The 60,662-nt window shown below is 40.3% G+C and overlaps 1 protein-coding gene across 2 annotated transcripts; it reads left to right on the forward strand.

The window, feature by feature from the left end:
- Positions 1-10,508: 10,508 nt before the first annotated feature.
- On the forward strand, positions 10,509-43,522 carry fgf11b (fibroblast growth factor 11b). 2 transcript variants are annotated; one of them, XM_073479605.1, is made up of 8 exons: positions 10,509-10,705; positions 22,388-22,397; positions 28,618-28,631; positions 29,337-29,359; positions 31,373-31,483; positions 32,679-32,782; positions 42,983-43,181; positions 43,386-43,522. In XM_073479605.1, exons 1-8 carry the CDS (start codon positions 10,509-10,511, stop codon positions 43,520-43,522), a joined length of 795 nt encoding a protein of 264 aa, XP_073335706.1. The 2 variants fall into 2 exon arrangements, with proteins under 2 accessions (XP_073335706.1, XP_073335705.1); XM_073479604.1 differs by lacking the exons at positions 22,388-22,397; positions 28,618-28,631; positions 29,337-29,359 and having other exon boundaries at positions 10,509-10,701.
- Positions 43,523-60,662: the final 17,140 nt, after the last annotated feature.

Raw genomic sequence — 60,662 nt, forward strand, 5'->3', positions numbered from 1 at the left:
TTATTATTTTTGCTGATTTTGCAGACAACAAAAAGCTACCATGACCGTCAGGAAAAATCTGGGGTTCCATGTCCGTGATTGAAATGCCAACCCTGTGATTTGCCGTCCGTTCCAAGCATTTAACGAGTGCTTTTGAGGAAATTTCAAATAATCAACATATATATTGTGTATCTCGATATAGCCCTAAAAATATTGCGACATTACTTTAATAACATATCGCCCAGCCCTAGTTGAAACATTCCCCTTCACAACCACAAATGTAAACCTCATGTTGGAGCGAGAGGAAAAGTCAGGGAATCAGCAAAGTCATGCTGCAGCAACAGCAGGTCACCATGGGTAAGTGCACCAAATATTAGGGCAATCCATCCAATAGCTGTTGACATATTTCAGTCTGGACCAAAGTGGTGGACCGGCCAATAGACAGACATTAAGCCATACTGCTAGTATGGCTGAAAAGTGTGTACAAACATTTGTTTAATATTTGTATTCTGAGGCGTTTGGCTCTAAAGAGCAAAACACCCTTTAAAGTGCTTTCCCTGTCTGATCTTTAATACGAGGAGGTGGAGCTGGTTTGTGATCTTCAGTCCGCCTGCTTGCTGTTTCACTGACTCACTAAGCCACAGAATCTTGTCATGGATTTGGCATGTACGCTTTGAAAGCTGTTGTTTAAAAAATGTTAATGCGAGGTTAATGGGCACAAAGCATGACACTGTCAACACTTGAGAACGTATCTTCAAACGGAATAAAGGACACAGGAAAGGCAAAATATGAGATGTCTGACTGGAGACTGGTTGACAAATTTGTAAAATAACATTAAAAACACAGAGAATTACTCAGTGTAGGGAGCAGGTGGGGTTGTTTGAGCCTTCTAGAGGTGTTGTGATCATATTCGGCAGAACATCTGTGATGGGAGGTGCCAATCTGATAACTCAAAGGACATGCCAGCTTTTACCTAACACTTCTCGCCTCCACCATCCAAGCTGCATTTCCACATCAGACTCTCACCTCAAAATGGAGTTACACCCCATGTGTAAATAACTACCAGAAGCACACACATGATTGTAGTTGTTTACATGTTCATTAATTTTGACAAAGTTAGGTGTCTCAGCTATCGTCAGGTTTTTTCTGAAAACCATCACGATGATATTCATTAATGTGTTGTGAATCCTAAATGAGCTATTCAGTATGAGTTATTCGTATAATCTGCAGTACGTGTCAAGTAGTGAAATGCCAAAAAGACTGATGGAACACTTGAGAGACCTCCAGAAACACAAAATCAATATTTATATTGAATACAGAGCCAATCTCAAAACCCACTTATGTGACCTCATTTTGTTGGCATAGAACTATCTGGTTCCTGCATTTCTGCTTAGCTTTGATTCTCTGTGGATCCTTTCCATATATGCATGAATACATCGCAATAATAATAATAAAAAATTGCATTACCATACAGTTGTGCACACTCAAGACACACACGTAAACACACTTTGATTTCTACAGTTGTGCACACTGTTTGTGTTTACCAAGACCACTTTTGCAGGGATGATGAGATTCGGCTCTAGCTAGATTAGTTCATAAATCAGGAGTCATTTTTGAATCCAAACATTTCACTTCCATTCCTAATCCATGACATTAAAGGTCATCCTAATCTGACATAGGCCTATTTCTGTTTTCATTCATTTTATAGAAATGAGGGATGAAGATTGTGGAGCAGGGAAAATGAGATTGAGGATTGAACAGCAGTGATCATCCCTGGCTTGCATTAGTCAGACTGAACATTACTGTTGCATCTGACTGTATAATTAAACTTGTCTACTACATGAATTCAGTGACTTGAAACAAAATAGATGAAACATTTGGAAGTTTCGGGGCAGTTCTGCATGTGACATAGTTAAATGCTTTGAACATGGTTATCATTAGACTGAATTAAGGCTAAGTGACAGACAATTATTTCAAGAGGATAAATAATTCACCAATTTACTCCATGGCGCTGGGTCCAGGATGGGGGACTGAAGCTAGGCACAGCTGAGAGAGCGGCTCCGTCAAACTGTTCCTTCCTTCAAAGGCACTTTCAACTGAAGTGCAATATTTTTATTGAAAATGATTCTAATATTCCTAGCTTATTTTAAATGGATAATGTATGAGACATGGTAATTTGTTATATTAAAATGTAGATATAGATATAGATATTAAAATGTGAAAATATTTTCACATATTTTTGTCCCACCTGCTATGTGAGTCATAGTCCTGGTCAGAGCCCCTGTAAATCACCTCTGTACCTTACCCCTTGTCTTCAAACTGCCATCTCTTAGTCTCAGAGGCAGTGGTCAGTCCCAGTCTGCTGACCAGGCATGTTCACTGGCAGGCCATTGACTGTGCCCCATTGACCGGGAGGTTGCGGTGCGGGCAGACTCTCGTCAACTAATGGGGACAGTTAGCTCTACAGCTAACTGAGCTCCTTCCTCATGGCAGCTAGTCACTACAGTCGTAGATAGCTACAGCAAAGAGTAGCAAGTCCAGTATAGTGAACAAGCGGTTATACCTTCGAATTCTGGCCGTTTCTTACAAATTACACCTTTAAACCATAAACTGTTTAGACTGTGTAAGTGTAATATGTATAGTTTACACATGAATTGTGTTTTAACTTGTGATAATGACAGTATAACTTTTGCATGTGACAGTAAGAAAAAGTTTAAGGATATTTGGAACACTTGTGAAAACACATGCAAAATACAATGTATTAAGTAACTTTCCCTTGTCCTCCACCACATGAGCAGGTCTATCAGTCATCGCAGCAGTAGCTGCCAGGGGTGAAGAGGATCACCCTGGAGAGAGTGGAGCAGGTTAGGGTGGTGACGGTTGAACCAGCTGGGGTGACAGCAGGCTTTAACAGCGCGAACACAGAAGCCTTCCAAAATTTGAATTCATCAAGCAACCTTTACTCAACTCTGAGGATGGCAAGTTTAATCTTACAGATTTACCTAAGATTACCTAAGATTTTACCTCAGGCAATGGTGAAGATGAGAACAGATAACGCCCTACTTACAAAAAGAACCAGGAAGAGTTGAGCTCATTTTCCTGTTTGTTGATACTGAATAACTTCAGAAAAGTTATTCTGCAATCTAAAGAGCTTGCAGAAAGGTGCAGAATAAAAGTATTTCTTTTGTTTAAAACATTATTATGATTGTGAATCACTGAATTAAAAATCCAAAATTATTATTTTGTTCATGACTGTAAGAATTCTGACAAGGTTTGTGAGCCAATAGAATAATGGCGTTGGTATCACCTCGTATCTGTGTTTCATCAGCGATCAAGAGTCTCGGCAGTTGCCAGTCTGTAGGCGAAAAGAAGTAAAAATGTCTGTTTTCTACAGTATGTACCCAGCATACTTTACAGTACAGTATAATAACATTTTCCAGGCGGGATTCAATCTCTGCTCTCCTGACAGAGTACTTTATGTGGCCAACTCAACCACAACGGATTGCTCCAGATGTGGTTTCCGTTGCTATTTCCATCTAAATTTTCAGCAGAACAGATGCTACCTAATGATCAAAGCAATATTATAGAAATATTATAGGCAGCAATGTGTCACTATGATCCTCTCTCTCCTCGCAATTATAAATTTGTCTGCTACCTCAGCACCATGAACAGCGCCATGTATTTATGAAAACACAGCACAGTTAGGATGATATTTCAGAGCCATGATAGGGGCCACAGATTCCAGCTTGCACAAACCTCCGTCACTTAGAGGAGCAATCGTCAGGCTGGCAGACTAGACTAACATGTCAGCTAAACAACCCCTCTCCCCCTGCAGTCTCTCTGCTTCTCGGGGATGGAGAGGGAGGATGGCAAGCTAACAAGGGAGATGCATTTTGGTCATTTTGCTTTGCATTGCATTGCGTAGGCATCTCCCCTCATCCCCCCTCAAATCGTCTACTGATGGTAACTGTATGGAAATATAAAACACAAAGAAGACTTGTTTTCTGGCTGACAAAAAGATGACAAGCATTGTCGTGCTTATGTGATGCGTGTAAGTGGGAAATATGTACAAAAATAGTATAAAATAAATAACTTACTGATAATAGACTACTGATTCAGATTTACTTCCTCAACACAGCTGGACAATGCAAAATGTAAAACAATGACTACTGAGAACTGCATTCATTAGAACATTCGGCACAACTGGCATGACTTAAAAGTACAGCGTTTCAGACATGCATTGTGGGGGAGCCTGACTCGCAGCAAGTCAGAGCAGTTGTATACAGGGGGGGAAAAAAAGGAATCTGCATCTCTCTCACACACTGAGTAATTCTCACGATTAAAGCCTAATTACCAGAGACTGATCTGAATAGGGCTAAATAAAGAATGAAACTGAGAATGATACGTGCTGCTCAAAGTTAATGAGCAACTCACCCATGGGTCATGGACATTGGAAATATTATTTCTGTATGCAAGAGGCAGGCCTCAGATTCCACATGGTCGCATAATGGAGGGGGATTAACGAAGAATACCTCCTGTCATCTGTGGACAGCGTGATGAGCTGAGGGGGGACTGAAGGAGAGGGAGAGTGATAAAGAGAGGAGGGAGAAAGAGACAGAACTAGGCCAATTGTTTTGATGTGCTTAACTCTTTCTGGCTTTGTGTGTGTGTTTGTGAGCGCATCAGTGTGTTTACATAAACATCATTTGGGGGAACATTTGTTTTTGACTGTGGAGCTGAAAACTAATCGTTATTTTCAAGAATGATTGATCCATCCATCGTTTTTTGATAAATCAAGCAATTGTGTACTTGATTAATTATGTTCATCCATTGTTTGCTTGATTGTTCAATGGATAAAAAAACAGACAGTAGTGAGAAGAGTCCATCACAGCTTTGCAGATCCCAAGGTGACATCTTGGAATTGCTTGTTTTGTACACACAAAAGTCTGAAATCCAATAATATTCAATTAATTATCATGTAGAAAGGACAAAAGCGGTAAATCTTTGCATTTGAGAGGCTTGCGGGATTATCAGCAAAATGTACAAAAAGTATCAAAAGTACTCATTGTGCAGAAAAAGTGACCGATTATCATATAAATGAATCCGCCGACCAATTTGTGTGTTCAGCCATCTAGTATCGCCGCCATTGCTGTGGTGGCAACTCAGTGTCTGCTTGTATCTGATATATAGAATATTAGACGTTTGTTACGACAATATCTCGAATAGATAACGAAGAAATAGAGAAAAAAAACTGACAAAATACTGTATAATATGTACTAATCTTACGGTACTAACTAGCCGGCATTGTCAAACGAGAACTGCATTGAATCATTACAGACCTGTAACATTCGTGGAAAAATTTAAATGCATGCATATTATGTATATTTCATATACATATATGTATCAGGTGCCGATATTGATGTCATTCACTTATTGATATTGGACTAATGTCACTGATCCAAGTTTAATAATTTTATGAATTATGACCATGTAATAATGTAAGATTAAACCCATAGCCAAAATGTTGGAGAATGAATGAATTAATCAGTGCTGAAACAGTTCTACAATGATATAAAGCGATTCTCATATTGCTTTTTCCAGAAGTCTAGGAGTTAGACATACAGGTGGAGCTTGCACTGTAATGAAACTAACAGCAGGCCAACTCAACATGTCCTTCGTGTGGAGAGATTTCAGTCTCCAAACACAGAAAAGCAAGACAGCAATTTGTAAAACATATAAAGACAGAACTGGCAGATATACAAGTTCAGGAATCTGAATCTGATTGAACCTGAAGATGAGTGGATCGGTGAATCTCTAATTTCAACTTCTTTATATATAGTTTGATCATTTTGTCCTGTGGTTCCAAAGCTTGGGGTAGCTTGGGCTGCCTCCAAAGGGTCAGAAGATAAATCTGAGGGGTCATGAAATGATTAGTGGAGAAGAATAAAAACATGCTTCACAGATCTGTATTCATCTTTTGGATGTTTTTCTAATTCTTGCTCTTTTGTGAAATGTTAAATTATTTTTCCATCTTAGGGCCTGAAACAGTTATTTAAATGAAACAACCAAGTTTAATGGAGACGCTTACATGGAACTGCTAGACATCCAAAACATGACAAGGTGACCCCAACTCGAAACTGCTTTTTTTTAAGAAGTCACAAGGTAAAAAGTTTGGGAACCCCTGGTCTAATCTTTAAAGAACTTGAAATCTTGGTTTCCAGTCTTTTCAAAATACCATTACATATTCATGGTTAAATAAACAACCATTAATATGTGTTTTTTTAACCATCCTAGAGCATTTTTTATTTAGTGTTCAGTACTCAAACGCTCAGATAATCTGCTTCATCAGGACTGTGTGGGTGTGTTTTGACCAGAATACATAAGCAAACAAGCCAGAAACTGTCATCATAGTTTTTTATATGTTGCTAAATCTGGCATGACATCACCTTTTTCAGACTGAGTCTCACCGAAATATAAACCCCGGAGAAAAGCAATAAAAAACAAACAAGCAATTTTTTTGTGTTTATGTAGGACTCCATCACTCATAGTAAGAAGCTGAATAATAGAATATATTTTAAGGACCTGTAACATTTTGAACTGAAAAGTTAATATTCAAATGTGTGAAGTACAGTGGAGCTTAGTTACTTCCACCAGTGGGATGGATAGAATAAAAAACACAAACCCTCCAGCAAAAAATCCCACATCCTCTAACTCTTATGTATAGCCATCTGTACATCCTATCTCGTAAACATTATTGTTGTTGTTAGGTAACATGGAATTGCACCAAAGCCTATGAACCATAATACCAGGAAAAAAACCCAAACATTTCATCGTAAAGCACTTAATACCCTCGGCTTCCATGTAAATGTATACGCATGCGGGGATTGTGGCTTGATTTTCCTTCTTTTCGCAAAACATCTGCATTTAATCCCCCATTGTGCATCATTCAGATGATGAGAATTCATATATGAACATGTGACAGAATGTTTATACGCTATTTTTTTTCTAACTTTCATTTTAATTTATGCAGATTTTCTTCATCTCCGCATTAGAGTGTTCAATAATGACAGTAGGGTGGAGGTGGCCCGCACAGTAAATCCTGAATGTGATTAGATGTGTTCAAGGACCTTGTTGAAGAGTGTTCTAGGTGTGCACATATTATATTTGAGCAAGACAAAAGACTAACATTGGTATGGTAATAAATCGGAAACTAACTAATGGCAGTAACATACAGTCCTGACATAATGGGTGTTTAGTTGTTAGTCGGGGTGAGTTCTCTCGGGAAGACATGAAAAGTGGTTTTACTCTTAATGAGTCCACTTAGTTTTTGGCATGAAATTTCATTATAATGATGGAAACACTTCTTAACCTTGAGAATGTCTAATGTCCCCCAGAATCTCCACTTAGCTTTCTTTTGGTGTAACTTGGCATGTACTTGTGATTGGACAAGGCAAAAAAAGGAGAACAACCTTTGGCAGTGGCTGTAATGTGACGTCCATTAGGAGATTGATTCGGAACACACAGTAAGACGACGAGTGCGTGGTCGAGGATGGTTGGAGAGCGCACAGAGAAAAAATATATTTTCTGTTTCCCTGTCAATACAAACTGCATTATCTCATTTGTGCTTCCCTGTCCTCCGCCCCCGCCGTGGCCCCATCCCTCCGTGGAGACCAAACATCTGCTGTCACCTGTCAATCAAGCCCTGACAGACAGTGACCTTGCTCGGCATTGTTAGAAACGATTTGAATCGACCTTGCATTTTCAAGTTGCTTCCGCTGCTGGTTTCCCTGACGATTGGCTTGTAAAAGAGGTGCCATGCCAAATAAAATTGGACGGACTGGCTCATTTTTGAGTTCATTTATTGGGTTTGAATCAGAAGTGCCCAGCAAAGACATGTGATAGTGTTTTATATTCAGCTGTGCTACAGGTTCACACTGCACAATAATGATATTTCTGACAGCGAATGAGCTTTTCCACATTATGGCCGTGATTTATTAAGCTAATGTATGCATCGGTGACCTTTTACACTGAAGGTGAACACATTTCCTGCAAGAATCCAGCAATTTATACACAATCATGCCACTAACATCCATATTACATAGAAGAATGCAGTCAGGGCAGATGAAAAAGTGCCTGATGCTGAACATTGTGCTGATCCACAGTCCTTTCTCTCAATTTTGAAATGACTATAGCCAGACTTGATATAACCAGTGAATGTTTCCGTTTCTCCACAGTTGCTCACATGAGTCTGCTCATCAGTAGGGTTATGAAGTTTGGAAACATCAATAAGAGGACATTAAATTAAATAGTGCATGATGGAAGCCTTGAAGATCTATCACCATCTAAAAGTGTCAGATCGTCCACCGCTAGCCGAACATCCTTTGAGAACTTCCTTTTTATAGAAATCAGTGTAAATGTTTGAAAAGACTTGCTCGGAGAATCCCAATACTCCAAGCACACTGTTTGTCTTAAATCCGCTTGTCTTTGTTTTGCAGAATGAAGACGGTAAGCATAAACCTTGGTTTTTTTTTGGTTTTTGTTGCAACTCAACAAGATGAGAAATGCTTGACTGCAGGGCATTGTCATTTACCACAACCTGCTATTCTTTGTAAAAGTATGTCAGCATGATTTGTGTTCTCTACTGATACTTTAGGAAGTCTGTTTTGTCCTGAATTAGGGGGAGAAATCTCTTATGTCTTATGCCCTCGAATGTGTATCTAAAGGGGAAGCAGAGACAAATGAGGGGAGCCGCATGAAAGCCATCCACAATAAATGCGACTGTTTGTTGTTTTTGTATGAGTATTTTGCAGGTGGGGGGAGGTGAGGCCAAGCAAGGGTGATATGAGCTTGTGTGTGTGTGTGTGTGTGTGCATTGGCCGGGTTAGCTGTCTAACTCAATCCGTCCGAGCTCATGTTTCTCTGTCGGGGGTTAGCGTAAGCCAGCAGTCAGATATGCCAGACACTAAATGCCAAAGTGACTTTATGTTTTTTTTTTTTATTTTAAATCTATTTCTTTATTTTTCTGGCCTCCAGTTGTCCATGTAGAGCTGGAAAGGAAAATCACCGTGGAGGTTGCCACTGTATGAGTCAGGTGTCAGGGAGGGAAGGCGAAGAAGACACACAATCATAGAGCAGGGAAGACTCCACTACAAAATATGCTGATGTGTGTGTGGATGTGTGGATGCATGTGACAGGAAGGTAACACATGGTGATGCTATTCCTCCTGAGGACAGAGAGCTGTCACAGTCTGCCCCTTAAGCACTCTCTCTTCGTCCCTCTGGCGGGCAGTCAAGATGATTTTTCAGGGGAGGCATCCCTGTAAAATAACAAAATTGTAGCCTCTGCAAGCAGTGATTTTGTTCAAGTGGCTGTTGCCCCTCTCTCTCCCACATTTTCCCTCCCTTTTTCCCAGTCGAGCTCATTCTCACACATCACAGCCCCTTACCCTCCCTCCCTCCTGTCTCCCTCTCTCTCTCTGTTTTTCCTCTCCCTCTCTCTCATGAATGTCACCTCTACTGATGGTGGCTGCTGGAATTCACGCACACATACTCTCACAACCACTCGCTGACTTTGGATGGGAGGAGGAGGAGGAGGAGGAGGGGGAGGAGGTGGTGGTGGTGGAGGAGGAGGAGGAGGAGGAGGAGGGAGGGGGGGCTCGGTGAGGACTGTGGGAAAGGAGCGTGCCATCGGAGGCAGAGAGGAGGAATCTCTGTCTGTCTGTGTCCATGTCTCTGCTCCGTTCCCGGCTTCATTCCCGCAAAGACCGTCAGCGTCCCGCCTGCTGTTCCACCTCTGGATTTAAGTCGGCTGGATTACCGCACGGACTCTCAGCTCATTATTCCACGCTGCCACGTTTAAATGGGAGGCAAAGTTGGACCTCCGTGGACCGCACAAATGGTGACAGACAGTTTGATTTCTCTGCCGCTTTTAAGAGCTTCCTAGCATTCAAAATGATTTCACTTTTCCTCAGTAAAAGTGTTTTTATATGTAAGATACATTGAGCTCGCTCTCTTTGGCATTGTCTAGCTTAGTTTCTTTTTGCAATATAATCTTCTGAACTTGGCCCTTGAGGCTGTGAAAGATGAGTGGGGAAGAGGGGTAGAGATATGTCTCCATCTTCACCTCTTTAAAAGTCACCCAGTCTAACCTTGGGTCTTTCTGTTGTTGTTGTTTTTTTCTGAAAATGAAAATGTGACTGTGGCACTTTTTTTTTTTTTATGTGCTCCGTTAGTGTCAGATCTCTATTTCTGGTTAGAGTGGAGGCTTTACATTGGACTGCAGGTGAACTTGGATCTCTTCCTGTTCTCCCCTCTCCAAGGGAACCCTCAAACTAAACTCTTCCCTGTTAACCCACTTAGACGCTCCGATCTCCCCTGTGGGGGCTTCTCTGAAGCGTCCGTCCTACTCTAGTTTTTTTTAATTTTATTTATTTTTTTATTTTTTGGGAGGAAAGCAAAAAAAAGCCAAGCCAAGCAAAGGGGTTACTGGGAAGGAAGACACCCCCCTCCCAAAGGTGAGAGGGGGGGAAGATGGCAGCTCTCGCCAGCTCTCTCATCAGACAGAAACGGGCGGTCAAGGACGACCAAGCCAACCGACCGGTAGCCAACAAGCGCAAGCCCTGTCCTAAGAGCAACAAGTCCTTGTGCCAGAAACAGATCCTGGTTCTGATCTCCAAAGTACGACTATGCGGGGGTCGAAAAGGTCGAAACGAGAAGAGACCGGGTGAGTGACTGCTATCACTTTCATCTTCCTCCACTGGCACCTTTTCTCGCTCAGATGTTGGGATATTTGGCTGCAAATGAAAGCTGAGCAAATGTATGTTTTTACTTTTATGAGAATGGAGTGAATAAGTTTTACATTTTCACAATTAATCAAACATAAAAAATAACCTTTATCATAAAATCAGATGATTTTGTTGTCATGCTGTCAAGATTTATAATTGTAATGTCAGTATAGAATAATTTCTCGACTTAAATCAGGTTTAAGTAGTATATTTAGGTTGCCAGAGTGTTTTTTCATTTGATTCAGTTCTCTTTCATTTCCTGTATATCAGTGTTGTATCAAAACACCTTTCCATTAGGGACAATGAATCACCCAGCCTGTTTACCAGAGATTCACAGTGATCAATGTAACATGTGTTGCCATCATAGCTCATAAAAGCTTATAGTTTCACATTTGTGTTTAAGGCAGCCAGCTCTTGCAGCTTCAATTCTTTGTCATACTGACCAGTGGCTGCTGCTGCTCTCAGCTCTGCAGAGTGAAAATAAAACAAGTTGTTGAATAAATGCATAACTCAGCTCAAATGACTTTACATACTCGTGATGGAACTTTTGCACTCCCTGGCATATAATTATGTAGAAACCTGCAGAAACAATACATTGTGAAATTAGCACATACACATAATTGCATACGATTGCACTTGAGAGGACAATCATCAAAATGTAAATTCACAAACCTACCATCGTGCTGACTACTTTGTGTAGGATATAGATTTCTATTTAGGATTTATTAATTGAATCTATGCAGAATCCAGTGAGTGACACACAATTCCATATTGAATTAAACTGAAGTGGTTTGGATGAATCAACTACTTCTTTGAGTAGTGTTGGGTCATTTTTGTGACTGGATGTCATTTTTTAAAATTAAAATAATAACATTTCTGGCATTTTTATCACAAACAAATAAAAAGACACATTCTGCTTGAGTGGCCTATGGTCCAGTGTCACATCAGCCTCATGCATTTAAACATTTCACTGTTCAATCTCAAAGAAACGATGTCTTGACACCCACATGTGCAACACAACCGAATCTGTGTAAAAAATGTTCCTGTGCTGGGTAACTCTGTCAGGTTCTCTGATGTACTTTCTCTTTGAAACGCACAACTTCCAAAACTGAGGCTCTGAATGGAGAATTATGTGATGTGTTGCCAACACCACCTTCTCTCTTAGCAATGTGCAAGAAAATGTGCTACAACACAAATTAGTACACAATCTCCTTGATGTCGTGCTTGTGGGTGAAGTGTGTGTTGTTATATTCTTGTAACACATTCCTATTCATAAATTATACAATGTCTTGCTATGTTCAACATTTAGCGGAAAGTGAGCTTTATTGTTTAATTTTGTAATATGTAAACCTCTGGATGTATTTTCATAATTGCTTTTTTTCTAAATGCACTATTGCATTAATTCGGGAGAGAGAATGATGTAATATCTTCATTTATGTGTGCAGTATTCTTTTCTCCTGACTGGTAGACTCCTGAATTATTTAATTCATGACTTAGAAATGTTTTGCCTTATTCATGCACAATTAGTGAGTGTAGTATGCTTAAGTTAAATTATGCATATTACAGAAATGTCGCTGAACAAACATCCTTCATAAAGAGGCCACATACTTTCATGGCTGATTGGGGAAGAAACAGTGAATTGAGAGTGTTTTCCCCCCCTGGAGCTAAAGACTGCATCTAAGCAGATTGAACGTGAGAATGATGAGCGATGAGCAGAGCTTTGTGCTTGATGAGGACTTTCATTTCATTCTGCACCAGTCTGCTCACATATGTCTGCTGTGCTTCAGACAGCATTGTAATTCAAAAACTTTGAAGTCCACTGCATGGCCAAAAGAATGATGTGCTGTAGATAAGAAACTGTACAGTATTTATTGTAAAACATTTGCAGAAAGCCTCAAATTCAAATCGCATGAAGTTTGTCTGTAGATAAAATATGCCTTGCTCATTCAGAGAGCTTTGTGGTCGTATTAGGTAATGGACTTATAAAGAGTTACTGGCTCAATACATTTAAGCGTTTGTTGTTAAAGAGGAATATCGTCCTGCTGGCAGTGTAGTCAATCATATGCATTTCTGTAGTACCAAAACCTCCAGGGCAAATGTGACATAACAATAATAACGAAGTGTGGTCACAAAGCTTTATTTCTTGGAAAAAGTCAACTGAACTATTATTTTGCATCTGTTCTGTGTAGCCTGGATGATCCCGTCCTTTTATGAAACGGGCTGTAAGTTGTTTACATAACAATACCAGATGTTTTTTCTGATCTTGTTGTGCCAAAAGGGATTCATTGTGTACATAAATGAAAGTGCTCTATGCTCACATGTCATTACAGTTATTACCATTATGGTTTCATGAGAAAATGAATTCTGGTTTGTTCTGATATATTTAGATTTATGAGATATGTTATAGCTATAAGGCTCTGTGTGACGTCGTTCACTTTGGGGTTTGAACACCTGGGTTCCCCTATTTGTGAATGTCTATGTCGTGCTTGTCTGTGCATGTATCTATGTGTACAAGCGTGGAGAAGGAAATAACGTTGTAAAACATTTCCTTGTGGTTCTTAATTAATTGCATTTATAATCGTCTTAAGCTTTACTGCTCTTTTACAAATTAAAGTAAAAAAACAAGAGTCTACAGCCGTGCACGCAGCTCCATTAGGCTGTATGAAATGCCAAATGCTAATGCTAGCATGGCAATGGTAAAATGCTGATGTTTAATTGCTAAAATACATTAATCTCCTATTTAGATCTGGTTACGACATGGCCATTCAACCTTGCTTCCGATTTTGCCCAGTGGCATCTCACGGTATTGCATAAAAAAAACTCCCCTGTGACCCTAAGAGCATTTTCCCCATAGACCACCATTAAAAAAGACATCTTTGTACAACTGTTGACAGGACACCTCGAACTGCAAACACTATCAATTATGTCTTTCTATTTTGAATTTTGATTCATGGAGGGTTTATATTTAAAGCCCTTGAGCCCAGAAAAGCAATTTAATAAGCTTTGACGTCATCACTATGTACAGTATATGAGTTAAGCAGGAACTTACAGGTGGACTGTAAGAATGTTTATCATCTCAGTTTAGCATGTTAGCATACTAACATTTGCTAATTAGCACAAAACATAATATATAGCCTAGGTTGATGAGAATGTTGACTTTGAGCAAGTAGATTTCTGACCCTGAAAAATAAATAACCCTCAACCGTGTACAGGCAAGAAAAGCAATGCCTGCTACACCAAGTGTAAGCCTACTATGAAGTTACCCATTGGTTTGTGGACCACTGTGTTAAGGCCTCGAGTTTGGCAATACAACCCTTCATCATCTTGGTTCTTTGGAGTCAAAAGTGACCACATTTGGACGAGACAGTAGAGCTGGGGAGGATATCCTGATTAGATCTGACTGAGAACCCGAAGAAACGCTGTGGTAGTGACCTGTCAATCACAAGGTAGCCACGTCTGAAAGCATACCCTGCTTTATCGTCTAATTTACTCTAAAAGGGACGTTTATTTGCAAAATGAACATCAAGATGTATTGAAGAAGACTCAGAACTTCACTTCACCTGTAACTAGAAGCCTTTCACTTTTCAGACCAGGAATCTCTGTTAATATTTTATATAGTCAATGTTTTAAACACAGGTAAGGAGTGTTACTGTTTTTTTTTAATTGAGAGAAAAGAAAGAAAAATCAGTTAGGACTTTATTAATTTAAATACATATGTATATATATATATATATATATATATATATATATATATATATATATATATATATATATATATATATATATGTGTGTGTATATATTTAAATTAATAAAGTCCTCCAGGTCTGCTAAAGGCTTAGAGATGAGAGATTAAGTCTCCACATTTATAATAAGTAACAGGTTAATATCTTGTTACCAGGAAATGCATTTCTACAATTTCCCCACACAGCACCGCCATCACAGGATTCTGTAGATTCTCCAACAGCTCTGGTTTTTTTGAAGAGGAGAGTTTTTGTCAGCTGTCATATTAGCATCACACCAGCACACATAAGCTATATTTACTACTGCTATAAAGCAACGGGCTACTGGAATGATAGCGATGGACATAAACCCTGCTGCTTATACATGCGGTTGGTACAAAGCTCACACTGGATGAGATCCATGACTAACCACAGAATCTGCCTGATTTTACCTGCCTCTCCCCTCCTCATTTCATGTCCTGTGCATTCCCCTGCTATATAAGAGACCCCTTCAAGTGCTGGTCTGCCCAAAGAAAAAACTCTCCCACTGTCGGTGATCTCCACTGCTGCCCTCTTTCCAGATCAATTCAGCTCATTAATGTATAGCCATTAATCAATAATCACCCTCTTCGTTTGTTCAAGGTGGAATCTGACTTGAAAAGGCCGGGATATCGAGCTGCTTGCCCATGTGTGTCACCTTTAGTACCTTTCTCTAAGTTAGATCAAATGTGCACGTGTGTGAAGGGAATACCAAATAAAATTTAAAAAACACACAGTAGTCATTTAAATCCAAAATTAGCCTGGCGTATGTTCCAAAGAAAAAACAATTTAACTTGTGGAAGATGACAAATGTCTCTCGACCTGCAGCAATAACACCATAAAAATACAAATATGCATTAAAAATAGCACCGCCATTAGCTGAGTCATTAGAAACTAATGCATGCAAATAGAATGCAGACTTAGACATCTTGTAGCATTGAGTGGGCTGTTTGGCATGGAGGCGCACTGTAGTATGTTGTAGGAGTAAGCATCCGAGGGGGGCCACCCGACAGTAGGAGCACAAATGTAGGCCCCGGCTGGCGAGCAGCAGACCAGGTTACAAGGAGAGATCCAGCAGAGGATAGCATTAAGCTGACCCCAAGAGATCAGGGCCGCAAACTCGCTTACTCAACAACACCTGATCAGACAATGCAGTGTTAGGTAGCTTCTCATCAGAACTTTACTGACTGTGACAGGGGTCAGAGAGAGAGACAAAGAGAAAGAGGGGAAGGGAGGGAGAGTCTGCGCAGGTAAACAGGGAGTTTAAAGAGAAATGTAAAGATATTACTGGTGTCAGAGGAAAAATGTAGCACGGATAGCATTTATGGGGGTGAACACACATAAAGAAGTAATCAGAAATACAGGAAGAGAAGTGGGGAGAGACAGCAGTGGAGATTAAAGGGGAGGTGGGTGGGACTGGCAAGTGCTGTGAATCAGTCTGTCATAGAGACGGCATGAGGAGAAGAACATGAGATGGGAAGCCATGGGGCTGGATATTAACTGCCACAGCTTCCTCCCAACATGAAGTTCTTCTCTTGTTTAACAATCTGTCTAGAAAGTAGGTTGTTTTTAATTGAGAGCTGAGCATTTTGCTTCTGTTTAATGAATGTTGCAGGTGTTTTAGTTAAAGTCGGGTGTGTGGGTCACGTCGATGACAGTGCGTGCTGCTTGAAAATAGAAGCCTGTCACCTGGAAATAATGTTTATATGCACCTTATTTACTAAGCCATATGAGGGTTTTGTGTGCTTTGTGTGGTTAGGTTAAAGGGCCTGAAAACATGTTTTCACATCCAGCCTCTTATTGTGAGCAATGGGCTCCTTTAGGAACACACAATTTTCTGCCAAAGTTTGAACAGTTTTGGTTATTACTTATTAGTTTTCTTTTTTGCTTTTTTTTGTTTCAGTACTACTGACTCATTTGGAGTGGGCGGGGCTTAGTTGGAAGAAGGTGATGTCACATACTTCCATGCACCAATCACAATTCAAAAACATTTTTATTAGATCTAATTACAGTCAGCGGGTTGCTAATGTTGCCAGATCTGATCAAACTATCTTCCCCCAGTCTCAGTGAAGCAGATAAGCTGAGCTTTTAAATATTTAATATTAATTAAAAGATATTTCCAAGCATGTATTATTTCTAAGAGTGCTCCGATTGATTGGGCACCGATCGTTATCGGACGATATACGCTGTAAAAAGTTTAATCATTGGTCTCAATAGAACCTGATCAAAAGAGCCAATCGATAAAGACAAGAGCCAGTTTCTCTATGCGCTGGTTAAATGTCACGGCCACACACACCACAGCATTCTGCTGCTCACTGGCCGCTAACAGCTAACTAACTTAGCTAACTGCTTGCAGCGGAGGCACACAGCAGGGCGGAGAGTTTCTGTTCAGAGGAACATGAAGTGTTAAACAGAGAACTGCAGTTTAATGTGACAACATTATATTATAATTATATTAAATATAATTATTTATTTCTTCAACATTTTAATGCCACTAACAACTTTAGATGACACTGAGGAGCAGAAGCACTGACGTTTAGGTCAGGGAGAGATTCTGGTTTTGATTAAATTTTCAAAAAGTAGACATCATATCTTGTGCTTCTATTCACTGCTGACTTTTTCAGCGAAGACCACAATCTTTCCTTAACCTCCAACAAGTGCCGTGAGTGCCAAAGCATAACCATAAAAAATGTTGTAAATACATACCGTATAAGAATTTTGCAATTTGGTTCATACGTTTATTAGAAACATTTCTTCTTCATGTTAAGTCGCACCGCTATCAGGTTTCATGCTTAAGATTGTTGTGGCCAAAACAGTTCAACAGTGTTGTATGACCAAGAGAAAGGTGTCCTGTTGTGGCAAATCCAAATTAAACTGCAAATAAAGACAAGTACAACTGTGCTGTGGTGACCTCGGAAAACAGCAATAATCAAGGTTATGGTGGTATTAGGTAAAACTACTAAACCAGCACATCTCTCTTCTGAATATCCTTGCTGTTATTTGTAGGAGACAAGTTTTGGAATAAATGATATAAGCAATTTACGTTCAAACCTCTGGAATAATAAAGTACAACTTACTTTAACTGTGTTGAGCAGGCAGTGAATTTCTCACAGTAAGGTATTGAAAAATGATCTATTTGGTATCAGTATTATCAGAAACTAGGTTAACGTAACAGCACTCATCTTTAAAATGATCAAACTACATCCAGCCCTAATCAAAAGTTGAGAAACTTCCAACGGCAACAGCTTCCTGTTTGTCTGCATCGAGATAAGACAAACAAAAGATTAGTGGTTGATTGCTTTTGAGGTCATGCGATTTCTGGGGATTTTCAGCTTTGAACAACCCTTGTTTCATCAGAGGGATCTTAAATATCGGGTACCAATTGGTATCAAACGACGAGGATGGGGATGCAGATGCGAGTAAGTAGGTGATCTAGTTTCTCGCTTCGACTTTGCCCAAGATGTCCACATCAGATTAAGCCACATTGAAACAAGAAAGTTTTGCGCTCCAATCTTATTGTCTTGTATAAAGTAAAAACCCATTGGAGATTAAGGGATGTATTTATTTTAATTTTGAAGGTTTATCTAACTTTATGTCTCTGGGTTTCCGGCACTCTTTAGACACTCTGCAAATAACGTCAATGGACATGAGGGGATCAGGGGGGATCAGGGACTCTTTTTTTCTATGAGTATTACTGCAGTTGGAGTTTAGAGTTGGCTTGTGAAAAGATGTTGAGCTGTGGAGAGGCTGTTGACAAAGGCCTTAAGTCTTATTCAAAGTGAGGGCGGCGGAGGGATGTGTGTACAAAGAACACCCTTTTGTTTGCCATCGTCCTGAAGATACCACCTCAACCTCCCACACATACCTGCTAAATTAAATCTGTGGGTGCTTTGATTAAAGCTGACTAGGACAGATTGAATTTTCCTCTAACAAGGGAAAGACAGTGAGGATGGAGGACACCTATCGAGGTAATGATGAGAAGACAAGGAGAAGGAGGGGGAGAGAGAATGTGAAGAGGAAGAGGGGCCTGAATGAGAGGCGTACTGCAGGAGAACTAGGAAGTACTCTGATAAGATATGTCTGTGTGTACACATGTACAGACTGTATGCATTAAGAAGTCAATAAAATTAAATTGTTTCATTTTACAACATGTCAAACGCAACATGTCACATGGCAGGGCTTAAATCAGAGGATTACATTTCAATACAGTCTTGTAAAAACCCGTAAGGTTTATAGGTTCTAGGTTTTGTGTCATTAAAAAGGTAACACCGGACACTGGGACATAGTTATTGTTTGGTTGGTGGTCAGCAGTATACCTTTTTTAAAGGTATACCTTGAAATGAAAGTTGATTCGTATTGTACCATTTACATTTGCTTATTTAAGGTATTGAAATCGACTGCATTAGTGTTATTAAAAATATAGGCACCGATGAGCCGCAACATAAAAGCCACTGAAAGCTGAAGTTGATAATCTCATCGCAATGCAATGTTCTCTTGGGAAACCTTGGGTCGTGGCATTCATGGGGATACCACTTGACCCAAAATACCGATGTAGACCACGTAAACAACCTCTAACAGGCAGCAGCACTCCCCAATGGCAGTTTCATTAACTAAAAAAACGTGATGACCTTAAGATGTTAGTTCTGTTTCATTAATAGTCGAGCCCTATCCGCAGTAGGAGGACGACATTATGGAGCAAAGATCGTAATAAGACGAGACAAACTCTCCAGTGCCAGGTACTCCAAACTGATTCACAACTGAATCAGAACTGAAGTGAAGGTGACTTATCTGATGGAGGACAGATACGGCATCAAAAAAAATGTAATCGTAAATTTGGAGAATCATGACACCCCTAATTCTGACATTATTTTGAAAATACAAATGTTATGAACACCTTCATAATGTGCCTTTTTTGACTCTATGTTGTTAATGTTCAATAAAGTTCATTAAAACAAAATAATACAAATGTTACCCAAATGTAAGTGGGAAATGTAATGAAACTATTAATGTATTCCCAAACCATATGCACACAATCTACAGTTTACACACATATATGCATAGCAAGGCAGCAAAACATACACAAAGGATATACTGATTTAGAAAATCGCCTGCATATAAAAACTTCCCTACAGTGCTTATCCAAACATCTAGTTTGTGCTTTGCTCACTGCCGTGCACGTTTGCGTACTCTACATTCATTTCTTCAAGCACAGTACTTCTTTCTATGCAGAGTATCATAACTGTGTCAGCTGAACTTATTCTCAAACACTGAAATCTACAATGGGTTCGCTCCTCCCATGCCAAGCTACTCCAAAGCGTCTATACTCATGGTTTTCCTCTACTGTGTGTGAAAAGCGTAGAATTTAAAGACACGCAAGTGTTTCAAGCACGCAAATTGATGCAAGTTCAAATTCAGAATCCCTCGTCGTCCGTCACCATGCTGTTTAGCTCGGTTGTTTGTTTACTTTTGTGATCATCACACGATCTGACAGAGGTCTGGACCCCTGTGGGAGTGCAGAGGAATGTTTGTGTTTGTTCTGCATATATTAAAGTGCCTATTTGTGTCCTTGCTGGAGGGTCCCTGGGAAAAAGGAAAGGTGAGGTGTGTTAGGGAGCTGTTAGGCTCGGTGGTCTTGCTCTCAGTGTTTTTCTATGTAGCTCATGTAAAAGCAGAGTCGAGTAATTGGAAAGAAAGGGGTTGGAGATGTGGCAATTAGGGTTGCACGCCATGGTCAAAAGAATTTCATTTTCACTGAAAAAAGCTATTAAAATCATGACGACGTGACATTTGCTGGGGTCTGTACAAAAAATGCATGTTTTCTTACATCTGGAGAGCAAGATTTGTAGTCCAGGACATCTCATCAAAATGCTGTTTTGACACATTTTACCTTTATCAAACAAAATTGCAGCTTCTTGCTATTTGGATATTGCAATTTTGATTATATTTTGATTAACTGTACAGCCCTAATCACAATCTATTGAATGGCTACCACAATCAAGATCTAATCTAAATTGAGATCTTTTTTTCTCAAATTTGAATTTCCCCGTAGTCTTCAGAAAGACTCAGCCTGCCGACAATTCATTAGCGTGTGAACAAACCTGAAAGTTAGCATTGCCCTGGTTCCCTTGACAATAAGCCATAAGATTTTTCAATTGGATTATTTCATTAAAAATAAGCTCCGTGGTGAACACAAGTTTATGATACTTACACGTTTTGTTCAGCCAGCTAATCTTACCCAATGAACACCACTTTGATGATTTTTGAACCGTGAAGAAGAAGTAAAGAGCTAATATTATTCTATAAACAATCTACATCGCAGTCGCACCACTTCAACTTCATCACCACTAAGCACCTTACCGCACTATACTATACTATACACACTATAAAACGTTCAGTCTGAGTCTCCATGTTTGCCGTTTAATTAAATTATTAATATCCCTGACAACTCTGTAGTCTCAATTAGCCACTTGTTAGCAACTTCCTTTTAAACACACATAAATGCTTTATAATTCACACATGGAATATTAACTGACGTATTATAAGTCGAACAAAACATGAAAATCTTTTAAGCTTGTGTTAAACCACAGACCTTATTTCATGCATTTAACCATAAACCCATTCAAATAAACCAAAGGAACTGGAGGTGCAAACGTGCTAACTTATTTCAGGGTTTTAGGACTCATTCCTGTGGCACGTTTGTCCAGATGTGTGTAGCTGGAAACAAATGTAAGAGGAAGTTTTGCCTGAAAAGTAGATTGTAGACGCCATCAAGATCAATCATGATCTAAAAATCATCACGCTGCCCACGCCTATTGAAGATTTCAACATTTGTGTGCTACAATGCTATTAATGAAGCTGTGAGGCCGCAGGATGCCGCCGCACCACATCAGACTAAATCTCCTGTGCTGAACATGTTGTTAACTGTCACTGATATGTTCCCGTCATAATGCTAATGAAGCACATATGTGGATATTGAATGTGTGTCAGGGTTGCAGTGCGAGTCCTATTTGCTTCTGCTCATGTTTGACATGCTCGTGTCAGCACCATTAATAAGCAGCAATAACTCTATCGCACTCATGTGAACTGCTGCCATTGTCACGTGGAATGATTTATGAAGCCTTGAATTTTAAATTAAGAGGCCATTGTTGGAGTTGCAGGTGATGTGATACACCTCATTCATTCCTATTCCATCTTTAACCTCGCCCCCGTCCTGCTATCCCTCTTCTCCTTCCTCCACAACATCCTTTTTCAACCTGTCTTCCCCTATCTCCTCTCCCTACCTCTCACGCTTGTCACACTCTGTATCTTTGTATTGCTCTATCGCTCCATCACTGCCCTTTTCTCCTGCTCTTGCTATCCTTACCTCTATTATTTCTGAACAAATGTAGAGCATTCCTCAGCATTGCCTCCATGCTGTTAACCAGTTTCCATGACTTGATTCCTCCCTTGCTCCTCTCCTTCTCTCCCCCTCTATATCTTCCCAGAAGGTTGATAATTACTAGCAGCACTGTAGAGCTCATGGCCCAGTTTAGAAAAGGAAAAAAAAGGAGGAACCATGTTCTCCTTTTATTAGAAGCGGAATCAAACGCTACACAAGAGACAGACTCCCTCTTTCTTGCATATATGCAGTACACATGCACATAAGTGCACGCATGCATGCAAACGCACGTGTACTGTATGCATGCATGCATTACAGGAAGAGTGAGCAGGAGAGATATGTAGAGTGCAGGTGAAAGTGAAAGAGAGCATGATGAGAAGGGAGGGGAGAGTCAGGGAGTCCTGAAAATATAAGCCAAGGAAAACCCCTGTTGTTTGGTTCAGTCAGAGCAGTACCAGAAGAAGAAATGCCCTTGGCTGCTCAGTCAAGCAGGCCCCCAGTAATTACCTCCAACCTTATCAAGAGGAGCTCGGCTGGAGGGAGATCAGCAGGCTACATACTGAGCTCAAATCAAGCCAGATAAATACATTAGTGTAATGATAACCAACACCGAGCCATACACTACACTGATTAGAGATAAACCTCAACCACTGCTTATTTTTCAGAGCAATTACATTGCAGCGAAGGATTTAAGTGTCCTTGATGGCAGCCATGATGCATGAAGTGATTACCTTGGGTTCTTATGTGCATTGACCTCATTTATACAGACACACACATAATTGCGGTGTGAATGGCTGCACTATAACATGAGGCTCCAGTCTCCCCCAGGTGATTTTCAAAATCATTATCAGTGCTGTATGTAAATTGATGAGGGGCATCCCGGTGTAAACCGTGCAGAGGTTACCGCTTGGATTAGGGGCAAACCCAACTGCTTCGGAGGCTATAATCTCTGCTGCGTTTACAAAACTTGTGCTAAATCATCTGTTTACCTTTGTCTGAAAATTGCAACCTAAATATTTCACGGCAACAGAACAGAACCAGAAGAAACTGTCTCCGGACACCCATCAAACTTATACATCAACCATGTGACCTATGGTAGAAAAAGTCAATTTTAGAAAACCTATAACATTTATTTTTCAACATTCACACACTTAGTCCAGCGGTAGTAAAGCCTTCTTTGTAGAAGTTGGCATATTGGACCTCCAGAAAGTGGTCCACAGCACCGACATCATCATCATTATTGTCCACCTCATCTTGGGAGGAGGTAGTAGTCTGAGGGCGCTAAATAAGGTTAATATGGCAGGTGTTTGACAGGTTCTGCAAAATCCACATTCCTGGATGGTAGCCATCGCCACTGTGGACTTGTGCTTGCGCTGTCCTTGTGGAAGAGCACTCCCTCTTCCAGCCTCCTACATCGAATCTTCCTGATTTTCTTTCTTCTCTCTTTCTTTCTTTTCTAATTTCTTCGAATTAGGTTTTTGTAATAGCGTGACGCTTTTCCAGGTTGTCCACCAGCAGCTTTGCGTCCCAGAAAACGTAGGCCATCACCTTGCCTGCGGACCTCACAAATTTGGCTTTCTTGGGAGCTGGAGGCTATTTGTGTTTCCATCATTCTGATTGTTCTACCCTCTCTGGTTGGAAGTGGTGGACCAAAGTCCCACCCATGCTTCCGAATTGCTAGAAGAAATCTCTCGGGATCTGCCTCAAAAAATGGCAAGACTGTCCGAATCTGCTTCAGGACAAAGGAGTTTGAGGTCCGAGCAAGCTGACATTTGGAGTTCATTGTGGTTAACTGCATGGACATGTTCCTGGGAGATACCCTGCGCTGTGCCAATCTACCATTATGTTATTTGTTGATCTGTCAAGATCACGCTTATATCATGTCAGTGGCCTCCACTGTCAATGTCAATTTTCTCAGACAGTGCTGACTTGCAATTTTCAATTACTCCAGACCGAAATACCACAAAAGTTATTAACCTCAAACTTTCTGCATAATCACTCAAAGAGTTGAAATGCACATGCACGAAAATAGAGCTGTATTACTCCTCTCATTCTACTTTAGGCCATGAACTCATCGATTACCCCTCGTAACTTCGCTTTTCTTCGACTTCTTATTACCTAGACTGTTTCATAGAATTAGATGACCAGTTACACATACAATTCCTGCAATAAAAAGTGATAGTGCAAGCATTTTTTAGCATTAGCGAAGGAAAATTTGACTTACAGTGTATATACTGTATCTGTTAAAAAGCCACATTCCTTAAAGCACTCTCTCTACACACTTGCTTTTCCGCTTGTCAACTGCAAGTCATGTTTCCATTCACGTGTGGGGAGGTCACTTGGAAATGGGCCTGCTGATGAGTCAACATGTTGTCGGGTGCGCTGACAACCCCTGTGCGCTGATGTACATAAACAGACAGGGAGCCCTCTCTGACCCACACTCCACTGACCTGGATCAGCGAATGTTTCCTGTCACTCAATCCCACACGTGTCCCAGGAGTGATGAATGCAGTTGCACACCCCTCTCTGCGGGAAATACCCAGGACAGTCAAGGCTGCAGGTTTGTGTTTCTGGCATGGTTAGTGAAACTTCTGCAAGGCAGCTGTGGGTGTGCTCACCCTGAAAGATAATGTGCAGTCCCTGCTGCTCTTTTAACAACAGAGCCCAGATGCACCTCACAGTAGATGTCTCACACCTGATAGGATACATATTGTAGGATTAATCATGATTATCAGTCCCAATTGGCTCAAGAGAGGAGATTTTTTCTTGTAGATAGGAAACCTGTGAAAAATGTAATACTTTGCCCACTTAGGAAATTTAGTATGAGTTGAGAATTTAAGCCTGCTCATTTGAGTTAAAGTTAAAATCCCATCCTCCACCCTGAGAACAAGTTCAATTTTCCACCACACTTTCAATGTCAGCCTACTCCGATTTGGTCACGAGTCCTTGGATATTTTCTCCTTTTTTACTTTAATGGGGAAAAATATCTGTCTTGAACCGGAGCTTCATTTTCAAATTGAAAAGCGAGCTTTATTCTCACATTGTCACACGAAAGTCAAATCGCCAGGGCTCTTCTGAACAGTCAAGTAAATATACTCAGGTAATTTCCATCACTGCATTAAAAGATGCTTCACTTCAAACATTAGAATTTTTCAGGTTATGGTCTTATAAAACAATGCTTTTGGCTCCCTGCCATATAAAATATGCTCTTACTGTTTGAATACACGTATGCCCTAACATACCCAAATCACTAAACATGACCTTTGAGTCAGTAGCTTTCCGAGTTATCATCTTCTCTGTTTACCCCTGTGGAGCAGTAGGGACTACATGTGCACACTACGCATCCTCGTGAAACAAACACAGGCTTTTTGCTCATGTAAACAACTCTGTGTGCTTTGCTAATCCAACCAGAGGTAGACTGCTGTCAGAGTGTGTCACGATCTGTCAGTGTACTTCTCCAGGGCTTATGAAGGGGAAAGAAAGTTGGCTTGGTAGTGTGTGCTCACTCTTATGTGGCGTCCACACAAACCATTAAGTTTAAAAGGGCCTCATGTGGTCTGTGCATCTGGAGGGAGCATTGTGAAGAAAAAATAAGCCTGATGATGTCATCAGAGTCGTCAAAAATATTGATTTTCATACCTATCAATTCTGCAGTCTATAGTATATCATTCACCAGTACCAGCGTTTTTTTTTCAACAGCGAGTTGACACACACCGCTGTGGTGCCCACATGGCCACTCCTCCTCTCACACACTAGACGTGGTATTATCATCCATCCTGAGTGATCTGATCACAAGGAGACAGCTCTAAGTACGTGTGTGAATGCCCCCGAGATGCATTGTAAACACTTTTGAGATATGATCACGAAGACCACAATCAGAGGTGGTCTGGGCCACATATGACCACATTCTTTTAGCAGTGTGTCCCGAGTTGTGTTCACATGTCTTTACCTTAGTTCACCATTTACACTAAATTTATGAAAAAAGACACCATTTTATTGATGGCAAATGTGACATTTTTACAAATACAGTAAATAGTAACCAGTGTAGGCTACTCCTTTGTCACCCGCGGAGAAAAATCATGCAATTTTGTGAGTTGTTGATTTAAAAAATATTTTTATAAACTTTGTGAAACACTATTTGGCCATTCTTGTAAATTATGTAATGTTATACACTGAGTTTTTTGTCTTTGTGTAAAAAACATCGTGTCCATATGTCCCAGTGATCAATGTGTTTACTTGCATATAGAACAGATAAGTGAGATCCGATCACAAGTGGTTACTCGAGACGCAAGTCGAGATTCATGTCAAAACCCAGGTGTAAACTGACAAATTGCTCAAATCTCATTCACTCCCTTTTGTTACGGTGTTATAGAATATTAAAGATGGCAATGCAAAGCCTCCATGGTCGGTTTTGTTGACAAAGAAACAGCAGGAGTTCTGTTTGGAAATACTTTGAATTTGAGGAAAATAAGGACACAAGCATGCCCATATGAAGCATTGCTACCGATCAGTGCACACAAAAGGTACTAAAACAACAAATTAAGCAACACACCTTTAGGAACGTATGGCTGACCACTTTAAAGAATTTTGCGAGGTTGGTGACAGCGCCGATTTCGCCATCACTGAAGCATCAGACAAGATGGCCTCGTAAACTGTTGTTGATAAGTATGTTGTCCTCTTGTTGGCCCAACAGCCATCTGTAATTCTCAAATCTGAGCTAATCCCCCTCAGAGCTATCAAGCCTGAGGAATCTCAGACAGCAGAGTCTTAGCTGACAGGAAAATACTTTGACTTAGATGCTGCTATGTATGTATACACAGTATGCAAGCCTTCTTATATTTATCTTCAAAAAAAAAAAAAAAATCTAACATTTTATGCCCTCCCCATGATATCAGACATGGTACTAAATATTGATATTTTTCAAGGCATTATATCAAAGTGAGAAATTCCAGTACTGTGACAACACCACATTATCTGATGTTATCTGATGACATCATTTTGCAGACTGAAGTTGTGGGAATGTAGCAGGGAAGGTCGAATGAAAGTCGCCGTCTGGTTGCATTATAGGAAATTAGGGATCCAGTGCTTTTGGAGTCTGAGCCAATACTAAGGACAAACGTCTGTTTTTTTAAACATTCACACCATTTCATAAAACTGTCCCTTGCAATTTGCTTGATTAAGGTGCAAAACAAAATCTCGCATGTACCCCTTTGTTTTAACTCGTGCAGCAGATTTGAAGGTAAAAAAAGTACGATATAGGAAGACATCCAGTATAAAATATTCTACATATAAATGGAAGGCAGTGTTAAAAGATTTTACATTAATTACTGTCAAAATGCTATAAAGCCTGTAAAATCGGTGAAGGACGAGCGAATATCAAGGTACACACAGATCCTCAGCACAGGGCGTTCTGTGTGATGTACTGCCTTTTACTTATTTTGATGAAAGGTTACTCAGGCAACAATGTGACATGTTTGTTGAAACTTTGATGCATGCACTCCTAATATCCACACACTGCAACATTAACAACAATAGCAGAAAGTGTGTGTGTGCGTGTGTGTGTGTGTGTACGCGTTATGCAGATACAGATGCTGTCAAGACTGTGAGAGGGGAGCAGTTGGCAGAATAAGCATGGGGATGTAGTGCATCTCTGCTATTTGATTACACTGAGTCGAGTCAGTGTTATGATTATGCACAGTTTTGTTCATTTGCATGTTGTTAAAAGCCTCGTAGCACTGAACTATTAGAGCCCCAAAAAAGCTTCAGAACTTCACAGCAGATAAACACATACATAAAAAAAAATGCAAAAATCATTTTAAAGTGTAATTCATTCATCATTTTGAGTTGATAAATTACATAAGTCACTTTATCACTACACAGCATATTGATCTTGGACGCATTTCATAGCGTTCATTGCAACAGAAGCTATTATGCCTGGGCGCCTGCGAGAGCGATGGTCAGCGGTCTCATTCTTCTTAAAATTTGGTCCACAAGGATGAACTGTCATTTTTGGTCATAACACAGTAATTCATTCACCAATTATGAAAAATGTGAGGCTTTTTTGCAGCAACATCCATATCGGAAACGTTGTCGACTGCTAAAACTTTGTCTTCTATCAGAATCAGCTTTTTTGGCCAAACGTGTAAACACATACAAGCATTTGACTCTTTTTTATTTTCCCTCAATGAAATTACACCATAATAAACATACAGCAAAAGTCCTGTACAAGCTCATTGTTTTTTACTGATATCGAGCGTCACGATTGCTGTTGCACCACGCTCTTTATCAGTCCTACGTACACCATTAAAATTAGTCTCTAAGTGAGGACAGTATGTTTCTCACTGGAAATTATTCACTGGAAGCAACTTTTTAGTACAGTGATAACCATTCTGGCATAAAATCATGATCCTGTAGACCTTGCTCAATAAACCAAAATCAAGAACGATTTGACATTATTAAATCAGTCACTCAGTTGAAGGTTAAAGAAGTCATCATCAACCTTCTTCAGCCAATTTGGAATATATTCAAGTCAAGAACATTCTGATTGACATGTAACAACTTTATAATTTAGTCTCAGGGGCAAAACATGAGTGCACTTGCTTTATGCCCACATTACCATAAAAATAAAGGCACACTGACTTCTAGAGCACGACAGTCTAAAAAATATGACATTGGGCCTAAAATGGCACAAAGTTGCAATATGGTAATAAGGTGGCAAGAGTCCACCAGAGCTGTTTTTGTTTCATTATCTCTGAATCTCAGTTCTGTGAATACAACTGTTTCTTGCTGGGAGCATCCCTTCATTACAGTGGAAAGGAATATACTGTGCGCTGCGATGGGGATTCTGAAGTTAGAGCCAGCCCCTCTAAGTGAAACATTAGTTTTAGTGCCCCTGACACCAAGCATGGGAGTTCTGATTGCAGCCATATTGCACGAGCTGTCTATTGAATTCCTGCCTAAATGTGCTCTTTTCCTGAGCACATACAGCCGTCACTCTTAATGAAATGACAGTGTCATCTCATTCGCTCTGTTCCCTTACTGTCCCTCTGCTCACTTCTCCTCTCCCTGATCCTCCCATTTCCCTTTCTTTCTCTCTCTCTCTCTCATCTCTCTGTTTTGCATCTGTGGGGACAAGTAATGAACAGCTTCCCGACTCTGATTGGATGATGTATGAAGTTATTAGGTGGGATGAAAGCGTACATAACTCAAAGGATATGAAATGGAATAGGGGAGAAAGAAGAAGAAAGTGCAGGAGTAGAGACACTGAAATGTTTTGACAAGCGGCTTTGAAAGAGAGAGGATAGGGAGTGCTGCAGATGTAACAATGGGAGTAGGTCACAGTTTCACTGATGCCTCCACCCTGGCACACTTCCTTTGGGAAATTGTCCTACAGATCTCATCCCTGCATCTTCTGCCACTCTCCTGCTCCCTGTGCTAGTCCGAGGAAGACAGGCAGATTGCGCAGTGCCCTAGGTCCTTCCCTGGGGAGAGCGGGTGAGGGCATAGGCGAAGTTTAGCAGAGGGGGAACTCCCAGATGGCCCTCGGTCCTCCAGAGGTTCCGTCATAAACTGCTTCTTCATCTATGTTTCATCTCCCTTATTAAAGCTGCAACAAAGGAGTCTGGTCACTTCGCTAAATCACTGAGCTTTAAGCTATAAGTGAGGGGATCTACAGTACAAGGTTCTCCCTGCTGTTGAAGTAGCCAGGCAGAGGCAGCGACTCGTTGAGCTCGGGAGACAACTTAGATTTCCACAACACACAGAGTGGTTCGAGTAATTGGGGGGCACTGGTGACGTCTGAGCGCTGCTGCAAAGGTTCTGTCTGTTTCTTAAATGAACGCAAAGTAGGCTGCAGGGACTCCGCTCATGAAACATTCAACCTCTCTATTCACCCTCCGTCTTCTCCTGCACCACCCAGCCCGCTTGATTATATATCTTTTATTTAGCGGGAGACAGGCCAACTCTCTCACTTGACTTCATCCTGTGATGGACCCAGCTCTGGCTAAAAATACCACTGGCAGCAAGAGAGTGGACTGATGGGTTAGCTTAAGTTGTTCAGGCATTTTATTTATTAGTCAGTTGATGTTATACATCCCGAGTGCTAGGTGAATTAGTCCAAAACTGTACCTTGGGCAACTCACTAATTAACTAAGAAATTGTTATTGAAATTGAAAGCCTAAACTCTTTTTCTGTGTGCTGAATATATTTTTATATCTTTTCTCCTCTCAAGAGTAAATCTCTTACTTCTGACAAGACATATACAACAGAAATAGCTGCATTCTCTTGTTCTACTGTGAAGTGTTCGTCTATTATGGTAATGATGTCAGAGATCAATCATCGTGTGTTCTGTCCCTCGTGGGAAAACTCCCGAAAGTCATTACAACGATGCCATATAACTTTGATATTTCTAACTTTGATATTTCTCATATATATTCCTAATGTAGTTAATAAAAGACAGTTTGTGCTTTTGTTATTTGAATTCTGGAAATAAATGAGCAGAACCTTAAGTAAGGTATTACATACCATTACATCAGTATGTAAGGTAAATCAGCTGGCCGATATTATCAGCCGTCATTTTTCTGTCACAGATATGTCGGTATCGTCCTACATGTTGCTTAATATATGAAAACGTTCTTTTTAGGGATTATAATGCAGAAAAAGACAGTCAATTGTTGAGTCTTATTCCCAGGTCGTCGAATACCGACGCTTTGGATCAGTATTCAGCCCTAAATTCTAACCCAAATCGTTGTTATTTGGCAACCTGGGAACCTTAGAAGACGATGTTTATTGTGAAACGATAAAATAGCCTTCCTCCATTACTTACCTTTGTCAAGTGTTTGAGGGATCATTGCGGAAAACATGTATATTGGCCTATATATCAATATTAGAATATTTGGAATTACCAGTATCGGCATCGCCATAAATTGTGTATCGATCAGGTTCGAGTGATAAGGTCTAAAGCCATGCTAACAGCTCTCTTGAAGTAAATGGCAGCAGCAACATACTAACATGCAGCAGCAACATACTAACATGCTCATGTTTAGCAGGTATAATAGCAATGTTTAACATCATCACCATCTCTTAGTCTAGTATGATAGCATGCTCACACTTGCTAATTAACACTTAACAACAGTTGAGGATGATGGTAATGTGTTTGATGGCACTAGACAAAAATCAGTGGATAACCCAAATTCCCAACAAATACACAATTCAGGGTTTTGTCCACTGGGACCTTTGTGCAAACTGCAATGCAATCCATCCAACAGACATCAACTTTTAAAAGACTATTCGAGGGTTTTAAATATTACAAACAAACTATGTTCGAATGTTAAATATTACCCACAGTAAGACTGACTGAAAAACCCTGACATATTTGACTAACCCTTTCTCTTTCAGGACCTATACATCAGTGAATGTCATTTCTGCTCACGACCTCTGTCTAACACGATGTTGTTTCCCTGTGCTCTCTTGCAGAGCCACAGCTGAAGGGCATTGTTACCCGGCTATACAGCCAACATGGATACTACCTGCAGATGCAGCCTGACGGCACTATGGACAGCACAAGGGATGAAAGCAGCTCATTTTGTGAGTGTGTGTGTTTCTGTCTACTGCCTACATGTCTGCTTGTGGTGGCGTTGTGCAATTCTAATCAAATTATCCACAGTCTAGTCTCCAGCACCCAATAGGGGAACAAGGTAGAAACCATAGTGTACTGAATGCATGAAACATCATTATATAGCTCAAGTATGGAGCAGCTTATACGCTCACTGAGGAGCCATAATCCAACTTTGCAAAGTTAATGCTGTACTGTACGCAGTGAGCTATACAGAGCTACAGTCGGTGTCACGCTGTGCTATAGGGGCCCTGTGGCTGAAGAGTCAACGTTAGGAATTTTTCAGCTCATCTGTCAAATTAGTTCCAAGTTGCGCTGTTATGTTTCACTTCTGCCTTCTGCCTGTCAAGCAATTAAGCAAATCTTTTCGTCCTTGGCATGGCAGATGTGTTTATCCTTAAAAGCCATCTACGCTTTGTTTCAAATCACCAATATTGATTCTCAATGTTTGAAGTTTCACAAAATCCCAAAAAGCAAGGGCACTGTCTGGATTTAAGTCACGTTGAGTAGGGTTGGGGAGGACACATCACGGTTCTCTCTTGAAGTTTTGAGTCTCAAAAGCATCAAAAATATGCTTTGTTTTAAAAATAGTCAGTAGGAAATCAAAATTTTTGAAGCATCAAGATGCACAAGAAGCCTAGAAATTACCACCTCTACTGTTGAGATCATCCGTATTTGCGTATTTGACCTTCAAGACTCAGACATGAGCCCTTTCTCAGACTGTAATTTTTAAAAAAATTTATTCGATTTAATCAAAAACCTACATTATTCCTTGATCAATTATTTTACTGTTAACAGGCTCAAAATAACAAAGCCACTTGCTGTATCTGTATCTATCCACTTTTCACTGTCTTTCCTCTGAGCCCCTTTGCAGCAGGACATCTCCATTATGTTCCAGGTTTAGAGGCAGTGTATAGCATAGTGAAGGTGACATGGTGTTGTGTTTACATCAACATAAACTCTGAGAGGTCACTGTATTTTGGGCTTTGGAAAGATATAGCACGCAGCAGTGACACTGCATTGTGACATTCAGCCTAATAAAATAAAGACAGACTCTGCCGCAACACAGCATTGTGGTTTGTTTTCACGATCTTCTTTAACTTCCTCTTTTATTTCCTCTCATTGTCTTTGTCGCGTTCGTCTCTCCTACTTTATTCCCCAATTTAGCACAGTTCAACTTAATTCCGGTGGGACTGCGGATTGTGGCAATCCAGGGGGCAAAGACAGGCCTGTACCTTGCCATGAATAGTGAAGGATACCTCTATACCTCGGTAAGTATACCCTGTAGATTAGTCACATAGTGTACATAGAATGAGAATAAGAATAAGATGGATGGCACGGATCCGAGCACAGTGTAACGACTTAAGTGTCGTTAACTACTGAGGACAGTATTTTACTACTTTGACATAAATTATACAGTATGTGGCGCATGTGTCTGTGTTGTAGATGTAAGTGTTCCTGTTTATGCACAATAAGTGGCAGGAAAGTCAAAGAAAAAACAAGGATTATAACAAAGATGGATTTCCAGAGACCAATGGAAAAAGTAGTTGTGTGTTGTACTTGTTTAAGTGTGTATGAATGTTTGAGAGAGAAAGGTGAGACCCAGAGAGGCAGGGGGTGAGAGATAGGGTGACAACCTGTGAGACTACCTGCATGAGTATTCCAATTAGTTTTGGAGAGACTGTTGGAGAATCTGGGGTCTCATGAGTGCAGGAACCGTTGACAGATTTTGAGTCCAGGGCAGGTGGAAAACATGGCAAGTATGCACCTTATGTTCTTTTTGTTTTAAATTTCAGATGAGTACTTTTTCACCTTTTATAGCCCTTTAACTTTCTACACTCTGACTCGTTTCGTGCTTGCAAGTATATTGACATAATGACTGCGAACAAGATTCTGGATCAGTTTTTAGTTGCAGGTAAAAGAAAGAACGGTCCGATTGATTTGTTACATTAACACACGTTAAACTAGATGGATTATATTTCAAAGATAGGAAACAGAAATGTGTGAGCAGTTAGCAGGAGGCTGAAAAGAGAGATGGGGAACACTCTGAAGTACAATACTTGCGACAGACAGACAACTTGTTTGTTTAATATAGTCAGCGCTGGAAAGCACTACATCAGCTCTTAAGCATTATTTCAATAATGTCTAATACAGTGTCAGAGGATATCAACCAATTATTCATAAGGGCTTCATTCAGTGCAAATAATCTGTATTCAGTGAAGTTACTCCTACATAGAATCTACAACTTGAAATGGAGAGACAGGCTGCTATATTAGCAGGAGGCACTGTCTTCATCAAACCGAGCAACGACTGGGAATTCTAGTGAGAGCACTCACTGGACGATTTTAGTTCCAGTGTGCAGTCTGATCGGCTCCTCGGACAGTGCTGTAAAATTGCTTTAGCGTGATGATATTGCTAAAACGCTTCACATCACATAAATTCGTACATTTTTTTGCAAGGCAGCTTGACGAGTGAGGGGCGTCTCATCAAACTCCGATAAAACTGTCTAAACTAGGCAGTGCTGCTAAACAATAAATCAAGACAATTTATTGCCTAAAATCATATTTTAGTGTACTTTTACGCTGCAAAGTTGTGTATGTTTATGTACTGTGAAAATGAAGGCTGAAATACCAGAAATATGAACGACAATACTGTTCATTGTCTATTTCGCTGCTAAAATGTTTTCAGCGTACCATTTAGAGGCAATGTGATATTGTTTTTTACTCATCAGATTATTGGTTGGTTGGTTGGTTGGTGTGGTGCAGTTCATTATGTTTGTTGAGCAAAGTGGAATACCACTGAAATCTCTGTTTTCTCTGGTTATGTAGCACCAATCTCAAAATTATTTGTATCTTTCTTTGATAGACAGTCCAGTTTCATGCAAAGGCCATCTTTCCAGCGGTGAAATACTTCTTTCACCTGACTATTTACACGTTGTTGTGGCTGCCATTGTTATCCATTCAGTTCTGTGTGAGATAACAGCACAATAGTCATACAGCTTTATGTAGGCTCTGATAGCTGTTTATCTTTACACCTCAAAAAGACAATCATTCTCTGGAGCGAGGTTATCTCTCAGTTTGATTGTGTGTATTTGAACATTTGCCCATAAATAGTACATAGTAACAGAACATTATAGTACAGAGCAGTATGTAGAGGTAGCAGTATATGTATATAATGTAATAAATGGGATGTTATTGCTCCATCGTTTACTGGACACTCCTCTGTGATGGTTTCAACAGGATGTGTGGGAAATGATGTGCCAAAGTGGTTTTATGCATATGAGATGTAAAAGAGAAAGCATCATCCGCCTATGTGAGAGTTAAATCTTGAATTATGGCAAATGCGCCACCTCCTATTATCTCCTGAGCCCCTGATTAGCATGCAGTAGACTTTGGTGCCTTGCCTCTGTGAACAGAGAGGAAAAGGGATTTCCTCAGCACCAGTCGATAGCTGTGCTGCATCCCACACTGACCTCTTTCAGAGAGTCTCCTCTCACACACACATACAGTTACAGGAATGTGTTGATATGGGCACACTGCAATGTAACAGCTGTCTTCTTGTGTAATATCATGCATGTCTGATTTTATGACTCCCATGGTGTTCTCTATAATGTATCTCATGTACTAATTTGCTGGTGTAGGAGGGAGTGCAGGTGGCATGATATGGCCCTTTACACATATCATTGTGCTGTAAGAGCATGTTTATATTAGCTTTTTACATTTAGAAGGTGCCAAGCGAGTGCGTGACACAGACGAGCAATGTTTCCATTTACGATAAATAAGCTCATCACTGTCATTCTCAGGAGAGCCGAGGTGACTGACAGAGTGACTAGTCGCTTCCTTCCAGCTATTTTCTCATCCCCCTGCTATACCGCCTCTTCTGCTGCATACTGATAGTAATTATGCTGTTTTCTCCTGAACAACTCACACTTTTTCCTTGCATTCCTTTCTCTATGGCCCATACACACTCGTAGTGGTCAGGTTGTGGGGCCAAGGCTCTGTAACAAGCATAGAAGATCCACTGCTTCCTTGTCTTAGACATAAATCTCAGCCTCACTACCTGTAGGTGACAACAGGAAATGGCTGATCCTGATTTAAAAATAGAGCTTGGCTCATTCGTGCCCCATTTTATAATCTATGTGCTCTGGAAAACTTCTCATAGACAGATGGAAAGAGGAAGAGGGAAAATGGCTTGTGCTGAAGGAAGCTGACATGACTGTTGACAGGCAAGTTTTCACAGAGAGAGTTGTGTGTGCCAATCAAGATTTAGACATGGGTTTTGCCTGTTATTTTAAAGGTCACTACACATGAATGCTATCTTTGTTTTGTCGGGCAATTTTGAGGCATGTCAGATTGGTCAATGAATGCAAAGAATAAGAGGAGTCGATCTGGACACATTATACAGGATTGGTATCAAAATGAAACCTATCAAATTGCAATCCCTTTTTTTACTGCACAGTATTGTTTTTTGTTCACCTCAGCCAGCTCGTGTTGCAGTACTGCTCTCCTCTATCACCACCAGCTCTACAGTTTGAGCATTTCACTGTATGTCTAAGAGAAAATTAGTGTCTTTTTGGGCGACCCATTGATTGATTCTGAGTTCAGACAGAGAGGCTGCAGGGTTGCCCCAATAAAAGATGTTAAACCTGGCAGCAAGTATCTTTCCTCCACCTGTGACCCCCACCAACCACACAACCATACTTTGAAATGCCACACTTTATGTTAACACTTACTTTTTTACTGCTGAACATAGTCATAATAATAACTTAGTAAACAGGGGAAACGTGTTACTGTTGGGAGAAAGCTGGCTAGAACGAACACATATTGGAACACATATTGGTCCAGCTTTGCACTTCTATAACACTGTTGGTCTCATTTTGGACAGGTTAAAAACAAAAGATCAAAATCGATAAAGCAGAACCAGCAGAGATCACCTCTTTTTAGTCTATGCTTTCTTCTTCCTTTTCAAAACCCGGTGCCTACATTACCCACAATGCAACTTAACCACTGAGCGGAATCACTGGAGGCAAATTATCAGATTACATGCAGCTTCCTCTGGAGTCAAAAGGCTTTATACTCACCCATTGTACCCCTAATACACAATGCAGAAAAATAGTTAGTCTGCAGTTGGTTGAAGCCGAGAACTAACTTGTCAATAATCATAACCATTTATGCAAAATGATGAGTTCAATATTTTGAAAGTTCAGTTGCATGCAACCTTTTATTAATGTCCCACCCCCTCCGAGCTGTGATTGGTATAGTATTGCCTTTACTATCCGGTCTCATTCCAACTGTCCATTCAGGATTACATCCAGTGATCAAGTAATCTTAATGGCACAAGCTAGAGTACAAAAAGTTCAAGTAGCAGCTTCACAATTTTAATCAGTGTGTTTGTCTCTTTCACCACTTAAAATGACAAATGAGGTCAGCGGCAGGTCGTTTTAGCTGTTGCCGATTCTGTAAACACGTTAATTCCGTGAGTAACTTGATATCAGGCCAAACTTAATCACGGCTGTTTTCTGCTTAAAATGCTCTCTGCAGCTGGTGTCTGCGCTCAACCAAAGATTGTTTGTGACAGATGATCACTGTGTTACAGAACTGTGCAACCAGAAGTGGACTGAAGTCTAACGACTTGCAACAGAGTGATACATCGTTTACCCAGCTCAGGGGCGCCCAAATGTCTGTTTTGGAGGGTCAAAACTTAAATGTGGGCAAAAAGCTAACACCTATTGTATTGCATTTTATATATAAGATGTAAAATGGTACTAGGACCCCAAATTCCCTTCATTGACTGTCAATTAAATGTCCCTCTGCCCACTATGCTGAGATGATGAAAAGTAATTAATAATGAGTGATCCCCCTATGTGTTTCAAGAGCATTTTAACCTCACAAAAAGTATAACAGTATGAACTTCGATTTATATTTTTTTTTTTTTTTCGCAGCCTTCCTCCTGCTGATATCTGTCACCTCATGAGTTGCCGTCTCTCACTTACTTTCATTTATATGAACTGTTAAACTTAACAGTTTTAAACCAGGTCCTTCAGTATATTGTAGATCAAGTTGCTCCTGATTCAGATGTTTTAGTGAGTCAGATACATATTTAATCAACGTTAAGTTAAATAGTGTTAGTTTGGACTCGGATCAGGATCAGGGCAGAGAAAACTTGGACCCGGACATCCCAACCTAGCATGCATAGAAATTGTGGCTATTTTGTTTTTCTGCAATATTTATTGCAACATAAATATATTGCTATGTAAAAAGACACATTTTCCATTGTTTTTATCGGCACCTGGAAATAATGCGATACCAGCAGGTAGGGGCGACGATCTTTAAATAATGGTCGAACAGGTCCCTGTGAATATCGAATAGCATTTTTGCTTGAAATGCCCGTCCCTAATTGAAATTTGAAAAAATTACAGACATTTTCACCAGATAAATTGAACAGCTCAATAGAGGCTACGCATGTGATGTCACAGTAGGTGGAGGTGTGATGTCACATGGTTACAACCACTGAATGGCAGAAAGACCACAGAGTGGCAACTTTGTTGATATTTATCAAGTACTGCAATCTTAATATTCAGCTTGAATGCTAAATATATAAATATTTATATATATATATATACATAGATAGATATATATATCTGAAAATATATATCTGAAATAGCTGAGTGAACCCGCTTTACTTGACCTTGCACATACTGTGATGTGGCTATTGCTCATGCACACATTGCGATGTCGGTGCTGAAACGACGTATGAAAATTTTATACAAATATGTAATTGTAAAAAATATATACATGCAGAGACATGTGATCAACTCACGTCATCCATCTGCACTGCTCTCTTGCAGCAAATCAAAAACAACACTTTGACCTGAACTGAAATGCGCTATTCAGAGTGGATGACTTTTAGCAAAAGTCACATTGTGAGAATGTGGTTGCTGGCTGTCTTTGGTCCCCAAATCTCTAAATCTGCTGTTGTGGACGTGTCTCACAGCAGGGACAGCACACAGTGATGCATTAAAGAAATACTCAAAGGACAGCAACACAATAAAAAAACTATTGTTTGTGATCTGTGTCGGCCTGTGATACTTGTGAATGATAGAGAAAGACAGACAGAAGGACACAGGAGAGGGATAAAGAAAGAGACAGAGCGTGAGACCTATTGATAAAAAACTGTGTCCTTTCTATTCTTTTCATGGAAGGATCGCATTGAGATGCAGGACAACACCGGCGGCGAGATAGCATCGCTTTTATCACAGGACAGGATAAAATGTGGACATTAGAAAAAAGTAGCGGGGAGAATAATTGGCCCGGGCGGGAGAGAGACGAGATGAAGTGCGGAAATGCAATGAGAAAGACGGACACTTTGCCAGGCGGCCAATTAAGAGCACTTAGGGAAGGCAAAACCTATTCTTTCTGATTGACTCGTGATAGACCTTGTAACATTGCTCTCCTTCCAAAACTGCCTCTGAGATATTTAAGAACATAGTCCTACGGTGATGATGATGATACACAATCAACCACCGCTTTTTGTGTCCTGGAAAAATTAAAAGCAGGGTGTGTGTGTGTCACCTCTGTCATTGAGGGTCAAACAGGGAATGTCAGATACCACTCTTCTCAGATTCATTTTATTGACAAGGGCCTTCCAGCTGTCCGTCAACACTGCACAGTCCCTGCACATTACTATCCACTCTGCTCATGTCATGCAAGTACTATGCCTCCCTGGGCTATCATAAAGCATTAGAGATGGCCCATACATGTGTGGTGCTAGACAGTATTAACTGCCAGTCTCATCCTCTGTAAAGCCCCTCTTAATAAGCACGTCTATGCCCTATTGACTTACGTAACGTGGCGTGTCGTAGTGCATCTACATCTGGCCTCGTCAACAACATCAGCAGCATGGCCTGCAGAACGTGGCGTTCTGCGTTGCATACACTCACACGCATACATGCGTGTGTCTGTGTGTATGCATGTGAGTGGGGTCGGTGCAGCGGCACTGTGGAAATATGGTGGGATTACTGCAGCTGGGCAGATTTCCCAGCTTCCCATAGATTACACTGGGAGCTTGATGGGACAGTCAATAGATGCAGGGAGCCTGTGTGACATTGTGACCCCTGCTGTCTAAACAGGGGACTGCAAATAATTGCACGTCATTTATGCTAAAACGTGTTTTGAATTCCAGAAGTGGAGCTACATTTTCAGGGGCGTTAGTTATGATTTCACGCTTGTGCATGCATGATGAAATGAAAGTAAACAAGAGATTAAATATTATTCATGGCTTCACTTCAGCTTTTTCGTCATAACATTCATTCCTGTCCTCATATCCTCATTAAATGCAGGGAAAGACAGTAGATTTAGGGGAACTCTGCCCTGTGAGTGAGTATTATGAGTACTTCACTGTCTTTATTTGGTGGAAAGTGCAATCCCAGTGTATGGCGGCACGGAGAGTTAAGCTTTACTGAAGCAGGTAGAATCGATGTAATCAGAGATGAGGAAGGAGGTGGTGTGTGTGGGCGGGTGGGGTAGAGGGGTGGGGTGCTGCTCTGCATCATAAAAAGGTTCTTCCCATCTTGGGGATTCTCAGCACGGACGCTACGTATTACCTCTCTCGTCTGCTTTCATTTCAATTCATTTTTGGCTTGAGACACATGGAAGGGAAGCTACCCAAGTCTCTCAATAAGTCACAGTTGAAGAAAGGGGTTTTTATTTAATTTCTAGTCCGGGCAGCCACACATTTAGATGGAAGTATTCCCCCATCGCTCTTAAAAATGTGCAACCCTCAACACATCCTCAACGATTAGTCATCTGCGCAGGTAAATCTGGTGGTTTGACTGATACCTTAAGTCAGCACGCCCTAGGTGCGCTCTGTGGTTCGGCTGAGGTTACCTCAAGGTGAGCTTCAGAGATGGGGAGTGATCACAGCAACATATTTGTGTCAGTTAGGAGCAGGCATATTGGCCATTGTGGTAGGTTATCATGACAAATCACTCCAGAGTGTCTGTCTTTGAATTTTCAGGACATTTATTTCATTGTCTTGTCTGCTCTCTCTGGGTCATCTTTTTCCTCCAGACCTTTTGAGACTTCTTGAATGAAATACAGAAGATGTGGGTTCTATCATTAGGCTAATTTCAGGGGACTGATTATGATGGGTAATTATAGGATGACTTGGGAGGGGGGTTATCACGGGTGTCATTTCAGAGGTTGAGCTGAAGGGTATTTTGCTGGAGTGATGGGCTCTCTATCCAGGGGGACATGAGTGTTAGATCGAGGGGTGCTGGTGCTAGTTCCTGCTTTGGTCCTGGGGGAGATGCAAAGAAGCAGGCCTCTCTCTTCATAATCTCCTTCATTACCCAGCAACCCCTCTGTCCTCTCCGAATGATCTTCTCCTCTCTTTTCCTGTCTCTCCTGCCTTTCCCCTTCTGTCTCCCGCACTTCCCACCCCTCTTGCTCTCTGGCCTGATTAATAATGAATGAAGCAGATCATCTATCGATCCCATCCTCTTTGTGTTAGCACAGCAGAAGATATCAAACCTGTCAGAGGATCTTAAAATAGCCCTGCGATGTGTTGGTCATGGTAGTGGGAGAGTTTGTCGAGTTAAGGGTAGGGGCTTGTTTTTTATGATGGGAAGTCAAAATGTCATAAAAAAAAATGTGGTGGAGCAGCAGGACAGGAGTGGACGGAGAAAGGGCACACAGTCCTGAATTGCCCTCTCAGCTAAAGGATGACGGCTCACTGTGAAGGAGAAAGGTGATGATCTGTGATAAGTGTGAAACTGGAGGTCTCTTATACCTTCTCAATCTACTTTTGGCTCTTTATTAAAGCTCGTCCATGCCAAGTTGTGATCCTCTGGCCCCCTTCTGTCGTCCCCAGTCTTGGAGGAATTCTCCACTCAGCCATTTCTGCCCTGCTGCTCTCACTTAATCAATCCAGCAGATTGGCTTCGCTCTCTGACAGGGGAAGGACCCTGTCAAGACCCTGATGGAGACTAAGAGAGATGTATATCTGTCGCTATTGGTTAATATCACCAGTCAACATTATGCAGGGTTCAGTAGTCCTTATGTTGAGGACAGAGACGGAGGGGAAGTGCTGCCGGAACATGATCATTTACAACGACTGGCTACACGGTTGGATTTCATCCAAGTTTAGCTAATTTAATTTTGAAATGTCTATTCAAATTTAGCCAGTCACGAAACAACTGACGGTACATGAGAGAAGCCTATAGTAAAGACATACCGGTAACTCTGCTTTGGGGGAATGAAAGGGGATGAATGCTAGTGGTAGAGTTTCACCAGACAGTCAATTACCTCCTGTTTTTTACTTTTCCCACCCTGTGTTGTAACTCATATGCTAACTAAATAAAGCAAAGTACTAAGTTATCCTATCTAAATAAAGCGCTGGAACATTGATGGATTAGGCCGATCAATTGATTAATCAAATATGATTATTATTTTCTGCTGGTTACTGTACATCTCTGGCAACAGTGTTTCTCTTCGGTGGCCTCCGTTAGTCCGTTTTTTTTTTTTCAAATTTGCCATTGATATTTGTGCTACTGTTTTCATAGCTCAGTTTCGAAAGTATAGCTGGTCGGCTAACGTTGTTTCAAGCAACTCATCTAAGTTGCGGTGCGGAACCCAGAATGGGGTTGTGTGTCGGACTCTCGCCTGGCAGGGATGTGAGAGTTGATGTGCCTGCCCCTTTTGCTGTTGATGGGAGCCAGAGTTTGGTCAGCTGGGTGATACAGTTGGAAGTTGCTGCAAGAGTGACAGTGGGAAGCAGCCATGACTGCAGCGGTGCGCTGGTGAGGATTCTTTCTGCTCAAGCAAGTCGGCTTTTCTGCAGCCTGCCTTCAACGATATCATTGTTCATGGTGATGTTTCACTACGGACATTGTCATATGCCAATTCAGTAGACATCACCTCACCCTATTCCAAATACTATTATGTTTGAGTGATTTTGGATCTCGTTCAACAAAAGCTTGGAAACTCGGTCTTCTAAATTTAGAATTCCTCTGGACTAGTCACTGCAGTTTGATGTCATAATTTACATGTACAGTATGTTTTCAGATTGAATTTGTTATTGTATTGGTATGTAAGTGCTTTTCATCTCCTCTGCTCTTTACCGTTGGGAACGTGTTATGTTTAGCAAAGATGTTAATCCTATTTCTCCATGTAGGACTATAGTATGCATCCTTGTCTTGCTGGTCCCACGGGAACATGATGTTCACGCTTTCAAAGAAACACAAGTCCAGATATAATGCTATCCATCCTTCCCCTCAGGAAAAAGTCACCTAATTAATGTACTTCAATGCTTGTGTCCATGTATTTTTTTCTTCAAGTGTTTGCTGCTGACATGTACTGGAGTTCACGTTCAAAGACTCAGTTTTCTCATGACATTCGCACATTATTTTTCTTCTCTTGCTTTGTTTGCTAACATGAACGCACCTCCCCCCCTTTATGCATTTTTCTTTTCAGGAGCACTTCACTCCGGAGTGTAAGTTCAAGGAGAGTGTGTTTGAGAACTACTACGTTACGTACTCCTCCATGCTCTATCGCCAGACCCAGTCTGGCCGCTCCTGGTATATCGGTATCAACCGTGACGGCCAGATCATGAAGGGCAACCGGGTGAAGAAGACCAAAGGAGCTGCACACTTCCTGCCCAAAGTTATAGAGGGTTTGTGTCCTTTGTGTCACTTTGGCACAATTCAAAACAGCTTGTCTTAGCTAAAAATCAGATAGAAAGATAGATTACTTTATTAATCCACAAGGGAAATTTCACTGTCGCAGTAGCAATTCACATTAAATCACAAAAACTCACAATAACGCACAATAAGTCACCTCCTTAATTTTTAACTAAGCTTCTATCTTTGTCACACAGTTGCGATGTATAAGGAGCCATCGCTACATGAGCTCGCCAGCGAACCGGTGAGTCCTCCTCGGAAGACAGTGAAGACGTCAGACTCGCCGTCCCTGAAGAATGGACGGAAAGAAGCTCCCAAGGCTGATGCGTCATAGCACAGGAGACTGAGGGTGGGACAAAGGGCAGCAGTGACACTGGGAACACAGCCGCCCATTATGCACTGAGGGTGGTTGAGGGAATGGCCCTCACTGGCCGCCACATTCCTGAAGTGCACTATAAGATGCTGAGGGATAAAAGGGTCGGCAGTCCATCAGCAGCCAAGACGCCCTGAGAGAGAAGTCCCCCCCTCACCTGTCCCCACAGAAAGAAAGGAAGCCCAGGGCCTCAGCCAGAACTACTACCAACTCCCCCTCCCGCTGTTTGTCTCTATCTCTGCCCCCCGATGCACAGTCTCCTTAATTTCTCTGTCATGCTCAAGCTTCTCTGTCCAACTGACAATTCCGTCCTTTCTCACATGCCTACCCACCGTCTGCTCTATTGTACTGTATATTCACCACTCACGCATTTCCAGCGCTGACTCGGCATCATAATCCTCACCCGTGGGCCCCCCCCCCTTGAGCCCTAAAGTTGGTGACAGTGTGGCTCAGCCAGCTTTCCACCCACCATCTGCCGAGCAGCTAAGCTAATCACTGAGGTCAACTAAAGCTCAAAGTGAGATGAAACAGCTCAGAGAGGAACGATATCAGCAGGAATCCTGGGTCAGGGCAGGTCAGCTGAGCAAGAGAAGTGTTTGAGAAGGTGTGTGGACAAAATAACAGCTGCATTTAAAGGGGAGTCCATTCCATTGAAACTTAGAGTGATTTTTTCTTATTTTGTTTCCTTTTGTTCTTGTGAATATTTCAACCGATCCTGTGATAAGAATTGGGGCCCAGATACTGTATAAATGGGCGGCGATGATAAAATTGAAAAAATGATGGTGATCCTGATGCTTATGATAAATGATAATGAAGATTTCAGAATTCCAGAGAAGAATTCCAGCAGAAGGGGCACAGCTAGAGCAAGCGTCACATGAAATACAATAAAAATGAAACAACTATTCTTCCTGGGAAGATGAGCCATAAAATAGAGCGTTAAATACTGGAGTTTTTACTTAAAAACGCCTGAGCAATATTTGTATCAACAAGCCAGAAGATGATTCTCAGTGAAGATACGAAAAAAGTGTGTGTGAATGATTAAGAGAGTGAGCGTCACCCCAGATCCACTCCAGCCTCTCTTCTCTACCAGGTGACCACTTCTTATATTGCACTAGCTCGTTAAAAGGCTACAAATGAACAAGTGGGTCGCGTTTTAAATCCGAGGTGGATCTGAACTCAGTCACCTGAAAAGGCAGCTGTAGTGTGTACTTCACTCGGCATCTGCTGTCAGCATAAAGCCAGGTTTTGAAGCCAAACATCAAAGCCAGAGGAGCCTCTGAGCTGGAGCACTTGTTATTCTGAGGATGTCTGGCAGCTTATCCACTCGCTAGCTTTATCAAATCACCTTGGAAGAATCACCCTCAAAAATGTAGTTGTCTGAGTGAGTGTCTTGATTTGATTGTGTTTTAACCCCCGTGTGTGGACATCTTCTATAGTATGGATGCACTGTTAGAGTCTCTGTGTGAATGAGTCCCCCTACAAAGGATAGATAGAGACAATGTGGGTAACCTCTACCATGTCCTTCAGACAAGACATGACATTGTGTCTGTGAAGAGGTGATACTTGGGGGAACATCTGCCTCGTGTAACTCAAAAGAGCAGGGAGCGGGATCTTTGGGCAGTCTAATGGGGCTGAACCCACAGAAGGGACTACATTCATTTAGTATGTGTATGTGGAATTAACTAATGTTTTTAGAAGAATTATGCAATGACCTTATAGAAATTGAGACTTCTGCATCCCAATCATCAAGATGAATTTTGGCAATGTACGTTTTTGCAAACCACTGATATGTTGGAAACTTGACATTTCTTTATGTTGCAACTAGGGTTAGGGTTAGCTGGAAATGTCCCAACTATTCGTCAAAAATATCCAATTTTGTTACCAAACACACAGCTGGAAATGTCACGACTTTTCATCAAAAACATCAGGATTTGTTGCCATTAACAAGGCTGCAAAATGTCCCAACGTCTCATTGAAAACATCCAGTGGCTTTCGGAGCACTCCGGTAGCTCACCTGGAAAGTGTTCGCCCTATATACAAAAGGCTGAGTTCTTATCGATTCCGACCCGAAGGCCTTTGCTGCATGTTTTTTCTCTCTTTCTTCACGTTTTTCTGTCCAAAATCTTTAGCTGTTCTATCCGATAAAGGTACAAAAAGACCCCACTACTCCCACAGCTGTAACTCCACCACCACCTCACCATCAGGATCTCTAACTCCTGACATGAAAGTCAGCTCATATACATGTAATGTGAACATGATTTGAGACATACTGTAAAATTATCGATATGGTAGGTATTACACACACGTACAAGTGCGAACGGATCAGTGGTTTGCAAAATGCCAATATTTTATTCTTGCCGCTGGGCTGGGAATCTAAAAGGGAGCTGTCAGGAGGGTATTGGCTGTAGTCATGTCAATGATCGCTGCTGCAGAGAGCTGTCTGCTCTGGGAACGCACTGAGTGAAAAAATGTCACCACAAAGCGAATGAGCACCAACAAAAACAGACAGCAGTAAGTCCCTTGCCGTGTCAGGAAACGCAACGCCGAGAGAGGTGGAAGGCAAACTGTAAAAAATGCTCATTATATGGTCGCTAAAAATCACAGATAATCTCCGAGAGGTTCAAAGCGCTGGGATGGTGTCTAATTTTAATGGTAACATAATGTGCAGGAGGGTAACAGAATGTGAAGCAGAGGCTGTATGAATGTGCTGCATTGAGGGTGAGAGTAAGTCTGAAATAGGGTGATGAATTGTAAAGAGGTCAGTGCGTGGAGGCAGTTATTTAGAAAGAGTGAAGGATTAGCAGGTGTATTCTTGAGGAATGTTGATAAGGAATTTCTGCAGCAAACTAAGCAAAATTCTTGGCAGGGTTTTATGCGGCATGTGGATATGATAATTAATGTAAGACAAAGAGGCATGTAAGGAACTGTGCGCTATTTATGACAGGGGGTCTATGGAGGAAATTACTTGGAGGGCTTTGCATTTTTTTCATTAAGTCTTTAATTTTCTGGGCTTTCCCAGGGGGAGTATCATTCAGTTCAAATTCGGATATTTTGTCCTTGTAGCAGATTTTGCCTACAAATGTCTATTTTTTACTTTAAAAGCCAATGTTCCCTCTCTCTGGTGAATTTTGGTACAGCCTAGTATGGTTTCTAACTGTGAGTTACCATCTTCTACTGTATATCAAAGTGTGTGCACAGCAGGTAGTACACAGTGCTGTGGGCTTATTTTAGCTGTAATACAGTGTTCAATATTTGTGCATTCCATCTGGGAGCTTGTTCATGCCAGTTCACATTTCAAAGTTGATCCGAAGTCCGTTCTTTTACAGGAAAGCACTTGGAGGTGCGAAACAGTCAGTGACTGACAGCAAGCAAACCCTGCATGCCAAGTTGAGAAATAATGGCATTTCTTTTCTTACTTTTTCTTACTTTCCTTACCTATTAATCTGCCAAATATTATTGTTTACCACAGCCCAAACGGACATCTTCAGATGTCTTGTTTTGTCCGATTGACAGTCCAAAGTCAATAGATACAGAAAAAAAGTTTAAAATCATCACATGCCTGATGCTGAAACCAACAATTTTTGGGTTAGGGTTATCCATCGACTAATTCGTGCAAAGCTACTTTAAAGTTACACTTAAGCACACAGAAAAGTAACAAAACTTGTAGAATCAACCCTCAGCTTGGCTTAAATGTGACTTTATAGCGTTAAACATCATAGAGACCCACATCCTCCATAGATTTCTCTCTCAAAAAGCACCCAGTCCTTAATATTGTAATACTGAAGAACGCCATAGTAAGTTGTCCGACGGTGATACTGTAAGTAGACAGAAAAGACCAGTGAATGTTGTCTGAAAGTCGTCTGATGTTGAATGTGAAGTGAAGAACGAAGCAGAATGTAAGCCAGGAAGATCTGTACAGAAGCGTGCGTTTTTACGATGAATGTAAAATGAAGGATGTCGACAGGGTCAGAGACATGTAAGTGCAATGAAAGCAACAGAAGGTAGGAGTCTGGTTGTGCAGCTTGTAAGTGTAACTAGTTCTGTTCTTGAATGTAAAACGTTCTGGAAGAAAAAGGTTGATACAAAAAAAGAAAAGAAAAAAAGCTAACCATAGAGTAGTAGAGGTATTCAGAGGATCTTTGTCATTGTTGTTTAAAGAAGTCAGACAGTGGTCTGTTTTGTCCATTGACATTACATTTATAGTGCAAAGCGAGGTGGTAACATGGAGAAGGAAAATACGGATATAGTTTGTGTGCCCACGCATGAGAGATTTAAAGTGGTAATCCCTTTCCTACACACATCTCCTAAACCACAGCCCTCAGTATCTACAGCCCATTAACTTTCTTTTCAACACTATGTTGCCTGTGTAGGTGTATACTTACAGAGTGTTTTTAAGGTCTGCCTTTCTGTATGTGTGTGTGTGTGTTTGTGTGTTATTGTGTGTCTGTGTGTGTGTGCAAGCATCTCTGATTAAGAGTAAGGTAAGACAAGACAGAGAGGCAAGGAGAAAAAGAAAAGGGCATGAGATTGAAACAGTGATCGATAGACTCAATAAAACACAAACAGCGAGAACATCCACCCTGCGATGGGTGCAAAAATTCCCCCAAGGTCTGCCAGAGACAGCAAAATCCATTTGTTCATAATGAACTCAGAGGACTGTTGTTTGATTTCTACCTGTAACCCAACAAAGAGTCCAGTTGGAGGAAGTCGTTTTTCCTCTGGCCCTTCCCTCTTGCTTCAAACAGTGTGAGCATCAACAGCCACACTATCCTTTGCTAAAGGTAGCACAGGTACATAACACAAACCACATCCCTAAACTTGGCCTACTAAAATATCACTGGAGAACTGGAAGCACGTTGCACCTTACAACCACTGGGCATAGCTTGAAACATTTCAAAGGTAACTCGCTGTCTTTGGAGGGTTTGAGATTATAGCAAACAGGGAATCCCTCGACTTTATCAGAGCCAGTGGGAATAACAGGCAATAATGATATTGAACTGCAGCTAAAACATCACCAGTGTTTGAGCAGTGCAGTAGAGGTTTAATGCTTCCGTTGCATTGCACAAAAAACTACCAACATCCAGGGAAGCCATATCAACATTTGATTGATTCCAGGTGTATTATTAAGGACCAGCAAGGCATTTTAATCACAGTAATAGTGTAACAATACCACTTCTGTAAGCCTAAATTAATGTGTGCAACATGAGACCATTCATGACTATGCATCTTTTGATTTTAAGATCTGCCTGTAAATCTGTATTTAGAATTTTGTTACGTTTTGTTTAAGTATTGGACTGCAGATAACTAATATTTTCATCGCAGAGTAATCTGTGGATTATTTTCTCAATTCATCGATTTGCTATTTTGTCTATAAAATGTCAAAAGCCCAAGATGACTCCCTCAAATGTCTTGTTCGTCTACAACCCAAAAATTACAGAGTAAAGAAACTAGAAAATATTCACATTTAAGAAGCTGGAATGAGAGAATTTTGGCATTTCTTTCATAATAAATCAATTAACTGACAAATTGTTGCAGCTTTAAGTTTGATGTTGTCTTTTTACTGAAGGTGTTTAAAATGGAGAAATTTCAAATGATGCTCTGGTCCTTTTGTGAATTACCCAAAAATCATGAGAGTGATCCAACTTTATATCAGATGCTCGTGATCAAACAAAACCTCATCGCTGTCCAAAATCACAGTTCACTCCAGTGGTATAATATTACATGCTGCTCTTCTTTGCAGCCCGTGTCAGTATATTGTTCCAAGTACTGCTGTGCCAACGTGTTGCATATTAGTCGGCACAACGTGCTGTGCCGGCCAACATGCATACTGAAATGTGCACCGTGCAGTTTGTCAATTTGTGGGGAAAATCTGTGTATAACTGGCTCCCTCTAATGGAAGCATGTGGTCGCTAAAAGGTAACGTTGCTCATTAGGGCCGCAAAGAAACGCTGTCTGGTTTGTAGGCAGAAATTCTAATCATCAATCCAATCACACTTGAAGCTGATGAACTGTGCTGAGATGCAATGCCCACATTTTCACATATAGCTTAACAGTGTACTGCTTTAGTGTTTGAATTCCTACAGTTTCTTAAGAGGTTCAGTTCTTTACATCATGCTGTAATTTGTGGGTAACGCATGCCAAATGGCTTCCAAATGTAGTTGTGACGCCTTGTTATACTTTATGTGCAACACGTAAAAGTGCAGCAGCTTTTTTCACTTGATTGGTGCTTTCCTATTGAATTATTTTATGTATCACAACCAAAATTCCAACGTGATAATATTTCGTATTGGATCATTCTTCTGAATTTTATCCAGTAAATATGTAACAATAAATTGAATAAACAAAAAAAAAACAGTCCTTAAATTATAATACAATATGTTGCGCCACACTCACTTTTCTCATGTACTAAATATTGAAAGGATGACACTTCAGGAAGGTTGAGTCTCAGCTGCAACCCTGTGTTTGATTATTCCAAATCCAACATCAAATATCACAACCCAGAAGCCATTTATTTTGTAGTTTATAGAGTATTTTTGCTGCTGCAGCATCATTGCTTTTCTGTTTAAGTGGGTGGCCTCTTTGAGGAATGCTAAAAATGTGAAGGATGTAAAATGTCTCTCTTGATCTCTCGACAACGCAGCAGCAAGCCACCAGACAACAAAACCCATCTGGACGGCCGAAATGTACGGAATGCTGCCAGTTTACATGTATGTTACTGTCAATACTACAAATAGTGTATCTGATGTGCTATGTCAGGTTGATTTTTTTTTTCAGATATGTACTTAAATAGTCAGTGTTGATGATTTTGTTTATTGTCTTTCAGTTGTTCTATCTTGTCATGTTTCCTTTCTAATGCAAACTCCTCGTGCGGAGGAAGAATTGTTGTTGCTCTCCGAATGTTCCTCCTTATTCGATGTGTTTTTGTCTTTTGGTCTGCACTGCTGTATCCACACTGATGTGTCCCCCCGAGTGAACTTCACCCAAACTGAATCCCAGTGTGCGACTGAGTTGTGTGTTTGTGAAAGATGCAGTGTATTCAAGTGAAAACAGCGGGACAACAGCTCCTAAAGCCAACATGTGTCCTGTCATACACAGCAATGACCTTGCTGGTCTCAGAGTTACGGTCACGCAAGTCTTCCAGAAAGTTCCCACAACCTCTCGCCCTCTCTCCTACTCTTATTGGTTTAACTCCAATCTTCTTGTCTTCCGAAAAACTGACAAAAAAAAATTAAAAAGGACCAAAAAAAAAAGCCATAAATAAAAATGGGCCTTGGCACTGATGAGCCACAGAGAAGAAGGCCTGAATCCTCAAGCACCTCCCGAGTGTTAGCAGGGATTTGGACTCCTTACAATAAGAGCCAAAGCAAGTGGCAGCGAGGCACTGGCTTTTTTGACCACTTCAGGAAGCAGCAAACAGGGAAAGACCAGCAATATGCAACGAGAACTACCAGCCTGCACGCAAAGAAAGGAAACAAAGTCAACAAACTACAATCAGGATTAGCAGGACTACAAAGGAAACCAGTGGTCTGCAATAATAACTGCTACTTGTCTTGACTGACGTGGGAATTTTTTTTGCAAAGCATGCATACATCACTGTTCTTTGGCTCATTAGGGATGACTCCCTCTCAGTATCTAGAGACACAAGCCCTCGATTCACCCTCTCTCCATGTGTGTCATCAGACCTGTGTACATTTCTACAATAACTCCTACATGGATTGAAAGGAGATGTCTTATTATGGAAATATTTATTCAATAAAATAACATATATTTGTATGATTGTAAGCAAGTGCCCTTTGGTGTGTTGTCTTCTTTTTCCCCATGTCCTTTAGAGTCTCTGATACTGTATTAGTAAAGGATGGACCGATATGATTTTTGATTTGTAATCGACGGATAACCTTTATGTGGAACTGACCTGTATTTGCATACATACTTCCACTGCACTACACTGTGGAGGTAAGTATCCACTAGATTTATGTGACAACTTTAGTTACTAGTTACTTTGCAGATTTAGATTACCAATACAAAATAAAAATAAATGATTCTGAACAATCATACCTACCTTTACCAGCGGCAACATTCAAGTGATGAACACATTAATTTTTTAATTTTTTTAGTTTTATTTTTTAATTTTTATTTTTATTTATTATAATTTTTTCTTTCACTAAAGTTAAAGTTATGATTACTTCTAGAAAGTAAGTCAGTGTTTTTTTAAAATAAGTGGAGGCCCCTGCTGAGACAGGTGACAGGTGGTGGCTCCACAGGTCCCAGCGGGGCAGGCTGAACCAGCTGACCTCACCTGCCCTGATGCTCTTTTTTTTCTTTCTGGGTGTGAGGAATCGTACTCAAATATGCTGTGCCTTTTCATGTGAGCAGTTTAAATAGTGAGTTTAGCAGTGCTGGTTTCAAGATGTTTTGACTGCAGCAGCTAACAGAAAGGTTGGCTATCTGGAGTGCTGGCTTGAGAGAGAAGCGCATACATCTCCATAAATTCTTCCAGTCACTTGGACATCTAAGTCAATAATCATGTTCAAACAAAGTCAAACTTACAACTCAAATGCTATGTTACAAATGTTCTTAAAAAAATGTTTAAATCACAGTTATTAAAATGATAAACTTATCCATAATCTTTCAGTGAAGACATTGATTTTCAAACTGCTCACCTCAGCAGATAGTGTAACTCACAATCCTGTTCCTGGGGCCTCCTCTCCTCCTCTCCTGCATGTTGTCCTGCTGGGTTTTTCTTGTGCCAGCACACCTGATTCAGATAGATCAGTCGTTATCAGACTTCACCAGAGCTTGATGACGAGCTGATCAGTTGAATCAGGACCAGGACTGAAAAATTCTGGTTTAAAACATTAAAAAGTAATTATTAACAGAATGTGAAGCAATGACAGTTTCGACCATATGTCAAAAACATCTATGTATTGTGTTGCAGAGATATCTACTGAAGTTAGCACACTAGCCAACTTGCCACAAATCTCTTTGAACCTGAAGATATGATAGTCTCAACACCAACACTCCCTTGGTGCTATTAGCTCCCAGTCCAGACAGAGTCAGCTAATAGGAGCGCTAGCTGCATGGCTAATTGAGCTAACTAGCTAATGGCAGCTACAGTTAGCAGGTTACTCCGGTGATATGCTGCCCCCTCTTTGTTTGGCGTATGAATTCGGCATGTGGTCATTTCTTACATATTGCACCTTTAACACTAACACAAAAACTAATTTCTTCCCCTACGACACTCAACAGTAGCAGCCTGTATGAAATTCATACTGTGTTTTAACAAGCAGACTATTAAGTTATCTGCCAAGGTGACACATCAGTGTGGGCTTTTTGTGCTAAATAGGCAAATGATCGACTCGTCATCAAGCTCTGCTGAAGCCTGATAACGACCCATTCGTTTGAATCAGGTGTGTTGGGCAGGGAAACAGGATCAGGATTGAAAAACAAAACTGGGCACCTATACTTATCACTGCTGCTGTCGGTGTCAAGCATTTCACAGTCCCACCTTGCTGTACTAAATATTCAATATACACAACAAAGTCAGTGCCGGCGCTCCAACAGGGTAAACAGGAGCAAAATGAACAAACTCGTAGTTATTCAGTTCTACCAAAGCCGGACTTGCAGTTTCCCTCTGCTTCCAGTCTTAGACTAAACACATCCTTATCTCTGTACTGAAGGCAACCATTTGTAATGGTTATCATTATGTCATGTCATGTCCAATTAATATGGGCTGATGGGCTTTTTAGTCATGCTGCCTACTGGCAGTTATCAGCCCCAGAGGGGGGTCCCCTCCTGTGAGGATTCTTCCATTTTCCCCCCATTAACATGCTAAAAACCATGGAGATGATGGAAGACAGCTGCATCATCACACTCAACAGCACCGTGTGAGCTGTGGAATCACACAGGTGTCTGGGATCTATGATTGGACTAATGGCATGTGAGACACCAGCAGCTCTTGGTCTGTTCTCTTTGGGCCCATCGCAGTCTGATTTGGCCACCGAGGAGGAAAAGAACAGACTACAATAGACAGTCATGAGAAGAAGATCTGCAGAGGAGGTTATTGGTGTTGACCTGCCCCCAAGTGTTCTGCAGTACCCTATTACACATTATTGTGTAATACTAGTGCAATAAAATTAATGTTTGAACAGATTATTGTTTTTTTCCCTCCTCACCGGTGTATTTATGTGTAGTGAGTGCAGTGTATACTGTCTAACAGTATTTGTGGAACAGTGGGGCTTTTATTGTAGAAGGTTTTCAAGTGTCATGCAGAGACACTTTGTTTCGGTTCAATTTTCAATTTTTCTCTTGTCACAATGCTGTGCGTATGCTCTGAATAAGTTTAGGCACCAAAACCACTTGGTTAGGGTCAGAGAAGCATCACGTTTGGCTGCCACAAACGCAGCTGCAGATGGCCCTGCGTTCTGATGTCGCGACTTCTTATCAATAATATCCAGGTTTTGTCCCTATTAACACGGCTGGAAATGTCCCAACTTCCCATCAAATATATCTTGTTTTTGTCCCTACAAACACAGCTGGAGATGTCCTGACTTCCTATCAAGAATATCTGTTTTTTGGTGCTAAAAACACGACTCGAAATAGTCCCAATCCTGTGACTTGTCTGACTCTTGGTTAACAGGGCACATAAACCAAGCTTGTCTGTCTAGAGACACATCTCACTATTACGCCTGTAGCTACAATAACTTCTGCACCGTCATATTCAGTTTCTCTTGGTAATTGCACGTGCCGTAATCTTATCTTAATTTTGTCATCATTTATTAAAACTAGACTCAAATGTGTCTCATGACCTTTCACAAAAGCCGTACTGTCACTCCTCCTCACATCTCTCCTCTAGCTATCAACCATGACAGTAAAGCTTTATAGTCGTAATAAAACCCTCTGAACACAAATACAGATAGGTCAGCTGTCACATATTTTCATGTTAAGCATGACGGAGTAACAGTGACAGCTCAACTTTACATTTGCAGCATATCCACCAAATGTAGCATGATGTATGAAAAAGTTCATGTAAATCTGCAGAACTGATTATAAGCTGAAATATGAATGTAGAAAAAAAAACAAAAAACATCCAGCCCAGACACTATACAGTATCATCTGGTTTTAGATTAACAAGCTAACATCTGTCTGATCTGCTGAAGACTCATCTGTCTTTTCAAAGAACCAGGCTTATTTAACCAAAATGTATCAGATGGATGAATAGCAGCAATTACTTCTAGTTCACTACCCAGAAGTCAATTAGACATTACAATCTCTCCGTGATAGCCGTGGTAAATGGATGATGGCTCATGTCCCACAGACTGGGATAATTAAGCTACAAGTCATCCTCCAGAACAAGCTGAAGTTGAGCAGCATCTGATCTGAGCAGATTATTGTGTGCCCTGGGCTGTCACTGACTTTCACAACGAGTTCCCCTTTGAGCCGTAACCTCAGCCGGGGTCACGCAGCCCTCTTTCCTCCTCTGATCCTCCCTGTGCTTTACTGGGCCATCTAAAATCTCATGGAAGCATGACTCGTGCATTTATATAAGATTATTCTCAGTAAACCCACACAGAGATGAGCTGTCTGCGCTCAGACTGAATGGAGCTTTATATTTCTTAATGCAGCAAATAAGGATTAAGGCATTAAACCAAATATAGTTCTCACGATAGCTGGAGGAACCAATTACCCTCAGCCTGCGCATGTTTCCATTATAGGCCTCTACATGCTAAATTTGAACAAACGTGGGAAAATCACAACCTTGGAGGTTTTACGTGCATGTGTTGCATTTAATTATGTTTCTCAAGCACTGGCTGCCAATGTTCTACAGACTACACACGCTTCAACTGTTTTTTCATCATTAATTATATATTCATTACAATCAAATGATAATATAATATGTTATATAATCATTTATGTCAATAACGCTGAATGAGATGGATGTACAACCAATGATTAAATGATGAACAAGGTCACCAGAAGTGCACATTGGAGTGGGTAACAAATATGAAAATGATGCCAAACAAAAGCCATTCAGTATTTCATCAAACAAAAGAAATTACAGAAACAAATGTCGACATTTATAACTCATCATTCGACTGATTAAACCTGGAACACCTCTATCGTAAATGTACCACACGCAAGAGATAATCACCATAATTCATACTCCCAACACATAAGGGCAGTATATCATCAGAGTAACTGCTAACCGCTGCTAACTGTATTCTTTTTGTACATCCATGACTGTCGCCACTGTGAGCTTATTAGCTCAGTTAGCTACGCAGCTAGCCGGACTACAAGGGGAGTGTTGGTGTTTATGCCACAGGCGCAGGAGCTTTGGACCGCTGGCAGAAAGAGGTTTTTGTAGGCCTGGGGCTAGCTGGTTGGCATGTTAACTTCAATGGATCTCTTCATCACAAAACAAAGACGCCTTTGACGTTGTGTCAAAACTGGTATTTCTTCACATTCTGTTGAAAATGTTCTGACCTAAAATTCTTACATGTTGCACCTTGAAAGAGAACGCAAAATAATTTCACATGATGTAAGCAAAAGCCAATGGTCCTTCAAACGACCTGCATGTATAACTATATATGATCTTCATCGTTATCTACAATAGTGCAGAGTAAAACATAATTTTTTGAAACATTATAAGCAATAATTCTTGTTTTTTTCAGTAAGCTGGGAATAGTTGGACTAAATTCTGAATCTAAATCTCTGAATCTGGTCTCATATTTTGATGATAGGTTCCTTACAGTGCAGTGAATGAGAAGAACAGGCCCCGACATTCACAGTTTTTCTGCTTAACTGCGATTTTAAGGTGCAATATGTAAGAATTGGCCACCTGTCAAATTCATACTTAAAACAAAGAGGAGGCAGCAAATCACCAGAGTAACCGCTAACTGCTACTGACTGCACCTGCTGTTAGCTAGTTAGCTCAGTTAGCCGTGCACCGAGGGATCCAGAGTGGAAGCTTTGGATCGGGGCTAGCAGGTTAGCATGCAAACTTCAATAGATATCTCGGCAACACAATGCATAGATGTTGAAATGTCAAAACTGTTATTTCATCACATTCTGTTGATAATTTTAGTTCATGTATGTTTTCATCTAAGGGTCCTACATGTTGCCCCTTTAAGTGCATCATTTCAAGCATTTAACATCTGCAGCTGTAATCATGAAATTCTATACAAAACAATGAAACTGCAAGGAATTAAATTTTTGTCAGTTTGGATATAATTCAAACACTTCTAACTGGAAGATCATTGTCGATTATGTCTCATAGCTGACAGTTTACATTTATAGTTTCTGACATGTGACAACAGTTTTATCCACCACTGTCTCTCAGAACTGCAGAAGGAAAGTATGTGTTCACTCTTTTCACATGTCCATTTGCAATTACATTTATCACATTTGCAAATGTAATAAAAAAAGACACACAATTGAATTAAAGGAAAAACTTTATTTATTCTCATATACAGCGTTTGCTTCTTGTGGCCTGAAAAAGCTTTTTTTTTTTAATGAAAAGCTTGAATTTTTTTTTTTTTTTGTAACTCGTGAATTGATTTCTTTCTTATGTTGCTCCTGAACAAAAAACAAAACAAAACCTGGGAACCATTGTATACCAATTGTACTAAATTGATGGTGTATTTTTTTTAAATTCTATTCTATTTTATTTGACGTAATTTGATATATTTCACTTCCCAGGTTGAAAATATGGAAAACATACTGCCCCAAATGCAGTCACATGATGTCCAGTTAAATCTTTATTCTTGAACATTACAGCAGTCATACACTGTTGGTATAAGAGAGTACTTAAAATATGTTCAGGTAAGTAAAGCTCACAAACACTTTTTATATAAACCAACTGGTGATTCTTAAATAACCACAAGAATGCCTTGAGACCATGACAAATTTGAAGCTCAGAGTTCATTTGATCATTTTCTGAAATTAAACTTTTTCCTCAAACACGGCCGTCTAGTTCTTTCATACAGAATTACACACATCATGTCAATATGGTGCTTTATTTACTGGGTAAGAGCTAAAATGGGCATGTGTTGTCAGCTTTTCTTTATATTCACATCAACCACCAGATGACAGTCTTGCGCCTCAAAGTTCTGTTTGTTTCATGAAACCTCATTTAACCTTTCGTCCTACAGCCTGCTCCCTGGAATGATGGTACAACATGCACACTGAGGGTAAACGGATTAGAGTGAGGCATTAGGGTAACATCAGTGCACATGTGTCAGATGGCGAGGTTAAATCCTAATTGGAAAACATCTGATCAGAGAGAGAGAGAGAAAAAAAATTGGTTAACCACCAAAAAATTAGGACTCAGAATATCAAAGGAAAGTTTTTTTTTTCAGGTAATAACTTATTTTGTTTAGTGAAATGTAACTTTAACTTGTCATTTTCTAAATGGTCCTTTGTTTTTAGAGGTTTAGTCAGCTCTAACGTCAACAATACAGTGTAAACCATAAAGTCAAACTTTAAAAATATTTTTTGTCATTGACTTGGGATTTATACAGACGCCCTGCAAGGTAGTGAGGGAGAAAAAAAATAATGTGATCTATTTTCTAAGTCTGATCTAAATTGTTTTCTCTCTTGTGTTGACTCGAAAAACACGTGAATAAAAGGTTTGCCAGGATGAACTTTCTAAGATCCTAGTTTATTTATTTATTTATTTATTTATTTATCTGTTTGTTAGTTTGTTTATCTTTACCAGGTGAAATCCTTTGTCAGACATTTGTTTTAATATTTTGTTTTCCCTGACAAATCTTTCCCCAAAGTTTCACAGATGAAAAATGTTTTTTAGGAACTTGATTGAAAAACCTTTTTTCACCTCATCAATTCATAAACAAAGGCAAGCATTAAATGTTTGCTTTGCTTTGTGGATACAAAAACTGAGACAGCTGACCAAGAGTAGACACACCCTCTGAAGCAAACACATCCAAATTGTTCCATTCAGTGTCATCTGTTTCTCTTCAGATGACTCATTTGACATGCTGAGAAAATTGTGACAAGTTAAAAATATTTACTCCTCGCTCACCGTGTCTTACCTACAGTATATGGTGATGACTCACGGAGTGGGTATCAATGTAAAAATGCTCAGCGTTGCGCAAGTATCGTAGTACTTACGCAACCTGACAACCACTTTATATATATTTAGACATTTACATGTCTGTGCCTGTTAAGATTTGCTTGTGCATGTAAATTGCTTGTTTAGATTTTTTCATTTCTTAAAAACTGCTTGGATACCAGCAGCCGCTCAATAAAACCCGTTTGACTGGTGAGGCCACTGAATCAGGTCAAACTGTAACTCTGGAGCCGCTGCTATCAGTGCATAACATGACTGTACAAGACAGAATGAAGGCAAAAGTGAAACTGATTCTTACAGACACCATTCAGTCAGGTAGTTTTCACCATTAGACACGCATATACGGTTTGTAACAAAGATAAACTTAAAAATACCATTCTTGAGCAAGAATCAGAGTGTGGACAACTCAGAGCAAACTGTCATCTGAAAACTGTACTCCCTCAGGGTGCAGTGCTCTGAAAACACAACTCAATGTCTGTGCCTCCTGGATTACTACTCAGAGCTCCACCTTTCGAGGTGTTTACTATAGTAAAGGATCAAGGGAAGTGTTTTTCTTTTAAATAGTTGTATTACTATTTACGCTGACATAGTATACATAAAGATAGGATATGAACTTAAGGGAAAAGATTTGTTAAAAAATTGACAGATAGAATAATAATTGAACAATAATTATTTACAGGAAAGACAAAAAAGAAGTTCTGTTTTTTTCCATTGTCTAACACACCAGCCCAGAAGAGCATCTAAAGGGGAAGTGAGGGTTACAGATAATTATCATGAGCCGGAGCTGACAAACACAATCTATGGACCAGTGAGATGTATTGGAATGAGCCATGATCAAGGACAATGTGTGTTTACATTTTGAGTCTCACACTAGATTCAATACAGTATCAGGCATCGATGACTCATACTCTGCTTTCCGAGCCGCAGCGTACAAAGAGCCATTTAATGTCTCCTGTAACTCAGGCAGGCACATGGCAGCCCCCCCCCACACAAGTACATGTTGAATATAAAAAATACAATGCCAATAAAATTATATATGATATATAAGAATGTGATTTCATACTAGTGTTTAATTTTAGAATCATCTTTGGGCTTTGAATAGACAGACATATACAAATGTAAACATGATATGGGATATTTGCATGAAACGTGTAAATCAAGATGAAGACAAAATACAGAGTAACCACTTTTTTTCTGTTACAGGAAGTTATACTTGACAAAAGGCAATCATGTAAATCATGTGTCTGACAAGAAGTTAATAATCAAAATGGCTTCCTTATTTCCCAAAAAGTCCCTTCTGGTACCCTGGCTCACGTCTCCTAGCTGATGATTGTTCAGTTAAAACCTTTTCAGTTAAAGTTCATGTGAGGTTAAATCTCCCTGAACTCTGCAGTTCAAATGAGTACAACAACTTACTCACAGATATGTTTATGAAATTCATATTGTCCCGAAAATAGATGGTGAAATGTCTTGTGATCACATTACACAGTCTTATTTGTTTCATATTAATACTATTTCAGTTATATGGAACTTCATTTTTCACTCAACTTCCACTTACAACTTCAACTTCCCATTTTGACACTCATATTGTTAAGCCCTTCACAGACTGTAGGCCGGTGTAGTGGCTTCATGTCTTGGCTTTAATACAAAGTTATGGAAGCATCTCCTTTTTACTTTACCTATTCATGAAAAAAGTGTACAACAAACATTAAGGATAATTACGAATGCAAGAAGGCAACTTGAACATCAGGCTTGAGTTAAAATTCTGATCTATCAGCCTAAAATGTACTGTACTGTGCTGTCTTGTAGCCATTTCTCATTATAATTATTATAAATGTAAAATATGATGACAGTATCACTTAATAGAGCTGCTATGATTGATTAATCAACTAGTCTACTAAAAGAAAATTAGTCGCCAACTATTTTGATTATCGATTAATAAAATGTAAAACTTTTCCTGGTTCCAGCTTCTTAAATGTGAGGATTTGCTGCCTTTCTTTGGGTTTTGGACTGTTG

Source organism: Pagrus major, chromosome 13, assembly GCF_040436345.1.
Source record: "Pagrus major chromosome 13, Pma_NU_1.0".
Lineage (NCBI taxonomy): Eukaryota > Metazoa > Chordata > Actinopteri > Spariformes > Sparidae > Pagrus > Pagrus major.

Coding starts and splice junctions, on each gene's coding strand:
- fgf11b (XM_073479605.1), top strand. CDS start 10,509: ATGGCAGCTCTCGCCAGCTCTCTCATCAGACAGAAACGGGCGGTCAAG. Junction 29,360..31,372: donor GAGGAAGACAGGCAGATTGC/GCAGTGCCCTAG, acceptor GCTCTCTTGCAG/AGCCACAGCTGAAGGGCATT. Junction 32,783..42,982: donor AAGGATACCTCTATACCTCG/GTAAGTATACCC, acceptor TTTTCTTTTCAG/GAGCACTTCACTCCGGAGTG.